We start from the raw sequence: 72089 nt of genomic DNA on the forward strand, positions 1-72089 counted from the left end.
TAAAACATGACGCTTGCTTGAAATAAGCTTAAACACGAGCACTTTTTGCGTTTCATCTGCGAGAAAATATACATTTAAAATTCGGAATCTACATGGTTTAACGTGAAATGAAACGAGGAAAATTATGGTTTTATTGGATTTTCTGTAGGCCTAGGCCTATTTGTTATTTCATAAAAATCTTCCAAACTCGAGTGAACATAATATTTTGGTCAACAGTAATGCCACCGGGCGAGTTGGCCGTGCGTGTAGAGGCGCGCGGCTGTGAGCTTGCATCCGGGAGATAGTAGGTTCGAATCCCACTATCGGCAGCCCTGAAAATGGTTTTCCGTGGTTTCCCATTTTCACACTAGGCAAATGCTGGGGCTGTACCTTAATTAAGGCCACGGCCACTTCCTTCCAACTCCTAGGCCTTTCCTATCCCATCGTCGCCATAAGACCTATCTGTGTCGGTGCGACGTAAAGCCCCTAGCAAAAAAAACAAAACAAAAAAAACAAAACAGTAATGCCATGATTCGTGTCACTCACCAGGTAATAATCGGTTAGCTCTATTAAATGCCACCCTCGGAGACTTGCGTTCGATTTCTGGTATTGCCAGAGATTTAACAATGACAGGAGGGAACATGTACCTCACCTCTATTAGGGCTGTGTCTAAAGAGAGCTGCATCACCTCGGGATGACATGAATTTAAATTTTGTCCGGCTCCATGGCTAAATGGTTAGCGTCCTGGCTTTTGGTCCAAGGTTCCATTCCGGCCGCGCCGGGGTTTTTAATCTTCATTGGTTAATTCCTCTGCATCGGGGGCTGGGTGTATTGTCTACAACAGGGATGCCCAAGATTTGGCCCATGAAGGCATAATTTGATGCGCCCGCCCCCCCCCCCCTAGCCGAGTTTTTATAATGATTAAGTTTCAATTTATGTTTTTCGTTCATACCGAAAAACGTAGTTAGTAAGAACGTTCTTGTAATTAACGGAGGAAAGAGATAAGCCTGAATTAATCGTAGTTTTCTCTTGACGCGATGTTTCTTTCATTGGGCTGTCGGAAAGTTCTAAGATGCATAACACCCATCTTAAAATTAGGTAAGGATTAGACTTTATCCATTCATTTCTTGGAATTACAGCTGCAGACTTTCCCGAAGAGTGAAAAACCTGCTGCATTCCACCGGGGGATTATATGTTGTTGCTGTTGTTTGTTTGTTTGAGTCATCAGTCGATAGACTGGTTTGATGCAGGTCTCCATGCCACCCTATCCTGTGCTAACCTTTTCATTTCTACGTAATTGTTGCATCCTACATCTGCTTGTCATATTCATACCTTGGTCTACCCTTACCGTTCTTACCGCCTACACTTCCCTCAAAAACCAACTGAACAAGTCCTGGGTGTCTTAAGATGTGTCCTATCATTCTATCTCTTCTTCTCGTCAAATTTTAGCGAAATCAATCTCCTCTCACCAATTCGATTCAGTATCTCTTCATTCGTCATTCAATCTATCCATCTCACCTTCAGCATTCTTTTGTAACACCACAATTCAAAAGTTTCTATTATCTTTCTTTCTGAGCTAGTTATCGTCCACGTTTCACTTCCATAGAATGCCACGCTCTAGATGAAAGTCTTCAGAAACAACTTTCTAATTCCTATATCAATGTTTGAAGTGAGCAAATTTCTTTTCTTAAGAAAGGTCTTCCTTCCTTCCTTGCTTGTGCTAATCTGTATTTTATGTCATCCTTACTTCTGCCGTCGTTAGTTATTTTACTACCCAAGTAACAATATTTATCTACTTCTTAGGTACAGTTATCTCGGAACATCCACAGGAAATGGCCAGTTTAAAGCCGGAAAGTGCTTTGGGAGGTTCATTGCGGTTTACTACTTTAGCGTGAACTAACGCTCTTACGAACTACTGATATTTATAGTCGTTTTAATAATTTATTTGAGAACGAAAATGTCCTTTTCTAAACGTGCCGTGAGGCGCAGATCTCTCATTAATTGGTAATTTTATCCCAAGTTACAGAGCACTGTTTACTTTTCTAAATTTCTTTTGCATTGCGTGCCAGGTTATTGTTTGTATTGTGGAATAGCCGTACGAGAGGTTGGTTAATTTGTTGGTGATTGAAGAAGGGGGCACCTGGGTGTGTGGATGTATTTGTGTATTAGGGAAGGACTGGGAGGGCTGTTAGAGAATAATGTGGCCCGCAAATTAAGTTGAACACCCTGGTCTACAACATTGGAATAATTCATTTTAGGTACGACCCCATCCTCACAGACGCACTGGTCGCCTATACGGCGTCAACTCGCAAAACCTGCACCAGGCCTACTAGGAGGCCATACGCCTTTATTAATACAGTCTGGAATCCTGAATTCATTTCTTGACAGGACTTGTTCGCAACGGTCATAACGGTGATTACTCATGAGTGGTGGAGGAAATATGCGATTCATTCATATCATTATCAGTCGTGCATGTCTGTGCTCGTGTACGAGGTCAGGCTTTCGTAATCAACACCGATATCTGTTTAAGTAAACAAAGGCGGCTTTGATCAAGCGTCAATAGAACGGGACGTACATTGAATATAAGGACATGACAAGTTCTCGTGTATCTGCGTATCACAGGAGTTGCGGAAAATCGTACCACGAACTTCCAGACAGAGATGATTAAGGGTAGAGTACTGGTCTTCTGAGTCCAGGTCAGCAGATTTACCGGTGGTGGTGTTTTAAGGGAGTGGAGATTTACTTAAACTACTGTGGGATGAAATACCAGCACTTCTAGTACCTACAAAGTCACTGCGCAGTTTGAATCACGTAGCTGTCAGTCTCTATTCGGGAGGTAGTGGGTTTGAACCGCTCTGTCGGCAACCCTGAACACTGTTTTCCATAGTTCCCCATTTTCACATCAGGTAAATGCCGGGACTGTACCTTAAACAAGGCTACAGTCGCTTCCTACTCCACTCCAAGCCCTTTCCTATCCCATCGTCGCCATAAGAGTCATCTATGCCTGAGAGACGTAAAACAAACTGGTAAAAAAGTAGTTAGTGGGATGTAAAGTTATTATTATTATTTCTTTCTTCGTTATGCCCAACTGAGGAGCGTAACTGAGGAGCGTTTAGCTGATGTCATTGCCTTTTCTTCTCCCAAAATCTCTTCATCTTCTTGCTGTGGCTTTTCTTGCGATCTTCTGACCAGGTTTTGTTGGTGGCAGTGCTTCGATGATGTTTAAAGCGGTGATTGTCGACTAATTTTCTAAACATCATTTTTTCTATCTGCCTGCTGTCATTTCTTATGGATGCAGTACTTTTGCATCCATCTCTTGGCACAGGCCAGAGTAAAGTGTAGCTTCCACCGAAGTCCCAGTCTCATCCATGGCTGTGACAATATGGAAGCTGCTGGGGTGTGGGTGGTGCTGAGTAATGACATTCAGAGCACGACTAGTGCATCTGAGTGTTACGAAAGGTGTTGCTCATAGGGTCAGTCGTGCTGCAATAGTACTTTCTGACCCAGTGAGGAAAACAATGGCAAACTACCTCACTCCTCATCTTGCCTAGTACGCCTCATTTTGGTGCTGCCATTGGTTTTTTAGGTTTCCTTATAACCGCATAACCTTTGGTGGTGCTATTTGAGGATCCAACCAGCCTCTGGGCTGATGACCTAACAGACACAGACATTTTTTTCTAACACAATGTCACCTGTGATGCCTATATCCTGAAGATCATTTCCAACTTCAAGCAGCCAATTGTTTTTTTTTTACTTTCATTAATAGGGCAAGGTTCAGAATTATTTCGGTCAATCTCTGGTCACTCATTCTGAGAATATGTCCGTAAAATTTCAAACTTTCAAACGTCTTTTCCTAAATGTGTCTGAGATTTTCTCTGAGTGTTGATTCAGTTCTCAGATCCCCCCTTTCTTTCTTGCCTTTCTACATCTTTAATCAATGATCTGCTCCCAATGATCAGTAATACTAATAATTTCGTGTGGCTATTTCTAGCCGGGTGCAGCCATTGTAAGGCAGACCCTCCGATGAGGGTGGGCGGCATCTGCCATATGTAGGTAACTGCGTGTTATTGTGGTGGAGGATAGAGTTCTGTGTGGTGTGTGAGTTGCAGGGATGTTGGGGACAGCACAAACACCCAGCTCCCGAGCCACTGGAATTAACCAACGAAGGTTAAATCCCCGACTCGGCCAGGAATCGAACCCCAAGCCCTCTAAACCGAAGGCCAGTACGCTGACCATTCAGCCAACGAGTCGGACCCAATCATCAGAGTTTCAGTTGCATATAGTGCCTCAGGCTTCACTACAGTGTTGTGTTGTAATGTCTAATTTTGCATTTCGGGACATGGATTTTTTTATTATATCGATTATTATTATTATTATTATTATTATTATTACTGTATTCGTGTTTTGATCGACTCTTTAGCTGAATGGTCAGTGTTAATGCCTTCGGCTCAGAGGATCGCGGATTCGATTCCCGGCCAGGTCGGGGATTTTAATCGCGTCAGATTACGTCTTATGGTTCTGCGTGTTTGTCTCAACACTCTTCTCTTCATATTCAGACGTCACGACACACCACTTAAATACGTAATACCTCCAAATAAAGTTGGCGTCAGGAAGGCCATCCGGCCGTAAAACTCCAAGACTGCATGTGCGACCCAGTTCACAACCGCGACGTGGAAAAAGCTGTAGAAGAAGAATAAGAAGGTTGTATTCCTGAGTTGTTATGTAGGGTCGTCGTAACTTAACGACCATAATTTAAGGACATTTTCCTTTTTCGAATTCTATATCGACTTAACTCAACATACCTTAACACAATCACGGATTAAAGTCACCCTAACATTTTGAATGTTCTCGGCGACACAAGGAGGGCAAATTGTTAGGATTCGGAAGGTAGCGACCGTGGCCTTAATTACAGTACAGCTCCAGCATTTGCCTGGTGTGAAAACGGGAAACCATGGAAAACAATATTCAGGGTGGGATTCGAATCCACCATCTCCCGAATTCAAGCTTACAGCTACGCGACCCTAACCGCACGGCCAACTGGGTCGTAATACTTTATTAGGAAATTTGGCAACAGCCTGCAAAAGTGCAACTTGAAAAGGCACAACAAGTTACAGCATACTTACGAAGACCTGTTTCTGTAAGAATCAACTTCAGTCTAGCCTACCTCATAGAATTTCCACGGCACTAGAGCCGTGATAGTCCTTGGCCTACCTAACAACTGCTGCTCAGCCCGAAGGACTGCAGACTACAATGTGACGTGTGGTCGGTGCCTCGGCACCTCTCCGCTGTTATTCCTAACTTTCAACACCGATTTCGCTATCTCACCGACAAATAACTCTTCAGTTGTTCTCACGCAGGTTGAATGGACCTCGCACCCGCCCTTAGATACAGGCAAAAATCCCCAACCAGGCCAGGAATCGAACTGAGGACCTTCCGGTGAGAGGTATGCTCGCTATCCTTAGATCCGGGGCCGGTGTGAAATTCAACAAGGAATGTTCTTAGTCATTAAGTTGAGTATGACCAATCTGCACAACACTGGCTACCGTGACATGACTCCTATAAAGCAAGCAAAATTGTAGTTTACGTGGTTTCTAGCTTTGAAAAAAATCTGAACCTCAAGGATGCGACATTTCACTTCAAACAGGCCACATTCACGGACAGGGATTCGAACCGTCGCTGCTTTGATGAGAAGACGGTGACAATCCGACTAACATGTCCCCCACTGTCAGAAGTGCGCACACACACACACACACACACACACACACACACACACACACACACACACACACACATTAATAGGCCTACTGACGTCCAGACGGCGAACACAAACCCATAGTAACGCATTTAGAATAACAATATATATATTTCGAAACACAAGCGGAAATGCCGTGTGTTTTATTTTCTATTTGTTTTACGTCGCACCGACACAGATAGGTCTTATGGCGACGATGGGACAGAAAAGGCCTAGGAATGGGAAGGAAGCGGCCGTGACCTTAATTAAGGTACAGCCCCAGGCCCCATGATTTGCCTGGTGTGAAAATGGGAAACCACGGAAAACCATCTTCAGGGCTGCCGACAGTGGGGTTCTAACCCACAATCTCCCGGATGCGACCTCACAGCTGCGCGCTCCTAACCGCACGGCCGTATGTTACTGCACTACTAAAAGGGAGTTCCGGTGACGGAGCGCCGCGCCGGGTTCAACAAGTCTGAGCTTGAAAGAGCCGGTCATAGCTCTCTCACTGTCTGAGTCAAATCTCTCCATGACTGATACACGTCAGTTGTTTTACCCTCCAGGCCTGTTTATTCTCAGGAGGAACAACCTCAACTGAGAGAGCTTAGGTGATGTTACTACCGAACAGATTCATTTAGTGTCGGAGTTCCATAGTTGTTTACAGTAGATGCTCATTTTCTACGTTAACGGTTGCGGATTCGAACTCCGGAACAGTCGGAAGGCATTTAAAATACAATAATAATACCGGGCTGAGTGACTCAGGAGGTTAAGGCACTGGCTTTCTGAGCCCAAGTTGGCAGGTTCGATCCTGGCACAGTCCGTTGGTATTTGAAGGTGCTCAAATGCGTCAGCCTTCGTCGGTAGATTTACTGGCACGTAAAATAACTCCTGAGGGGCAACATTTCGGCACCTCGGCGTCTCCAAAAACCTTATAAGTCGTTAGCGGGACGTAAAATAATAATAATAATATTATTATTAGTATAGAATTTCGCACAATGTGCATGGAGTAGTTAATTTTCACAGAACTTTCTTAGAGAGAAGCCGCGTCGATTACACCACAGTACGTGATATCTGTCACATGGCCGACCGCATAGTTCACACAGACACTGTATATCCGGGACGTGGAACTTCTTCATGCTGCACACTCTATGGTGGAACCCATGTACTGCAAGACGGTATGTCGAAGCTCGTAGTTCGAGTCCATCCAGTCAGTTGACATCATTGCTTCGGTCGCATAGAAATCGCCCCATATTTCCTTCCGTTTCTCTTGCAGCTCGTGTAATAATTGTTGATAGGCCTCAGTAGATGGCAGATGCAACTGCATGCGAAGTTCTTCCATCTAGTATTCCTGCCGAGCCAGAACATACACCAGGCGGGAAGGGGTGAATTTTGAAAGATTCATAGCCTTTTTCAGATACCTTGCTTTGACACTTTCTAATAGTTTCAGGTCTTTCTTCTTCAGGTGGTCCCATATACATTCCAGAGCATACGTCAAGACGGGTGTCACTTTCAGCTTAAATAGGTCCATAGCCGTTTTGAGCGAAAGTTTACTGATATTCTTCACTTCGCTCATTGCAGCCACTGCAGACGCTACCTTCTCCTTTATATGTATGGAGAAGACATCGCCATGGGTTTGGAATGTCAGACCCAGATACTTGAAATTGTTCACTATTTGCAGGTTTGACCCTTCTAATGTAATAACTTGGTTTGCAGCTAGTCTTCCTCCCTTTCTGAAGGTCATCATGACCGTTTTCACTTTATTCATCCTTAGCCCATTCTCTTTAGACCATTTCAGTAATTTGTCGAAGGCTACTTGTAACTGCTCAATCGATTCCGAAGTTAGAACCATGTCGTCCGCATACATATAGATCGCGACGTTGTTCATGCTAACTACTTGTACTACATCCAAGACAGCTATGTTGAACAGTAGGGGGCTTAGTGGGTCGCCCTGCAATATACCGTTCGTTTGTTCTAACACGCTGGATACGGATCTGTTGTCGTCGATCTGGACCACGTTGTTCGCAAGAATACTCCTTATAAGCATTGATATGTAGTTTTGAGGTCCAATTAGGGATTCTAGCTTCTCTATTATAAGCTTTCTGCTCACCAGGTCGAAGGCCTTGCAATAGTCAATAAATATGGCATGTAATTTGCCACCTTTCAGTCTCAATGATCTCTCGATATCATTTTGTAGGCATTTTATGCCGTCGATTGTTGAACGACCCTTCCGGAAACCCAGTTGTTCCTCAGGTAATCTTTTGTCCACTAAGTCTGACAGTCTTTCCGTCAATAATCTTGTCAGTATTTTAAAGCCTGCACATTCTAAAGCAATGCCCCTATATGAGTTAGGGTCACCTATGTCTCCTTTTCCCTTGTATAACACCTTTAGTAATGAGCTTCTCCACTTGTCTGGCACGTTGCACTCTAGTAGGCAGTTATTAAGCAAGTGTGTCCAGTCTTCTGTCAGTACATTTGTGCTCTCTGTTATGTGTTCGTTGAAAATCTGGTCAGGGCCGCATGCTTTTTTCTTCTTCAGCTTTTTTAATGCTGTTTCGACTTCCTTTGCAGTAAACAGTTCTACGTTTACGTTGCTCTTGTGATCTTCAACTGGTGCCGGTCGTGTTTCTTCCTTCTGTAGCACATCTTTGAAATGCGCTTCCCAGATCTCCATGGGTATATCCCTGGGGAATTGAGGTTGTTTTGCTTTCAGGGCTTTATATGGATGTGCCTTGGCTTCTTCTATTAGCTTCTTTTCTTCATCCAGCAGAAAATCTTTCCTTGTAGCTCTCAATATGGTTTTGTATTCTCTATTTTTCTTTGTATATTCCTGTAGATCAGACTGAGACTGGGATTTTCTGAATATGTGCAGCGCTTGGAGCGCTTCCTTACGGGCTTTGTAGCATAGCTTATTAAACCATGGCTTTGCACGTCTGGGGTTAACTAATGGTCGTTCGGCAGCTATTTTGATAATGCTCTCAAGATAGTCCAGTATCTGATTCAGATCTCGCCCATCTGTGGGATTTATGTCTTCGCGTGCCTTTTTAAGAATCTCTTGATTTAGTTTCCTAGAGTATGGATTTCTGGCTTCGGTCTTCTTCGGTGACATTCGTTCTACACAGAGTGTGATTTCTACTGGTAAATGTTTTCTGATGACCACATCATCCCTTACTCTGCCGCCTGTTATTGTGCACGTTTTCATGTTTGTAAAAACAAGGTCTATTGTGCTGCTCCCATTGCTGCATATATACGTCATGCGGTGAGGATCATTTACAAGGGACAGCCCTTTCCCTTGTATAAAACTGAGTATACTGTCTGTTTTGTTGTTAACTCGGTCCACCCGACAGTTCAAGTCTCCTGCTAGTATAACTGTCTCACTACTGTGAATTTTAGCTAGCGTTGTGCCTATGTCGTCTATTATTTCTTCCTCTTTGCATTCTGGTTGGAAGTATGCTCCTATAATTACACATGAGTTTGTTCTCACTGCCAATACATTGTCAGTATTATATATCGTCCTGATCGGGGCTAGTCTCGGACTCACCAAGCATGTTATGCCGCCTTTCGGTCTGCCTTTCTCTCCTTGTATAGCAAGAACATGCGCTGCATACACGTTATTTGGACACCACTCCTTTGTCAAAAATGTCTCCACTAAAATAACTATGTCGTAATCTACGAGTATGTCTTTAGGCATCATATTCCTGGCATTTACTAGACCCTCAATATTCCACGACAGGCATTTGACGGTTTTGTTCGTCTCTTCCCCTAAATCTCCAAGGGGCACGAAAAGTACGACAGATTACATTTTCCGGCCAGAACTTGCTGTTATATACCTTCTCGAGGTCTTTCAGGGGCACGCCAATTTTGAATGCTCGACTAGGTCTGGAGCTCACTAGTTGACAGTCGATGTCGCTTATTCCGCTTTCTTTTAGGTATTCCTCGAGGTTCTCATTCGTTGTGTCAGCATTGAGCCTTCCGATGTATAACCAGCCCTTGCCCTCAGCTGCTTTGATCTTGCTCTCTCCTTGCTTACTGCCACGCAATAGCTCCCTTTTCTCATGAGGCCCGGGTCTCTGGAGTTGGCTTCCCTGTTTTGTCCGCCCTTCTTCCGTGGTTCCCGTTAATTGTGTATGCCGTCTACGGCTACGCTGCGTTTTCCAAGGGCCGTCATAACCTATTTCTACCTCTTTCTCTTCCATTCTCACTCCCATGCTGCCGGTTTGTTGTGTTTCCATTTGTATATGTTGTGCTGGACGGTCTCCCTCGCTAGAGCTTCTTGGTCTTTGGATGATGATGCTGCCAGGTTCTGTTTCTTTTCTTTCTTTCGCCGACAGGTCTGTGCGTCGTTCCGTTACATTCCTTATTACAGTCTCCCTCTTGAGCGTCCTATTTTCATCTTCCATTGCTCTTTTAATTTCCTCTTTGAATTTTTCCTGTAGATTCGATTCCAGAAACTTGAGAATTGCATCTACTTTCAAAGTTAGGTTGGCTATGGCTTCATTGTCTGGTTCGGCTGTCGTTTGGATTTTCAGAACAGTCGATTTACATGCGACACATAGCCATGTCAACTTGCAGGTTCGCCTTTTAATAATATCGTATTCACCTTTATTTAGCTTTATACAGTCAGCGTGTTGCCAAATTCTGCAACGTTCGCATTCAACTGCTTTTTCGTTCTCTCTCACAACCTCCGTACAGATATTACAAACATCACCCATTTCAACCCCTCTGATTTCTGTATCCGTTAGCATTGCTGTTCTTTACTCTTACAACGCTTGGAACAAAGATGGCGCACTCACTCGCTTGACTATGCACTTACTTCCGCACTGTTTATTCTGTGATTAGTAGAGCTACATAGATTCTCACCCCTAATGCACAGCAGTTGGCTACACTGAACAATGTTTATAATTCTTGGTTAGGATGCACGTGCACACTATTATCGCTTAGTATTTAAATTAGAGGCACAAGATCACACAAATAATTATCTTAGACTGATTAGCACAGATTTCACTTTGAAACTATAACACTTTCACTCTTAGGTTGACGATAAAACTATCACTTTTAACACTTATCACACCTTAAAAAGTTCACTACGTTTAACTCCGCGATCGTTACTGTAAAACCACCAATAATAATAATATCTGCCCGCCTGTTGGCCATGATCCTCAAAAGTGGTTTGCCGGTTCGAGTCCCGTAGGTCGAAAAACTTCACCATCAGAATGTTGACTGGCAGAGTAGGAGTGGTGGTGGTATATTCTTTCTAATTACTACATTGCGTGTCAAAAAGCCTGGAATCAATTACAAATCTCTCCGCAGTGCTCACATGGAGTAAGGGCAAATGACGCTGTTAATGGTGTTTCGTCCGTCGGATGGAGACGTTACGCCTTGAGCAGACCCCTTGGTGCTACTGGATAGAGTAAACTACGTACCGACAAAGGGTTACGACCTCTCTCCTCCTATTATCATACATAACGTCATTCAACTAATCTCATTATCTCCTTTGATGAAGATGACGTCAAGAAGGGCATCCGGTCGTAAAACTCGTAATGAATATTCACCTCACTTCACACCCGACCCCATACAGAAACGGGACAAGGGTTGGACGGTGGTGGTGGAGGTGGTGGTGATTTACGTTTAAGTGGAAGTACAACTAAGTAATCATCCTCTCTGAACAAATTAAGTGGAAAAGAAATTTAAAAACAAAACACAATAATAACTGGAGAAATTGCTGAACGGTATGGACAAAGTCCTGGAGAAGGAATACAAGATGAAAATGAATAAATCCAAAACTCAGGTGAAGCAGGGAATATTAGAGTAGGAAGTGAAGTCTTGAAGGAAGTAGATGAATATTGTTACTTGCGATGGCAGAAGTAAGGAGGACATAAAATGCACACTAGCACAAGCAAGGAGGGTCTTCTTTATTACAAAATAAATTTGCTCAATTCAAACAATAATATAGGAATTAGAAAGATGTTTTTTAAAGCCTTTCGTGTGGAGCGTGGCATTGTAAGGAAGTGTACGTACGGTAGGGTAGCCAGTTCCTTTCCGCTCCTTCATACCTTTACTCCCCCACCAACAGTGAAACATTGAGAATAAATAATTCAGAAAGAAAAGGAATAGAAGCGTTTGAAATGTGGTGTTACAGAATAATGCTGACGATGGGATGGGTAGATCGAATGACGAATGAAGAGATACTGAATCGAACTGTGAGGTGAACGATTTGGCGAAACTTGGCCGCAATAAGACCTACCACTAATGTATTATTCGCAGGGCCTAGATTGGTGTAGTGACAGCTGCTAGCTTCCCACGCAGACGGCTAAGTTTCCAATCCCAGTAGATTTTAGAATGGTTATTTTCACCTGAAAACAACCTCAGCCTATATCATCTGGAAGAGTAATCAGAGGGAAAATATGAACTTGAAGAGGTGGTGGTGTTTATTGCTTTAAGAAGTACACATAGGCAATCATCCTCTTCTGCTCCTTTTACCGCCTCATTAAACCACTTCAGTCAATCATTTTCTGGTCATTTTCTTCGATACGTTTTCTTTCCGAAGTAGGTAAGGTAAGGCTGTAATTTGCCCGAAGGCAGATCCGAACCTCCACAGAGATGTGCCTGAGCCGGAGTTTACGCACGGTAGGGTGGCCAGTCCCTTTCCGCTCCTTCATTCCTTTACTCTCCCACCAACAGCGCGTGGCAACCCACCCAAATCTTGACCACGCCCAATGTTGCTTAACTTCGGAGATCTCGCGGGATCCGGTTGTGATGATATAACTTCTATGGAAGTTAGTTATACGTAATGTATCTAATGAGAACTCTTTGGATGTTTAATGCTCTTTGACTTATTGTTAACCTCGTTCACGTATTACATAACATAGTCTCATACCTATATGCTGAGATTTGTTTAATAAAACCTACGCAAAGGTGAACAGTCATTCCTAATTAATTTCTTTTAACAATTTATTAAACAAATCTAATGCAACACCACCTGAAACCAACTATACTCGACTTGGATCCAGATTCGTCAACAGCCACAACTCGCTGGAATCATTGGTCCCAAACATTTCAAAACTTCCTAAGAGAATTTCCGGATGCTACAGAAGAGCAAAAGCTCCGTCTGCTAATAAACTATATATCTCCTGCAGTCTACGAACACGTAAGTCGTTGCCGTTCTTATAATGATGCAATATCTATTCTTAAGAACTTATATGTCAAGCCGGTAAACGAAATATTCGCTAGACATCAACTATTTACTCGGCGGCAACAACCTAATGAATCAATCGACCGCTATCTAGAATCGCTAAGAATTCTCAGCAGAGATTGCCAGTTTAAAGCTGTGACTGCTGAAACTAATTGTGACGACTGCATACGAGATGCGTTTATCAGAGGATTAGTCAGTCCTGTTATTCGCCAACGCTTATTAGAGAACACGACTCTTACCCTTTCGGATGCTTACACTCAGGCACGGTCTTTAGAACAGGCCCAATTGCATTCTCACTTATACGACAATGCTTCACCCGCAATTAACAGTATTGGAAATACAGATGACATGTGTCGAAAGGTAAATAATCACTCTCCAGTTGAGGAAAATGACATTACTCCTGATTCCACAGTGGCAACATCGCTCCCTAAATGCAACTTTTGTGGTTTACATAGGCATCACAGGAGCAAATGCCCTGCCAAAGATTCCGTTTGCAATTCCTGTGGAAAACGTGGACACTGGGCTGCAGTTTGCAGGTCTACCTCGGTTAAAACTAGCAAATTAAAACAATCTGCCCCATTGTCAGTCATCACTTCGTGCTCCATATCTTCTCAAATATCTAAGGTTAAGACAGGCGTGATAATTAACGGACATTCTATTTCGGGCATGCTCGACTCTGGTAGCGATCTGAGCTTTATAGACAATCGCATTGCTCGAGAACTGAATTTAAAAATTCATCCTACCTCTGTAGAAGTGGGTCTTGCTTCTACCACACATAAAGCTAAAATCATTGGTCAATGTACTGTAGATATAAAAATGTGTGGACATCATTATTCAAAAATAGTATTGTATGTCCTGCCTAACCTCTGTTGTGATCTGATAATTGGTCGTGACTTAATGAAGATGCACTCCTCTGTCCAGTTCGATTTCGGAGGTTCTAAAGCCCCTCTCCATATTTGTGGACTAGCGGCAGCCAAAGTTAAGCCTGCTGTACTATTTTCTAACTTATCGCCTGATTGTAAACCTATAGTTGTTAAATCTCGTCGCTATTCTGATAGTGATTCGCAGTTCATTGCTGCTGAAATTGAAAAACTACTGAAGGAAGGTGTAATTGAGAGTAGTATTTCTCCTTGGAGAGCTCAGGTTCATGTCGTATCGACATCTAATCACAAACGTCGCATGGTAGTCGATTATTCTCGGACTATTAATAAGTTCACCCTTTTGGATGCATACCCCCTGCCACAAATCAACGATATAATTACACAGGTGGCAAGATATGAAGTTTTCAGTACCGTTGATTTACGCAGTGCTTACCATCAGGTACCCATCCCTGAGCACGATCGCCCCTTTACCGCTTTCGAGGCTTGTGGAAAATTGTTCCAGTTTACCAGAATACCATTCGGTGTGACAAACGGAGTATCAGCATTCCAGAGAGTAATTGATGAGATCATTCAAGCTGAAGGTCTTACAGATACCTACGCTTACCTAGATGATGTCACAATATGTGGAGCAAACCAAGATGAACACGATGTGAACCTCGATAAATTCCTTAAAGCGGCCTTAAAGTATAATCTAACAATCAACTCTGAGAAAAGCTACTTCTCACAAAAATGCATCAGACTCTTGGGATATACAATCAGTAACAAGACTATTAGGCCTGATCCTGATCGATTGAAGCCGCTCAGAGATTATCCAATTCCATGTGACCACCAGTCTCTTAGGAGAGCGCTTGGCATGTTCTCACATTATTCGCCCTTCGTGTCTAATTTTTCAGCAAAAATTCAACCTCTGTGTCAAGCCTCACTACCTCTATCTGCCACTGCTGTTAAAGCTTTTGAAGATATCAAGTCTGCTATAGAAAATGCCGCTCTTGGTAGCATAGACAACAATGCCCCGTTCACAGTCGAGACTGATGCATCAGATTCTACTATTGCTGCTACCCTCTCCCAAAATAAACGCCCTGTTGCATTTTTCTCTCGAACGCTCTCAAGTTCTGAGCGCCACCATTCAGCAATCGAAAAGGAAGCCTATGCTATTGTGGAAGCCATTCGTAAATGGAGACACTTCCTCATGGGCCGTCATTTCCACCTTATCACTGACCAGCGCTCTGTAACTTTCATGTTTGATTCAAAACATCCCGGGAAAATAAAGAATGAGAAGATAATGCGCTGGCGTTTGGAACTATCCCCTTATTCGTATGACATTGTATATCGACCAGGAAACCATAACAAAGCTGCTGATGCACTCTCGAGAGTCGGTTCCATCAATCATAATACAGATTATGAAAAACTACTGTCTCTTCATCAATCTCTTTGTCACCCAGGCATCACAAGAATGGGTCATTGGATACGAATTAAAAATCTTCCCTTCTCAATAGAAGATATCCGGCGTGTCACATCTGCATGCAGGACGTGCGCGGAAGTAAAACCTCAGTTTTTCAGACATCAAGGCTCTCTTATCAAGGCTACAGCCCCTTTTGAACGTTTAAATCTGGACTTCAAAGGACCGTTGCCTACTAAGACTCGAAATCGCTACATTCTCACCGTAATTGACGAATTTTCTCGTTTCCCCTTTGCCTTCGCTTGTCGTGACACGAGTTCCTCGACAGTCATCTCCTGCCTAACTCAACTTTTCAGCATATTTGGAGCCCCATCCTACATACATACGGATCGAGGCTCATCATTTATGTCTCAGGATCTCAAGAACTTTCTCGCTTCGTTTTGGAGTGGCCACCAGCCGCACTACACCCTACAATCCACAGGGTAACGGCCAGGTTGAACGCTTTAATGGGACAATCTGGAGAACAATTCAACTTGCCCTTAAAGATAAAAGTTTGTCAATCACCGAGTGGGAATCCGTACTTCAAGAAGCGCTTCACGCCATTCGGTCTCTACTCTGCACAGCCACAAATGCTACTCCTCACGAGCGCATGTTTGGCCACCCACGACGCAGTAGCAATGGCTACTCCACTCCTACATGGCTACTGAAACCTGGAACTGTGCTACTCCGTCGCTTCAATCGCCAATCTAAATTTGAACCACTGGTTGAAGAAGTTACCCTCCTAAATGGTAATCATGATTATGCCCTAATCCGGTATCCTGACGGCCGAGAGTCTACAGTATCTACTAGGCACCTGGCACCGAGAGGAGAAGACACTCCCACAGCGAATGATGGACCAGCGCCACTCCCTAGTGAATCCACCGCGGGTCATGAGATTTCCAATGAAGGGAGCCCTGCAACTCAGGTCAATATCCCTGTAACTCCTGATAGTCCACTTCGAACCCCGATTCGTACTCAAGACGAAACGCCACTACGTCGCAGCAGTCGCATCCCGCATCCTCCAGCTTATCTGAAGGACTTTGTTCAATTCTGAGGAGGGGGTGAATGTGATGATATAACTTCTATGGAAGTTAGTTATACGTAATGTATCTAATGAGAACTCTTTGGATGTTTAATGCTCTTTGACTTATTGTTAACCTCGTTCACGTATTACATAACATAGTCTCATACCTATATGCTGAGATTTGTTTAATAAAACCTACGCAAAGGTGAACAGTCATTCCTAATTAATTTCTTTTAACACCGGTGTTTCAACACAGCTAAGGCCGTTGGCTTTCCGAAGTGCCCAGTAGCTTTTCATTCGTCCTAATCTTCTCTGTCGTTCCTTTCCTATAATGTCTGTATATGAAATGTTTATAATGTAGGCGTGTCTGGCTCCTTTCACTACATGTTACTTTTACACTGTTCTCCGTCTTCGTTATCACAATCCTACACGTCTTCACAGCACTTTTCAGTATCTTACTTTCTCGGCTCTACCGTACATTCACCACTACTATGCCCTTCTCTCCTGCCGGCTACAAGTTAGCCAGATGCACCTCTATTGGGGAAAATCTCATGCATGCGCTCTTCTATATACCTGAAGGGCAAGTTACGGAATTCTGGTAGGTGGATTAGTGGACACTTCCTCGACCTTTACTGAATTCGGGAGTTCGTGTCCGTCCGCCGCAAGTTAGGGTTTGGGGGACACGAAAAGGAAAATCTGAAACATTGAGCACTTACTTGATGTAGTGGTAGTAGGTACTTAGTAATGGTAGGAAACATAATTACAACACCATTAAAGTGCATTTTAATAACCAGTCTTAAAAATTACACACTCTCTCCCAACCGCTGGGGAAATTCTGCCTACTACAGTGCGCTCAAATACCTTTAGAGCGAATGAGGTGAAAATGAGCCTGTCCTCAGGTCTGGAATCATGTCTCCTACTCTCTAGACAAATAATGTAGATTACTAATTTCGTTAGGGGCGGGCCTTAAAAAATCGACAGTCATCCTATCATGATTCCGCTAGGACAGTCAACACGCGAGAGACACGGTCAACCGTCTGCTGAAATGTTTTTCTTTCAAAAAAGAAAGATTAGGTCACCGTTTTCGTTTTGGGGACACTAATGTATTATTCGCAGGACCTAGATTGGTGTAGTGACTTACCTGCTAGCTTTCCACGCAGACGGCTAAGTTTCCAATCCCGGTAGATTTTAGAATGGTTATTTTCACCTGAAAACAACCTCATCCTATATCATCCGGAAGCGAACAGGGTATCGGGAGACCAGAAGTCCTACGACGAACGAATTGCTTTACTAACCTCGGCTCGTACAGTTGTATAATACGACTCGCTTCTGCTCGTTAGAGGCTCCGCCCGCAAACCCCCAATTCCTCGACATTAGAAGTGGTCATTTGGAAAATTACTGTGAAGAAACGGTTCGTCGTACCGAAAAAAAGATTGCGCCACCAGACGGCTCATTTATTCGCCTGCATTTTTGGTCCTATAATATTTACTCGTATATTCTCGATTTATAGCAACCCATGGCTAAATGGTTAGTGTGCTGGCCTTTGGTCACAGGGGTCCCAGGTTCAATTCCCGGCAGGCTCGGGAATTTTAACCATCATTGGTTAATTTCGCTGGCACGGGGGCTGGGTGTATGTGTCGTCTTCAACATCATTTCATCCCCATTACGACGCGCAGCTCGCCTACGGGAGTCAAATCAAAAGACCTGCACCTGACGAGCCGAACAGGTCCTCGGACACTCCCGGCACTAAAAGCCATACGCCATTTCATTTCATAGCAAAGATAGACATAAACGTTTCGATCTGGTGCAAATTACGTACGTTTTTCACAAGATGAGAAATTATTTTCCTCACCTAATGAAGAGCTATAGTCTTGAAACTTGGTAGGCATATCGTAGTTGAAACGATCTACATTTTTGTTCTTTGACGTTTTGTCGTATTTGCATTGGGTTCACCGTAGATTGGTTTTGAATCTTAGGCTGAAATTTGAGTTAGTGTCCACATATTCCTTTCGTTTTTCCATTCTTACACGGCAGCTAGAATCATACATTTCGCTCACATAGGACCCACGGACGTTCCAATGAGCCTGCCGAATTTCATCATTCTATCAGCCCTATAAGTATGCAAATCAGTAAAATTAATTATGGAAAATGTACAAAACTGGCGTAAAATCAGAAAAAAAAAACAGTTCTATCTAAGGTATAAGGGATCAAGAAACGACTAAAAGTCACGAGAAAAAAAGTTGTAGATCTCTTCATGATGGTTTCCAAATATCTTGTCCATTGGCAATACAACTTACCGTTTAGCCATAGAATACCTGGAAGCGATGGCCTGCATCATTATGTAAATTGCGTCCACATTTCGATAATTTCTGGAAGTAAACATTTAAATACTGCATCTTTTCCATAGGTTAGAGGCTAACAGCTATCACTTCACCATATCTCAAGTTCCTACCTCACCTGGAAGTGGTCCATCTTTAATGTCAGTCAGTCAGCCGTACGGTTTGTTAAAGATGTGCACGTTTATAAGTGCAGGCCTTTATTTGCAAATTTACTGTGGCGGAACGGTAAGTCGTATCGACAAACGGATTATGGCATCAGGCGACCCTATTAGTGGCCTACATTTCTTGTGCTAAGACATTTTCTCGTATCTTGGCTATTTATTATGATTATGATGTTTCGATCGAGGTTAAATTTCGTACGTTATTCAGAAGTTGATAAATTATTTCGCCAACTTAGCAGACATCTACAGCCTTGAAATTTGGCAGGCGTATCGACCACGAAACGATCTGTAATTTTGGTTCTTTAGTGTTTTGTTGTATCACCATCTGCTACACCTTAGGTTGCTTTAGAAACTTAAATTAGGCTGAAATTTGAATAGTGTTTCCACATATTCCTTCCGTTTTCCCATACCTTCATGGCATCTGGAATAATGAAAGTCAGTTTACGTATGAGCAATGGACGTGGGAAGAGGCCTGCTGAATTTCGTGATCCTACCTGTCTTATTTAAGTGTTTCAACCAGTGAAATAATATACCGAAAATAAGCAAAATCGACCTAAAATCGGAAAATGAAGTTCAATCTAAGGTAGAAGGAGTCGAGATACGACAAAAAGTCATAGGACCAAAGTTGTAGATCTCTTCATTCCATGGCCAGAAAGGGCTATCCATTCTTGATAGGAATTATCGTTTAGGCACAACATATCTCGGAACGAAGGTCTGCACCGTCATGAAAAATGCCTCAGTATTTTGATAGTTTTCGGAGGTAAAAAGTTAAACTTTATGAAAATTCTCTGTCGGCTACAGGGTAACAGGTATAATTTTACCAAATTTCAATTTTCTGGCGCACCCGAAATTTGCGTCCGCCATTTTGTTTGGGGGGTTAAATATTGAAAATTTGAACTTTTTCGAATTTTTCCTTGGGTTACAGCCTAATAGGTATCAGACTGCCGAATTTCAAGATTCTACTTCATCTGGAAGGGGGTAAACATTAATGTCAGTGAATCAGATAGCCTTCTGGCTTTATATAATAGGGAAGATTGGACCTGCTTTTACTCGTTGGAGGCTCCGCCCCCAAATCTCCAGTTAAACTTCATTAGAAGTGGGTGTTAAATAATGTCATTGCACTGTCGTTTTATTATACACTTTTCAAAGGTTGGTAGATCGTTCTTCACATCTAATGCACAACTAGAGTCTTCGTACTTAGCAAGAAATTGGTCCTATGACATTTTATCGGATCTCGTTTGATTATAACACAGAAGGACCGAGTGGGAATTTTAGACCTATGAAAATGGTTTACTTTTTTCACATGTTCTTAAGTTTTCATTCCCACCTAAGTCTTAATGGACGGCTAAAGTTCTCAAACTTGGCAGGCGTATCTACGATGAAACGACTTACAATTTTGGTCCTGCTACGTTTCGTAGTATCTCGATCGGGTATATCTTAGGCTGAGCTAAAAATTTAAGTCTAGTGCGATTTTATTAAATTTTTCACATACTCATTTAGGTTTGCCACACATACGTCACAGCCGGAATCATCGAACTTGGGAGGCGTATGACCGGGCTTTACGCCCCCCTAACTATTCTTTTACGGTTTCCAGAGACGCCGAGATGCCGGAATTTAGTCCTGCAGTAGTTCTTTTACGCGCCAGTAAATCTACCGACACGAGGCTGACGTATTTGAGCACCTTCAAATACCACCAGAGGGCCAGCGTCTCAACTGTCTGAGCACTCAGCTCGGCCATACACTTTTTCTCCTTCGTGTAGGGTAAAGCTGCGTTTACACTAAGCGCAATTCCCTCGCGAAATAATTTCGCGAGGGAATTGCGCCTAATGTAGACGCTCCCTCACCCCTGAGTAATTGCGGGGTGAGGGCCCTCGCTGCGAGCCGGAGCCTTGTTGGTTTTTGTCCGCGCATCAAAGGGTTTCGCTCATCGAATTTCGCTCAGTGTAAACGTGGTCCCCAAAGTTGCGCGAGGGATGAATCAAGAACAGTGCTTGCAGATCATCGAGCTCTACAAAAATCGACATTTTATGTGGAATCCGAAAAACAAAAACTATTTCAATCGCAATAAAAGAGAAGATGCGTGGAAGGAAATTAGTCCTCAACTAAACTTTCCTATCTCTACGGTGAAAGGGAAGATGAAAGCGCTACCGGGATCATATCGAAGAGAAAGATCGAAAGAAAATAAGAGCAGAGTCACTGGATCAGGTAAACTATTACTATTGGTTTATAATGCAAAATTGTGTCATTTCATTACTTTTTTGAACCTACCGGTACCTATTTTGAAGCATTCTTGGGTCATTGTGAAGAACTAAGCGCAACCGGCACGAAGAATGCAACACTTCAATTTCTTACAAAAACTGAAATTTATTTTAACTTCATGACACTTTTATGACACTAATCTACTATATGATGATGATGATGATGATGATGAAATAATGTAGCGGCTGGAGGGACGAAACAAGTTTCCATGTTGGCTGCAAAACCAGAAGTGAAGCTTTCAGGCTTGTTGAAGGCGGCTCGCCCCACTCGCGCTATTTTTCGCTCTGTTTTGGGTAGTGCGAAATTTCACTCGAATCGAGTAAGTTTCGCCCGAGGGACTTTCGCTAGTGTAAACACAGCTTAAGAGGTTAAAATCAATTTAATGTACATACGTTTCAACGGAGCAAATATGATGCAATTTACAGATACGAGATACGAATGCAAGCAAATAACCTCTCTTCCGCCAGTAGAATGTGGTGCGTCTGTGCGATAGTAAATCGCCAACATCCGCGTACTCGTTTCCGTACAAGAGATTACAGAGAAGATTTAATTAAAACTTGCATCTATTCATCCGGCGTAGGCTATACCACACAATAGCATACAGCAAAATAAATCATTAAGAATTCCAGTGACCTTAACATTTCAAACCGCAAGTAGAGTGGAAGGCGTGGTGTTACAAAGTATCAGTTACTTGGTCTGTAGCAGCAAACATGCAAGCAGGTAGCATGAACACATTTCTCCAAGCATATGGATGAGAATACAACAATTAACAAACAAAATGCTATCATTCATTAGGTCTTATTAAGTTTTTCACGGTATAAAATTTTATCCAGACTGTGCTTATAAGATAATATATAAAAAAAAAGTGCATTTTTGCTTCGCACAAACAATCAGGAAAGAGGGTGTATGTCAATAAAACGTCATATCCCAGCCCACACGTGGTATGCAAGTGTCATACTCCTACGAAGCACCCACTACCCAACGTGACGTCACCAAAAAAGTACGACTGGCGCGCGCCGTAATCGTCAGGAACAATCACTTGTCCGATACCACCTGCTAACATCCCCCCAAAATTGACGGCGCAGGTGTGAATAGCATGGACTAGCGCACGAAAGTGCATTTAATGGATGTTATAGTTACTATCACTACACCCGACCTTAGATCACATTATACTCTGGTGTGATGAGAAATGATATCCCGTATTGTTGACAAGTGCAGACTAAATTGTCAGCGTTGAGGCCTTCGGTTCAGAGGGTCCCGGGTTCGATTCCCTTCCGGGTCTGAGATTTTAATCGCATCTTATTAATTTTTCTGACCCGGGGACTGGGTATTTGTGTTTGTTCCAACACTTTCCTCATATTCAGACAACACAATACACTGCCAACCGCCACAGAAACACGCAATAGTGACTACATTCCTCCATATAGAGTTGGCGACAGGAAGGGTATCCGGCCGTAAAACAGGGCCAAATCCACATTGCGACCCCATAGATGTTGGAAAAGCGGTAGAAAAAGATTGCTGACAAGTGCAGGCACAGGTACGAGCTAAGCTACTGTATCGCTATATCTATTTGGTCCGGGCTTGATTTATGCCTTTGTTTTAGAGGATTACATCTTGGTACGACGTATGCGTTCAGCACGGTTAAATCATCAGAAAAGAAAAGCAAGTTCGAGTCTCAAACTCAATTACCCTGGAAATAGTTTCTCCCATTTCATCGTAGCACCCTCTATCTATAAATGCAATAGTCACGATGAAAATCAAGACAGCCCCTAAATTTACGAAGCGACAACAGCCTCACTTGTCTGCCTATATACCTAATGGCCACTTGGTGGTGGAGGTCGGAAACTCCCCCCCCCCCCCAACCCGCCCTGAAAACAACAATCACCACCACCTTACCAGAAGACATCCAACTATAACGTCCAAGGACTGCATATGGCATTAAATTCTATATAAATATACATTCCCTGAAGACGATAAAACTCCATTATTGAAAGAAGAAATGTAAGAAAAGTGAAGTCAAAGGCTCTAAACGCTCTTAAAATAACGACAATATTCCTTCACCAGTGGCGACTTCATTTTAGTACATTCTTCTAATAGACAGTCTAAAATAATCATAGTCTATAAATATTTATGTTAATTTGAAAAGAAATATAGTAGATTTGCTTCGGTAATTAATTAACTCTTATAATTAGGCATGCAATAATGACTTAATTTTCATAGAAAATACTGCATTTCAATCCTACCTTCTGATAACAGTTCATTTGCGTGCTCCTCGTGCTACTGATTATCATACGCCTCGGAGCCGGCACGGCTGCACGGGCTCCTCTCACATTAATTGAACTCATTGAAGGGGGCGAGCGATATATCCTTCAAATGTCAACAGTCAACCACGTGACACAAACAATTCACGAGTGCTTTTTTATGAACACCAAAAAACCGTTAAACGATTAAAACAGTATTAAACGTGAGACCGCTAATAAATTTCAACAAAATCCATCACATGAACTACAATTTATGCACACGGTTCAAAAATGAATCATTGTTCATAAACAACCATGACAAATTGTTTGATCTCGCAACCACAACAAACGGTTTATATTTCATTTCTCCCGAACGACAACTGAATATCACTTGAATATTCATCAATATACACACTAGTTCGCTATCACAGATTATTTTCAGATAAATGATCGAGATAGCTAACAAACATAAAATCATTTATTTATTTACCTGTAGAAATTACGACGTTATTTGCATTTAAATTATATATTTTGTTGTGGAAATATTACGTAAAATGGAATTAAACATTAGAGTTTGACTCATTCTTCACTGTGGCAACGGGGAAAGTGGGTCTGACGTCACGGGTTATTTACCAATGGGATTCATCGGTAGTCTAGTCCCAGCATGCAAGTTAGCATATGACTGCGGATGTGTTATGAAGTTGGTGTAGTTGGTGTCTTAATCGCATTCTAAATTTATTGAAATGGCTCCAAGCATCGGAGTGAATTTGCGTGTGACGGGCCACTGTAGTCAAGGGGGTCGAAAATATATGGAAGATATGTTTTCTGTGGCATATCAGCAAACCGACAACGAGAAAGACCTCGAGTATGCCTTCTTTGGTATATTCGATGGCCATGGCGGGCGAGAAGCTGCAACGTTTGCAAAAGAACATCTTTTGGATTACATTGTAAATCAGAAAGGTTTCTGGTCAGATAAGGATGATGATATATTAAGAGCTATACGTGAAGGATTTCTGCAAACTCATCTTGCTATGTGGGGACAGTTAGGTAAGTGCTAATTTTGCTTTTCAAATTAAGGTTATGTAAGTGTACAAAAAACATATTGATCCTCATCTTGAAATTTAATATTGTTGTTTATATCTGTGATCTTAGAAATTATGAAATACTAATTTTCGTATGTGATTTTTGACTGCCTTGCTTGTTTCATTTACATTTTAGAGTTCTGGCCTAAAACAGCCTCAGGCCTTCCCAGCAATTCCGGAACCACAGCGAGTATAGCCTTCGTTCGTAAAGGTAAAATCTACATTGGCCACGTAGGGGATTCATCTATTGTACTCGGCTATCAAGATGAAGGTAAATAATATTTATTTAACCTAATTTAGTTGAGTACGTTTGCCGATATCTATTCATATTTTTATTTACTCTTCAAAATTTGGAAAATAGTTTAAATAATCTGTTTATCCTCTATTTTGGTGTGTGTAGCAGTATAGAAACAATAATGTTATTTTTGTTCATTTCAAGATGATCCGAAGTGGAAAGCCCGGCCACTGACAAAGGATCATAAACCAGAAAGCAACGAAGAAATCCACAGAATAGAAAAATCAGGAGGTAAAGTTGTTAGCAAGTTTGGGGTTCCTCGTGTTGTGTGGAATCGTCCCCGGATAGGTCACAAAGGCCCAGTGAGAAGATCAACTCATATTGATGAAATACCATTCCTTGCCGTAGCAAGATCTCTAGGTAAGTTGTCATGTCATCTCACATATAGGATTGTGGATGAACATGGTACATTCGTAATGACCTAGAATCGGTTTCTTTCATGTTATTGTTACAAGTTCTTATTATCTGAATACAGAATCCAGTCGATGGACGTTTACAGTTCAGAACGTTTGTGCTTTTATACGTTTTAATAGTGCTTTAATATGAGATGTCCACGGAGTGATGCAACATCAAGGTTGGTTATTTAAGTTGATACGTGACTAGCTATGCTACATTGGTTGCTAAGCAGTGATATGGACGTGTGATATTAGGGCTCCATTTATTAGTGCAAAATGTTCTCATTATTTTAAAAGTATTGAAGTGCTTGAAGAAATGTCGAGTGATGTTTTAGAGAATGTGCCGTGCTGTGGAAAGTACTACTGAGTGTTTGTAAAGGTGGTCTTATAAAATTTTATATCTACTGTACTGTCATCAGCTTTCAGTCTGTAGACATTAGTGTTTAAAAGGTACTACAAGATGCTACTGAAAGCACAACTAGAGATCACCTAGATACCTTGTTCATATTATCAGTGCTTCTACAAATTACCATACACTATGGGAATATGAAAAGTTATGTGAACGAATCTGATCCACAAAGTGTCACTATAATATTTGTCCCGAATGGAAGGTAATAATTACTTTTACTCAAATAAAATATAAAATCTCTGGTAAATTAACAAATAACGTAGTTACTAGAGAAATCTCTTGAAATATGTATACGTACTTACGGGCTGTAGACAGGACTCCATTATGTTGCATTCCGCTGCTCGTGCCGCCTTTTGTTTCTTTCTTGAGGTCCAGGGCTAGCATCAACAAATGGGAGTGCTGTGTGTGTGAATTCTCATTATCTTTGTCCATATGACTAGTGCGGGCAGTTCAAACGGCAAAATAGCTTGATCACTGGGCCAATAAATATATCATTTAATGAATGAATTAGGGCCCAAAACGAATGAACAACATGAAGAAAACAACTAATTAATTCAAACAACTTTGATGAGCAAGGACATCACACACGATAGTGTTAAACAAAACACTTACGGAAGTGCTGCGACGTAGCAGAAATAGTAGTTTTAAGGCAGTAAAGTACGTATTCTCTGCAAGTAAAATATTTTGTATTATTTCTTACTTTACCTCAGATTTTAGACTTTGAGTAAAAGCAATTATCTTCCGTCTGGGTCAAATAATACCGTGACATTTCATGGATCAGATTCGTTCACATAATGCTTGTTCTTGTAAAACTGATTAGAGAAATGTAATTCACTTATTCAAAAATATAAATACAAATATCAACAAAACAAACACCACCACAGGTTTGACCTTGAGAACTTTTCTTTGATTGAACGATATTCTTCACAAGAAAATCATCAGAATTTGAAGTGAAATTTGTCTAGGTATTACGTTTCTCTAATTAGTTTTACAAGAATCATTCTTCATTTGGTTTGTTGTTTTACTTTTATCACTATTAACAATAAGATTCTCTAGTTAACCACAAAGTTGAAACGCTAAATTTGGTGGTTTTTCCGGGTGCGTGAACGAATCGTACCCATGGAATTTCATTATAATTTTTGTCCTAAATGGAAGATAATAATTGTTTTTACGCAAATTAAGAGTAAAATTAGTGGTAAATTAATAAATATTATTACTAGAGAAATATATGCATACATACTTTGCTACATTACGACTATGAATTCTACTGTACTACGTCACAGCGCTTCAGTATGTCTTTTGTTCACGTAACACTTTTGTGTGTTAAGTCTGTGCTCAGTTAACTTTTTTGAACTTCTTTGCTTTGCTTAATGTTACTTGGTGTGGTGAGTTTTTGATTTGTGCCCATAATTCATTAATAAATATAATTATTGGTCCAGGGATCATGCTATTTTTCTTTCAACAAAAATCATTTCTGTGTTACTTACAATATACATTTCACCTCGATCTTCCCGTTTGAACTGTCCGCACTAGTCACGATGGACAAAGATATCGAGAATTCACAGACACAGCACTTCCCTTCATGGACCTCAGTAAGGAAAAAAAAAAAAAAAAGAGCACAATGAAGCAGAATGCCACAGAAGAGTCGTGTACAGCGAAATAGTCGCAGTAGTTATGTATCTATATTTCTCTGGTAATAATAGCTGCCTCTGTGGATCAGTGTTAGAGTGTCGGTCTCTGGATCCCAAGATAGCGGGTTCAAACCCGGCAGAGGTAGTCAGATTTTTGAAGGGCGGAAAAAAGTCCATTAGACTCCATGTCGTACGATGTCGGCATGTAAAAGATCTCTGGTGACACATTTGGTGTTTACACGACAAAATTCATTAAATCTCAGCCATAGATGCCCAAGAGAGTTTCGGTTTACTCAGTCTGCCATCTAGTGGGCCTAGAGTAAAACGGAACTTTGAAATTGACGTCAATGGCGTCAGATTGAAATGTCTGCACACAGTAGCTGAGGCCATACGATTATTATTATTATTATTATTATTATTATTACTATTATGGTAATAATGATCTTTATTAATTTACTGCTAATTTTACCTTTGATTTGTGTGAAAGCAATTATTATCCTCCCTTTAGGACAAGAATTAGCATTAAGTTTTTTTAATACGATTCGTTCAATAACCATCATCATTAGTTATTCCTCTACCCAAAGAACAATATTCTTCTACTTCCTTTCCATTACTACCTACTTTCTGTTAAGGTTATATGCTCATTGTGACTGCAGGAGACCCACAAACCTGTCCTGAGAGGTTTTTTTCCATTTATAACTAAATATCACATACTGATCAGAGTTTTCCAGAATAGGCGGCTGAAGGAATTCTGCTATTGGCTGAATAATTCAATATGGGGTAAAGCTTTACTAGCAGGGTCGGAAAAAGAGAATTTAAGAATCGAACATGGTATGTCTGGTACATCTTAGCATGCTGTGCAAGGTTGCCAACTTGGATGATTAGTAATAAGACCATTGGTCTAGTTTGGTTAGATTTGGGTAGCGAAGAGATCATTGGACTGAACTGGTTAGATCATTGGCTAGTGAGAAGAATATTGGTTTAGGTAAGTTAGACCATTGGTCTGGGGAGCAAGCAAAGTAGGTCTGGGGGCGAAAGCCCCCTCATTACAGCTGCAACTACAACTGTCACAGCGACAGTATTAGTTGGTGATAATGTGAGATCAGCACATTCTGTGTTTGACAGTGGACAGAGCTTCAGTTAAAGAACATTGACTTGTCCACCATTGCGGGATACTATATGCTTTCTGCTGAGGTCTGTTTCCTGGTAACCAGTAGGCTGTGAAACATGTATCATTTACAGGGCAAAGGTTCCCCTCCAAAAATGTACCCTTCTTGGCCTGAATTTGCAGGCACGTTTCTGGCACACGTAAATTAATTTACTTCCCTACACTTTAAACTTCCATATCTCTGCCACAACTCATTGTTTCAGTCTCTTAGTTAACTAAAAAATTGGTGACTTTAATTTGTGTACTTAATATGTTAATGTTGCATATAATGTAGTTGCACTTGGCACACACCAAGGCACGTCAGTTTCAAACTTTGCTGTTTCATTATTTTCACGGAATGTGGCAGATGCAAGCTCTATCAAGACAATAAGTCGATAGCTGCAGTCGCTTAAGTGCAGCCAATATCCAGTAATCGGGAGATAGTGAGTTCGAGCCCCACTGTCGGCAGCCCTGAAGATGGTTTTCCTAGGTTTCCCATTTTCACACCAGGCAAATGCCGGGGCTGTACCTTAATTAAGGCCACGGCCGCTTCCTTCCACTTCCTAGGCCTTTCCTGTCCCATCGTCGCCATAAGACCTATCTGTGTCGGTGCGACGCAAAAAAAAAAAAAAAAAAAAAAAAAGAGAGAGAGGCAATAACTAACTTCTCTCCAACCAATAGGAGCACATAAAATGGTCTGATTTCGCAATTGGTATTTTCAATTTTTCTATATAAGTACGAATACTTCTAGAGACGGTTTGGTGGGTCCCTGGCAATAATTTCAAGTCATTTTGTTGTATGGGGACTGTAATCTGTCAGTTGGTTTGTTAATTTTTATGAAAGGCATGTTCTGCTCGAATGAGATCCATATGTGATGTAATTTTGATTTTGTGCACCTAAGGCAAGATAAAAATGAAATTTGGGACAAAATTTTTAATATTGCACACTAAAATAAAGTATATAAACCAATTTGAATATATTGTGTGAAAGACGTTGCCTCAAAAGTGGTGTTCTGAAATCTAATTGTGTTAAAACTTCATGTTCTTTGGCTGGTCAAATTATGTATTAAGTTAAATTGTACTTATCATAATTTGAGAATGCAAATATTACTATAAAATTGCCATTTCATACACATCCGTATTTAGCTCACATAAATCCTAGAGCTGATTATTACGTTTTATTAGCTTTTCACTTGTACCTCTGGCTAAAATGTTTTCAATCCCTGTGATAGTGAATTTTGAAGTCATTAGAATTTTACTTCTCCCCACCAAGACCGAATCACTTGTGTGTTTTTAGCACTCTTGATTTTCTCAAAATGCATTACGGATGGTTGGTCAAAATTTGTCAGATTTTACCGTTAAATTTACTATTTGTTTGTAGAAATGGTCAGTATACATTCTAACAGCATTATAAATATTTTAAGAATTAACAACTTACTAAGAAATCTGGCAAAGATAATTTGCCTTTTGTTTGATGCCTCTACACTCAGTAGATTGGAAAAAGCCCATTGGTAGTGCTAATGTTGTTCTGTTTGTGGCATATTCTTGGAAATGTTTTCCGAATGTGGTGGAGAGGGTTTAGGAGCTAGTCTCTTGTAATTGAAATTCTAGCATACCAGTGTTTCATAAGACTATGAGAAGTGAAAGGGATGTTAATTGCCAGGCTTTGTTATTCTGTGTGAAGAAGAATCCTTGCCCTCCAGCACAGAAACCACACACACACACTTTCTCTATCTCAGACCATCGGCAACATCCAAGTTAGTCCACAGCACAGAAATGAAGTGTGTTATTACTAGACGTAGGATTTTAGGCAAAATATTTTGTTCCTGAAGAGAGGACTTAAAAATGAAGTTGTATTTAGACATTTCAGTTAATTATAAGGTTAAAGACGTTAGTCCTAGCCTATAGTGCCTAAAATGCCTAAATTGATGTTAGAACCTATATTTGCGTATATTTGTATAATTCCTCCTTTATCACTAAACCAATTAAAAATGATTGTAATTCATTCCAAGAAACGAAAATATTCGCTGACTTGTTTTTAGTATCTTGAAATAGGCCTATATACCAAGTAATTTGGTCGTGCGGTTAGGAGTGCACGGCTGTGAGCTCGCATTCGGGACATAGTGGGTTCAAATCCCACTTCCTTCCCACTACTAGCTCTTTCGTATCCCATTGTCGCCATAAGACCTATCTGTGTTGGTGAGACGTACAGCAACATGTAAAAAATATTCTTGAAATACTTTACAAACAAAATCTAAAAGTGGGAAGCTGTAAACCACACTACCCGGAAGTCCCTAAGGATTTAATTCTGTGAGAACAAGGCAGTGTGTCCGTTTGTTCAGTGTATGCATCATGCCAAAAGTGTCAGCTTCCAAGCTGTCTTTAATTAAAAAGTGCTTACAGGAGTTTCCCTATTTGACAGCAGGTGATTGAAATTTTTCATATTTCTGCCTAAAGAGTTATTTCTTATAGCAAAATTAAAATTGTATTTTAATTGATGTCTGTTAAAGTACATAAAATTGAAGCTGCCTAAAATGTATTTTTAGAACCTATTTTTTTCATCTTTGAGAGACTATTTAGGCACCTAAAATAACATTTTTAGCACCTGAAAATCTGAGGGCTAGTTATTACAACACATGGCATAGTTTCTTGGATTGTCTATATTGTCTCTCTGTAATGGTAGATGTTGTTTTAAGGGAGAATATCAGCATTATGGTAGACTGTATTTTTATAGCCGCCCTTCCTGCTTACGGTTTATTGAATATGCTCATGTCAGCTGGGATTACCATTGATGAACTTTGCATCCAAAATCCAAATTACTTAATACCAGTCTCTATTCATAGCTCATATAATAAAAATTCATGGGACATAAGACAGTGGAAATAACATTTTCTACCATTTTTGTTACGTACTGGTAGTAAAGAAAACTGACTTACATGGAGATGACACATTTTTTGAAAAACTGACCATCTCCATTATCCTCATCCAATAAAAGCACATACTGTGAAAAAGAGCAGAAATAATTATTTGTATGTACAGTTTTTGATACAGCTAATCATAATCGGGGACTTCTGCGTTTCCTGTTTTAGCCCCTTAATATGGCTCCACCATTTTATAGTAGCCTACTACACAACCTGATTATCTATAACGTGAACAGAATTTTTCATAACTCGGTATTTTAACTGTTTTCTCAGGCCTTAAGATTTGCAAAAGGAAAATACTATGCAGTATTCATCGACTACACAAAAGCCTTCGACGCTCTACACAGGTAAGTAGTGATTGAGAAACTAGCACAAATGATTGGAGAAACACACAACATTACAGTCCTTCTGAAGAACATCCTAGAATACAACATAGTTAACATAAGTGGTGGCATCTCTCTTTCCCAAGATATTTACCAGACCAATGGAGTAATGCAAGGAGACCCAATTAGTCCAGTACTATTCAACATTGCAACTGCAGACGTATTGAAAATAGTAGAATTCAGTGAAACAGTACAACTGCACATATATGCTGACGACATGGTAATTGGGTCACCCAATCTGGAAGACCTTCAGGAAGTAGTGAACAAGCTGGAAACATGGGCAGAAGAAAATGATCTGCAGATAAACAAATCTAAGATAGTAATGATGACCTTCAGAAAAGAAGGAAGACGTGCAAGAAAAGGACAAAATTAAATTTCAGAACAGAGACCTAAACATAACAAATTCCTTCAAATACCTTGGAATAACCTTACAAACGACAATCAACTCCTACACAACGCACATAAAGGAAAGGGCAACAACTATCAAAGCGATATACAGAATTAAAGACCTCCAAAAACTATCTTTAAAAACATCAAAAAAGCTATTTCATGCTGCAATAAGCCCAATTGCCACATATGGCATTGAAATTATTTGGGAAAAGTTATCTGTGGCTGACCTTAGGGTCCTAGAGAAACTAAAAGCTAGATTTCTAAAGTGAGTATTAGATGTGTCTACATACACAAAGTCCAGACTAGTATACGCACTTTGTAAAGAGCCATTCTATATTGAGGATCTAAGAATCAATCTAGTTCTGCCATTCACAAGACAAGGCGCAAAGATAATTGAAGAGAGAAGAATTAAATGAGCCCAAATTGAGCTCGAATTCTATGCCACCGATGCCATGCTGGAGCGAAAATGGACAGAAGCGAACTAAGAACAGCGACATGTAGTTACAAGGATGGCAGTCCATGGCTTCCACCATAAGCTGTGTGCGACTAACCGATTCCATGAGGTGAATGACGAGTGTGTGTGGTCTCTATGTGAGGAAGTGTGTGATCGCTACCACATACTTAAGTGCAAAAAAAAAAAAAGATCAATCAACAAGTACAGTAAAGACAAATAACTATTAAATTCTTTGCACATTTGTGTGAATTTAACTAATTATTTTTAACTGTTTTCTCATGATGCCATAATGAACAGGCAGGCAAACTGAACCTACTATCATATACCTTATCAGAGATGAAAACAAAGTATGTGTCAAAGATTTGAAATTCTGTTTATATAGATGCTAGTTCATTCTGTTGTCCATGTTACACTTTGTTTATTTTTTCCAGGTGACCTGTGGAGTTACAATCCAGCCCTAGATGTATTTGTGGTATCTCCGGAACCTGATATCGGAGTGGTGGCCATTGATATCAGAAGTCATCGCTGTTTAATATTTGGGACAGATGGACTCTGGAATGTACTGAGTCCTGACGAAGCTGTGGCCATCGTTCAGTCAGCGGAATCTCACAATGAGAAGCATGTCCTGCCTCAGAATCCTTACAATGTGAGTTCAACATTTTGACAAGATTGAGGTTAAACATTGTGTATACCGGTATGTTATAAACTTCTCCATTAACCTACTGGCATATAATTATGTGACTGAGAATTAGGTTATTTATGATATTTTGGGTTATAAATCCTAGGTTTATCTTTCCTAAGTGTACTGCAGTCAAAAAATAATATTTAAGTTACATTTTAGCTTCCTACTATTAACTGGATATGTGATAAACTTCTGTATGGGGGCCATGCAAGGGGTGCATTGATCGCTCTTTTAACTTAGCAAAATATTCACCACACTTACCAGATGTATTATCAGGTATGAGCCTCTGTGGTTCAGATGGCAACACGCTGGTCTCCCTTCGCTGGGTTCCATGGTTCAAATCTGTCGCTCCATCTGAGATTTGTACTGGACAAAGCGGAGGCGGGGCATTTTTTTTCTCCGGGTACTTCCAGCAACACTCCATTGTCATTTCATTTCATTTATTAGTCATTAATCATTGCTCCAGAAGAGTGCAACAGGCTTTGGTAGCCAGCACAATTCCTATCCTCGCCACTGGATGGGGCTTCATTCCATTCCTGACCTGGTCGAATGACTGGAAACAGCCTGTGGATTTTCATTTATTTATCAGTTGTCTCTGGGCTCTCATCACCATTTTAAGAACAAATTTGTTCATTCTTTTCTTTGCTTATAATGTTTGAGACTTTTGCCTGCTATTCTTTTGATGGACAGGATAATGTAATGTTTCAAGCACTGTACTGTTTACACGAGATAAATGGTCTTCGGATAATAGTATGGCCCAAAAACAAATAATTTCTACATGATATTCTAATGGAAATAAACCTAGTTCACCAGATGTGCATTCTTGTTTGAATAATACATGACAGCTGTTTTTATTGTAGGGGAAAGGGTTGGTTTGTGAAGTGAATAAAACTCCACTAGAGTTGAATCAGAGCCTGCAATGACTCCGGAATATTGGTTGCACACAGACAACATACTGTTGTTTTGTGTTGTGAATTCAGAAGTGTGGAGGGAGATTTCTGATGTTAAAATGTTTCTTTTTATTTATTTCTCCATTAACCACTGATTCCATCATATTAGAATTAATTTAAATTATAGGCTTGTTTTGTTGCAGATGTGGATCAACCCGTCCAAGAGCTTGGTAGACCAAGCACTTACTCGCTGGGCAGAGGCTCGTTTCCGAGCAGATAATACAAGTGTGGTCACCTTATTATTGGATCCTCCTGGCCCACCACGAGCAGAGGTATTGTTTCTATGTATTTAATAGATGTTCAATAACGGAGTGAATTGTAAGTGCAAATGTTGGTAAACACGATGTCACTACTGTGGACTCGCACAGACAACTGGGGTACAAGGCAGCTGACAACATTTCAGCTCGATGCACATAATTCTTCTTTCTACAGTAACTGTACAATGTCTCCGCTATTTCGCAGAGTTATCTCACAGTGACTCAACAGTGATGCATTCATGTGTCTCAGTATTTATGAATCTGGCTACATGGATAATAATACTGTAAAATTGTGTTGCTGACATGTCTATTTCACTTATATTTGCCAAGCTCTTTATACTACGTGAGCCAGCTGCTCTTTATAATGTAATTTTAGTGGGTTTGAACCCCACTGTCGGTAGCCCTGAGAATGGTTTTGCGTGGTTTTCCATTTTCACACCAGGCATTTGCTGGGGCTCTACCTTAATTAAAGTCACAGCTGCTACCTTCCCACTCCTAGCCCTTTCTTATCCTTTTGTCCTCATAAGACCTATCTGTGTCGGTGCAATTTAAAGCCAATTGTAAAAAAAAAGGATAACGTAGTTTTATGCCTCTCACTGTTTATGGACGACCTAAAAGCATTGGTCGCTCTAGTTATGAAAATTATACAAAATCATTGCTAAAGAAGTCTCTAATTTCTGTTTAGAGCTAACAACAAACACACAACAGTGAGCATAGCAATGACGCATGAAGCCTATAGCCAGCACTGTGGTTTACCAAGTGCGATGAGAAGAAATCTGCTTTCTGTACACTATAGCAAATTTAAATAATAGGCCTATAGTGTTGTTTTACTGGTTGAATGTGGCAAGAACTTAGCCTGTGTTTAAAGACTGAAGTTCCGTGAACCATCAACAAGTAAAAATATTTATGCAGTGTAGGACTGGAACTGCTGAGCCTGCTATGGTCTGGCTAACAATCCAGTACGTATTCCACGTAGCTATGAAACAGATGTGCAAGGAGCTTGTATTAGGAATATCTAGCACACGTTCTCCATTTTGCTGTTTCATAATTGTATCATGTTTGGTTCACCGAACAGATTAGCTCAGTGCATTGCGTCACAGACAGTTATGGCTGCTATTTCTGTACTCGGGAGACCGGTGGTATTCCATATAGGAGGCCACTTTCTCGTTGTAACAACTCGTTAAGTTCTGTGGAGGCTGTTGATACCTGTCTCCTGCAACACCCACTGGTGCAGCAGATTCATGACCTAGTTATGTTGTACAATACTGGTGCCAGAATCATTTTTGTGTGGCTTCCAAGCCTCGTTAGTATTACTGGAAATGAACCTGCAGATCAAGCTGCAAAAGAAGCGGGAGAAAGGTTGTAGTTTTGTGTAGGCCGAGGATTGGTCATGGAAGGTCTATGCACTCTTACCTCCTGGAGAGGAAGACCCCTTCCCCCCTAAGTGTGTTCTTGTGGTGTTGCATTCTCCATAGCCCACATCTTCAGAGTGTGTGGATCTTTCTGGCCTAAGATGGAACCACAGAAGTCATGCTAGCCGATGACGAGAATACCGCTTTTATTTTATTTTCAGTTTTGTTTCTACTTAATTTATTCAGAGAGAATGGTTACCTAGTTATATTTCTTCGTAAAACAAAAATTACCAGCACTGCTTCAACCCTAAGCCTTGAGGAGACCACTTAATATTATTCAACAGGAGTACGCTATGTGCTAGCATTGGTTTTCACTCTCTTCCTACCCCATTATCATCAGGATCCCATTTTCAGACGTGCAGGTCACTCGTGGGCATCAAATACCTTCACTGAGCGAGCCAAACATTTCCTCGGGCACTTTCAGCACTAAAAGCCTTATGCCAATTAAACAATCCAGGCAGATGCTGGGTTGCTACGTTTCTCAAGGCCACGGCCACATTCTTTCCATTCTTAGTCCATACAATTACACCTGCACCCTCAATCGGCTGTACATGTAGCTCACCCTGTGTGGGTACCGGAAAAGCAACTACAGAACTGGCGAACCGAACATGTCCTCTGACACTCCCAGCACTAAAAAAAGAAAGTCATGACTTTAAGTGTTGATAGCCCATTTCCTTATACCTTAAGCACTGGCATGACTTGTTAGATTAATGTACAAGAACTGGTTGAAAGAATGTCATATTTGCATAACAGTGTTGTTCTCATGGTGCGAAGGTTAGGAGTCCAGAGTGCTCTGCAGGATATTTTGCAGTGAGTTGTTACCATTTGGGAGTAAAGCGGAGGAATATTTACCTTCACGACTGATGGATGTTACTGGATTACATATTTTCCGGGGTAGGTGGTTCATGTGGTATAGTCCCAGAGGGCAAAAACAAGTATTTAAGTTAAAGTTTTAATTTGATCAATGAAGGGTCCATTTCACCCTAATTATTGCTGTAGAAAGGCATAATTTAGGATGTATTCTGAGGCACGTGTGCAGTGGTGTTCTGTTGAAGAGGCATTAATAAATAAATAAATAAATAGTACCGGTAGGTATAGTTTTCACTGTACGCATGGATACATGATGTAAAATGCCCCGTGTCGGAAAAAGTCTTATCTAGTGTTTCCATATCCCTGTTGGATAGTTTTTATTTATATATTCATTAGTACATTTTATCGCTTAACACATTCTTTTTTGTTGTACCCTGAAGAAACGTCTTAACGAGGTTTTATTGCATATGGAAATTTATTCCTATCTTCCTCCTGAATGAGGCATAGTTTGTGGCTAGCGCTTGAGAGGAAATAAATGCTGTCTTGCTGGTGTGTTTAGTAATTGCTTACAGAATTCGTACTTTCCTGAAAATGACCCTTTAAAGGTACCACAAATATTCTTCAAACTTGCACGATGCACACTTTTTCCACTTTCCAAATTCTTCATCTACCAACAATAACATTATTCAGATCTTCCTGGTTTACAGCAGTGAATAGATCATCCTCACACTCCTGTCGTCCGGGTATGGTCAGAAATCAGGGAAAGTTTCCTTTTACTACCAGATGTCAACCTTGGATGTAAATAACTTGTCATATTTATCAGTTCATGCAAGAAAAAGTTAATTCATTTAGCAGTAGCAAATTCTGTGTTACTGCTTGCTGGATGAAAAAGAGCTGCTTCCACCATTAATTCCTGATGAGCAGTTTGCTCTTTCTTTTTCCTCTTGTGATGTGTTGTCTGACCTGATTCCTGGAGTGACCCAAGTGCAAGTTACATTTGTGTTTACCAATAGTGTACTTACCAAATTGAGGGGGAAAAAAAAAAGTCTCCTTCGAATTTGTGCTTATACTCTAAAATAATTCTGATTACCGTATATACGCGAATAATCCCCGCATATTTTCTTCAAAATGTTTGGGGTGAAAATTGGTTGGTACAGTGCTCCTGACATATAGATATCTGCCTCCTCTGTTCCCACCACAAGTGAGAAGCATGCCATGTACACATCTCATCATTTGCATCGTGCCAGTTTAAGTAGTAGGACAAGTTTAGGTTGTCTGGTGAGAGTTCTCGTTATAGGTCATTCACGGCTAAAGAAAAACTTTACAGGGCGAATTGGTAATCATGCCACAGGGAGTGCGACCAATAGGGTCGAGAGTTGCACATGTGATTGGGTGAAAGAGAAAGGTCATCTTGAGCAGAACATTGACTGCGAGATATTTTGCAGTCAGATGGCTAAGTTTCTACAAATTTGAAACAGGATGTGTATATGTGACTGCAAAGGAACAGTTAAAAACTTACTGTACTGTAGCATTTACAGTTTCCAATATACATTCTTAACAGAGGTGTCTAAATATTTTTTTATTTTTTTCTCAAAATTTATTTTCCTAAAATTAGGGTGCGGGCATTATTCGCATGTATGTGGTGTAAGAAATGATTCAAACTTGCTTAATTCAATACAATTCTTCCTACCACTTATGTTTTAGGTACAACATTCCCTTACACCTGTTTAAGCTTTCCCATCTACCATGTGCATGTTATTTTGAATCCCCGCCTAGGTAAGAAGCCTGTCCTTTTATCCATTTTGATTTGTAGTATAATATTGCACATTTAAAAAAGTAATGATAGATTATGAAGTTCAAAAGCTTTTTTCTCAGTTGATGTAATCAAACTATGGTTTCCTACTGAAAACCTTAATTTTTTTAAAAAGTTTTGAATCAAGCCATTTTCTCTCCGAATTTCAGTTGTACAGTGCACCAAGGAAGTTTCTCTGCAGCAGCTCCGCATGGGAGGTTGTGCTGGTAATACCAGTTATTCACAACTAAGTATTTTTTATTTTCCACCTTGCCTTAAGCAATTTAGTGTATCGATTAGGTGGAAAATAAAAAAATACTTAGTTGTGAATCTGTTTAAGTGCAATACGGACCATGGAGCTGATATTATGTAATACCAGTTATGTCGGTAGCACAAACTCATGTTTGTAACAAAATTTATTTTGTGTACTCGCCACAGTCATTGTGGGTGCTAGAAGTATTTTCTTGATTTTTAAGTTTTAGTTCGATCCATTTCATTTAAAACTGTAGGTCCGTGGTGATTTGAGTCTGGAATTATGTCCGGTACAGCAATCTCTTCGCGTGATTTGTGAAATTCTTTTGTTTCTGCTTTATTTGCTGTCCACTCACAGATTTCAAACTCTTGCGCTGATTTTGTTGGATTCCGCAACATTATATCCAAGAGTTGATTGAGTTTTTTGTCCGTTAAAATCGTTGGCCTGCTGCTTCTTGGTATGTAGTGAACTGTAATGGTCATGTCAAATTTGGGTATCAGATCATGCACAAAATCACAATTTGGACACTCAGTATTGTATTAGGAAGAGTATAAAGAAATTGTAGTTTCTTGCGTTCCATATAAACCGATCACCTTCATGAAAAATGTTCCTCCAAAAATGCTGAGTCTTCACTAGTGGACCACAAGTATTTTGTTTAAACACACACACACACACACAGTGCGCTATGCACCAACATTCTCCATACTACCCTTCACATACACATCTTAGTGATCCAGCCTGGCTACTGCAAACTTAATACAGTAGACAGTAACTAGGCTCACTGTGGAGAAATAGTAGTTCTTCTTGTTTAAGGTGTCTAACAACTAGGTTATTGCCACAAGAAATAAATTTCATAATTAATCTGTAGTCAGCCTCAACAAGAGAGAAGGTCTTAATGATTGGGTGACTGCACCTTTACAATACAGTACAATGTTATTCCTTTTTTTTTTTACTTAATTTTTTTTTAAAAGGGACATGTTTTGTTACTTCCTTGCGAGACATCTTCAGCCTAAAATATTATGATGTTAAACATATGGTATTCTTAACACTACAAAACAATGACGTATTCTTAAAATGTTTAAAAGTCAAGATGACTGAATCTGTCATATATAAACACAGTTTTAAAAACAGTTCATGTTGTCTTTAGACCAATTACTAAATGATGAAAGTCCCATTGGCCCAAATTGTGGAGAAAATTCCCAGGTGCACTGTACCGGTATTGAATTATTGTGGCTTCAGTAAGTTTGTGATTATTCCATCCATTAGTTCTTGATGGCACCATAGCCTTCCCAGCATCCATTTAAATCTTCACCTTGTTCATGGTGTCCTTCATTATATGGCTCTTTATTACTTCTCTGTGCCTGAAATATTCATTATAGTATTAATAATGCTAATCAAGTTGAATATTACAAATTTGCACAGGTGGTGCTCAACCAGAGGAAGCAGCAAGTTAGGGAGGAGACTGCATCCAGTGTGCCTAACCAGCAACCAGACATTCCAGAGGAGAACAAACCGAAGGGAGGTATGTTGCTGCGGACCATCAGCTCGGAGAATAGTTCGGCCTGTAGGGAACGGGTGGACAACTATGATCCTACAGGCGGTGTAGCTATCTTCACTCGTTACTTGGCACCTACTCGTCAGCCTGCAGGCACAGCAGAAGCTCCAGTTGTTCCATCTCCTGATAGTAGCAGCTCGCCAAGCAGTGGACGTGTGTGCAAGGTTGGCGATGTGCTGCATCAAGATTCGGTCACTAAAGTTGCCGGATCATCAGCTGATGTGGCGGAATCTCAGCAGCGTCCAGGTGTGCCTCAGATCCAGGTCAATGAAGTGTCCAGCAGCAAAGAGGAGAAGAAGGATTCTGTGAAGATTGAAGAGTCTGCATCCTCTGAGAAGCATGTCCTTGGAAGGCAACGATCATCATTTTCATTCAGTGGTGGATGTCCAGCGGAAGGGTTTGGCAAGATGGTTGGTTTCAAGAGACGCCACAGCAGTATTGCCAAGCTTCTTGGTGTTGACAACTGTGGAGATGTTGCAGCCAAATATGAGCCATGTCAGAAACGCCGAACGAGATCGGAGGACAAGAGGCTTTCTGCTCCGCCAACAGATGAGGATTTAAATATGAGTGACACAGAAAATAAGCGAGTGGCATGGCCTGTAAAGTGGAAGGAGAACTCTTCAAGTAATAAGTTGGGCAGTCACGTGCAGCGAAGTTCAGAGAAGGTTCTGCGACAGTCCGCTGCTGCAGGCTCGAGGGTGAATACCTTTGGAACAACAGGATTTGTGGTAGATCCCAGGTTGGGGCACAGAAAGAGCATCTTGAGTGAATATGAGGTGCGACAAGAGACTACGCGTGTGTTGCGATCTGATACGGCTGCTGCCACTCCTGTCCGGACACTACGGTCCCGTAATGTCAATATTCATCAGTCCAGTGTTACTCCCAGGAAGACAGTGCATAGGACGTCATTAAAGCGTAGTTTGGAAGATGATTTACGATCTCAAGTTGGAGAAACATCAAAAGGACTTCAGAAACGACGACGTCATTCTTGCTGGGCTGGTGCCCGCCAAATGACAACTCGTAGTCGGGTGAGGAGAATTAGCAAATGATCTTTCCCTTTGAGGATTGTGGTCCTTATTACTATTATGTGATTCATTGTCAACTGTGAATTCAGAACTAAGAAAAGGCCAAAGATACTCGTAATGCATGGGTTTTAAAATCAAGATGCGCTACCTGTTCGTTGCTGAACCCATTGAATAGATGGTACGAGGAAAGAGTTTCGTGATATAGGCTCTTGTGGAGTCCCAGGCTAGTCAGCTGCTTGCGACGTTATTGACAAGTTGTTTTCTTCCATTTTCAATGGGAATCATGCTCGGGAATATTAGAGGTAGGTTGTTTTCTTTTGTTTTAGCTTGTAGTGTTTGTTTTCTCTGAATGTGCCTGCTCTGTTTTCGGAGTTCATTTTGGGGAAGAACTGAAGATGATGAGATTTTGGCACGAAAGCTGAATGGTTTGCCCTGTTAATGAATTTGAGGGATACCACTCGTGAATGGTGACAGATAGGGCACAAGGTAGTAGAAAGCTATTCTTTTCCTCGTATCATCCATTCTTCTTAACAACAGATCTAGTTTTGTACATTGTTGGTTAAAATATGCCTAAGGTGTGGTTGATGTACAGGTTTGGATTAAATCCATCGCCTTCCACTCCACTCTGGTGGCATCCATATATGCCTCTCGATAGTGAAATATTTTATGGCCAACGATTACAGTGGAAATATGCATAGGAATGTTGAGTTGTAGTGAATATTGTTTGTACAAGCACTGGTCAAAGCAAGTTGGCTGTGAAAATGAATCTGAATGGTTTATGCAATCATAAGCAATCATGAAGGACCAGTTGTTAATTATGGGAGCTATGAAGTTCCATAGGATGAGTTCATTGCTATAATTTCCTGGATTACAAAGTTGGAAAAGAAGACTGAAGATTAAGGTCTTCTGAAGAATAGTATCAGATTTTCAAATTCTTGCTGCAAATTTTTATATAAATTGGACTGAATTGTCCATTGCCTTTTTGTTCAGGTTGTGCAGCGTACCAGGATCTCTTCTAATGACAACAGTTTCAATAATTCCACTTTTTTTTTTTTTTTTTTTCCCCTTCTCACGAAGTCATAGAACTGAAATGCAAAATATGTTTGTTCAGAATGAAATATTTTGCATTATTTGTGAACTTGGGAATTTCAGAAATTCAGTATAACTTTGTTGCAGTGTTTCTGTTTGTTTGTGGAATTACTCTTTAGTGATACATTCTAAGAAGCCTATTACTCAATTCCTGTTCCCTGAAACATGCTTCATCTTCGCTTCAAGAGGCAAGGTTCGGGGTTAAACTACTCCCCGTCTCGTGGGTGATATGACTGTTGAGGAATTATGACAGGTTTGCTTATTAATTTCTAAAACTGTAAATAGGTCTAGATTCTCTTTTAGCCTAATTTCTCTTAAATGCCTTCTTCGGATACTGTGCAACTGAACTGAAGAGCACTCGTATGTAACAATAAAAAGTAGCGAGTTTATCAACACCAAGAAAGACTGAATTGTAGCTGGAGTGGAAGATAATGGATTATAATGACTGGCCCTTTTTAATTTATTTTTCAATTATCTGTTACAGCAGGCCAGATATGTGATTGAACAGCATATTTTTTAGACTATCAATCGTTTTTAGAAAGAGCGATATTAGTTTTTAACAGGGGTTATTACAATATAAGTATATTTTTGGTATATTTTACACAAATATAGTAAAATTATTAATATATTTAAGAAGACAAGATGAGATGCCAAAAGATTTTTGCATGTGACTCACTCTCTTACGGTAGATTGCATTGTCAAGCAACTTATGAAAAAAGTCATTTATTTGGCTGCTTTTTCACATTCATAAATGATTGCACTTATTCTTAATGACCTTTGTCTCGTCAGAATACCTGACGATACGAATTATGTGGATTTGTGTGTGAATCCTTTGAAGAAAAAATAATATCAAGTTCAGGGCATTACCAATGTTGAACATATGTTCAGGCTTTATTGTTTTAGTACAAAAATGTATTTTTTGGTTTGGTTGTAATATTAATTTATTACTGTTTGTCTTGTGACATTAAAGAATTTCGTTCATCTCTTTGAGGTGTTCTTTTAAATGTGTTTGTATTTTCTGGGGTAGTTGTGAGGTCTTTCTTATTGTTGAGATACAATATAAAATTGAATGATGTGATATAAAATTAAAACTGGAATTTGTCTTGTAGAGCACTGTTGCACTCTGAACAGCTGGTAATGAAAGTGAATGCTGAAGACATGCTATGCAGTAAGGAATTTCTATAGGACTTTGAGAAAGAGATGGAAAATTCCACACTAAGCTATCACTCTGCTTCTTTTCAGGTTGCAAATGTGATAATTATTAGCAATTATCTTTTTAATCAGTTGCAAACTAGTGACCCTGAATGAGTGCGTTGAGAATATTCACAGAAATTCTATTATAGTCCACCATGACTGAATAATTTTAATCCCATAATTCTCAGAAAGTGATGAAACCTGTGTGGGACTGAACGTGAACTTGCTGCAGCACTCCAAAATTATTGAACTGCCAGATGATCTGCCGACTTTGGGCAGGTGGACCTGGTTTATCAAGCGTAATTTGTGGCAATCTCCATATTTAAGCAAATTGAAACGAGTTTCTGAAGAAATACGTGGTAGATGTTACTTTTTTTGAATCTGACATACTCAGGAGGGATGGCTGTTGAATATCCCTCTACCTGAATTTTTAAGTATGAAATAAATATTGAGCCCTGTCCAGAGACTGTTTTGTGAAGGATCTGGAAGGTCCTAATTTTAAGAATCCTATGGACTTTCACCTTCTTGCTCCCTTTGATTCTTCCTCATGGTAGCACTGATAAAGATTATGTTGGTGGTTTCATTATGGAGCACCATTGTACAGTGTGATTCCAAAGAACAGGAAATTTTTGAATGGAGATTATAAAGTAGGTATTCTCTTCTATTAAACTTTTGTTTTGCCTATAACTTATTTCTTGAAGATAACACCATGTATCTTCTCTTCACCATATATTCCGGCAGTTTCTTGGAGACATTATGCATGACTCGACGTGACTTTTTAACAGGAATCCTGGTTATTTCCCATCACATTCTTGCTTTCACTTCTTGTCGTAGTGGGTTGAGTTTGGTAAGCCTCAGTCTCAAAGGGATCCTCCCAAGAAATAATCAAATACTATAAGGTCGTGTGATCTTGGGGGCTGGACATGCAGTGTCACCGTTCCTCGGAACAATATGGTTGCAAAACCATCGACATCAGGCTGCCATCGATATACTTTCTGTGCGTGCAGTGGTGCTCCGCCTTGTTGGAACCAGGTGTTGCATGTGCCAATGGAACATGACAGTGGTGTTTGATACTGAAATTCTCTCTGACTTGCAGCTTCCAAACTGCCATTAGTACAATATGCTGCGACTGCAAAGCGCACCCTGCACACTATTCCACGGTTCCATGATTATTAAATGATTATATTTTGTGAGCAGCATTTTATGTCATTCATTAATTCATTTTGAAATTTCCTGTTCTTTTGAGTCTGGATACAAAGAAGCATGTCTAAACTGATGTCTGTGCTGTTGAAAATTTTATCACCAATGAATATTTGTAAGATAATTCTGGTTTTAAAAATTTTATTTCACTGTTTGCTTTTCATTCAGTTGGTTCTGTCGTGGACTGGCATGCTGAGCATTGGAGAGCCAGGACATATGTCCAACATTAGTTTTAGTGAAAATGTTGCGTTAATTATTCTAGCCAACTTATTATGTCCTTGTTTTAAATCAATTTGTATGTCTCAGTTTGGATCTGCAGATTGGTAATGTGATGTAGAATATAATAATTTAATTCACCTCTTTCCTTTTATCATTATTGTTGTGACATTATTGGACAATCAGAAATGGTGTAAATGTTACCATATGTCCATAAATACCCCGTGCTGTTGGTGAAATCATATTTTTAATGAAATAAAATTTATAAAATGATCTATTTTTTATTAATGGTTAAGGATCTGAAGGCAAATATTTTTCATATATACCTTTAACTTCTGTTTTATTCCGGGTATCTTCATCCAGTAAAATTTGGATGTTTTTGATAACCTAATATTCCTCATTCTTATGAGAACTGTTGAAATAATGACCTTTCTGTCTCTGTGATACTTGTCACTATCTGCAGAGTTGTTTTGGTAATATTGCCTTGTATGTTTGACATTGTCAAAACTAATGCCAGTACTGTTTGATCAATCAATCAATACTGATCTGCATTTAGTGCAGTCGCCCAGGTGGCAGATTCCCTATCTGTTGTTTTCCTAAATGATTTCAAAGAAATTGGAAATCTATTGAACATCTCCCTTGTTGGTAAGTTATTCCAATCCCTAACTCCCCTTCATATAAATGAATATTTGCCCCAGTTTGTCCTCTTGGATTCCAACTTTATCTTATATTGTGATCTTTCACACTTTTATAAACGCCACTCAAACTTATTCGTCTACTAATGTCGTTCCACGCCATCTCTCCGCTGACAGCTCGGAACATACCACTTACAAGTAACAACTCTCATTATTGTTCCGTATTGAAGATGACGTTAGGCATAGATATCAAGGATAATTTAATAAAAAACCACCTATTCAATACTTTCCACGTTTAATGTGGTTATTGTCTACATGATTTTATGTAGACTTATTTAGGTCAGGTACATGTTTCACCCATTATTCTGGGCATCTTCAGCCTGTAAACAACCTTTAGGTAGAGGTTTGGGACCTTTTTAACCAATATAAACATACCAAAATATACATTATGTACAATAAATATAAACATTAATGAACTCTTTAGGTTTTTGTTCGTAAGCTATCTAAAATGAAAAATGTCCAAAACTAAAATGGATCTTCTTTTTGGTAAAGAGGGTTACATATCGGGGTTTATGTGACCCCTATATCATATTAAGTTCTTGACGTACCCCTTCTCAAGACTTATGAAAAAAGATCCATCTCATTTTATTTTTGAACATTTTAAGTTAACCAGAATAGAACTGCCAAGTTAAAACACATTTAAATTTATATTTTCAATCTTGACCAACCTACAAGCAACAATCAGTTCAAATCTCCACTTATTGTTGACGACACATCCTGTCACCAGATGCACCCGTCAAGTACACTTTATAATCTCCTATCTCTTCCTCATTTTCTCCCCTTCCCCGAATATCACTTACTCCTAGCACATCCAGATGCATCCTCTTTGCTGGTTCAGCCAGTTCTACTTTCTTTCTTCCATAAGCCCCATTAATATTGATAGCTCCCCATCGAATTCCATTTCGTTCGCCAAGTTGTTTCCAAGGAGTCCCTCTCCTGTCAAATGGGAGTGGGACTTCGTTACTGTCCTATAAAAATATTTGCTGAAATTCATCCTCTTCAATTCTAACTTTATCATTATGATCTTTCCTGCTTTTAAAAGCTCCACTCAAGTTTATCCTTCTGCTAAGGTCATTCCACGCCACCTCTCCACTGACAGCTCGGAACAAATCGCTTATTACAAACCATTATTCTCGTCATTGCTCCGTATTGAAAACAGCAATATCACTAAGTTTACACGAGGAGTATTTTATTACACCACCTATTAAATACAATTCATTCCGGTGTTGCGTGGTCAAATGAACATAGAAACTACCAGATTTTTAAGGTACATGTTTCGCCCCTCTTCGCCTTACTTAATCCAAATACAAAATTTGGTTCTGAAGGTCCTAAATATAATTGACCTAACAAGAAAAAAGAGGTGGACAACATCGACACAGTGGCCGAGATTGAAACCAACGTTTCCAGACTCCCATACGGAATACAAAAAGACATAAAAACGGAAATAAAGAAAAAGCTACGCGCAGCTGTGAGCTTGCATCTGGGAGATAGTGGGTTCGAGCCCCACTGTTGGCAGCCTTAAAGATGGTTTTCCGTGGTTTCCCATTTTCACACCAGGTAAATGCTGGGGCTGTACCTTAACAAAGGCCACGGCTGTTTCCTTCCCACTCCTAGGCATTTCCCAGCCCATCGTTGCCATAAGACCTATCTGCGTTGGTGTGACGTAAAAGAAATTGTTTTTAAAAAGAACTACTTACCCTCGTCAAGTTTGCAGTCTAACTTATTACTGCCTTAAAATCTGGAGTCTACTCATTTAGAACTGGTGAAACACTCGCAGAGACAGGCACGTAGAGGAGGCTTGGAAAGTCCAACTTCAGGGGAGGAGGTACACCCTATCTTTACAATGTTAAATTTGCCACCCTGAAAGTATGAATCTGCAAACATTGAAAGTGTTTTACAAATGTTCAACCACAACTCAATTTTTGAATATTTTTTTCTTATAAGCCAGGTAAAACAAATAAAAACTTTGTATTACCATCATTTTTAAAATATGTAAGACAGAAGAATTAAAGAATTAAAAACTCCAAGAAAGAGTGTAACAGGTAGGGACCCCTCATAGAGGCAGCCCTGCGCAGGGAGTGGCGCCCCTGCCTATGTAAGTCCCAGAGCACGTTCACCCAGTGTGCAACATCTAGTAAAGGGTCCCAGCTCAGGGTAACGAGTGAAGACCTCAACGGCAGCAAAAGCGGAGAATATTCGGTACGGTGGAGCTGGCAGAGGAGGCAATTCATTCCTCTGGGGATAGTACAGATTGAACCCACTGCCGTGTGGAATGAGGAAGGTTCCTCAAAGGTTAAGGGAGTAAACCCCGAAAAAAAATCCTGAGTTATGTTAGGCCTAGCAAGCCAGTAAAAGAGCTTATTTGTAGTTGCTTTCAAAGCACATAAGAGCCTCGGAATGCATTTATCAACTAAATTAAGATGCCAGCATGAACAGACTCAAGTCAGGGATGATTGTTTATGGTCTGATGATAGACAGGGTCTTGCAAAAATGTGTAGAACTAGTGGACCTGATCGAAAGGAGGAAATTACTGATACTGGGGCTGAGTGAAACCAAATGGAGAGGGAAAAGAATGAAGAAATTAAGAAAACATTATAGACTGTAATGGCATGGAAATGATAAAGAGATGAGGAATGGTGTTGGTTTCATCACGAGTAAAAGATCTAGAAAGAGTTGCTGACATTCAGTACGTTAGTGAGAGAATAATAAAGATGACTGTGCATTTAGGGACAGAAAAACTAACTTTTGTACAGGTGTATTTACGTCAAACTGGATGTTGTCAAGAGGATAAGAATTAGTTTCTTGATGATTTAGAAAAATTTATTAGTAAAGAGAGAGTAATCATCATAGGAGATCTGAATGCACAGATAGAACAGGCTATGGAAACGTAATGGGACCTCGTGGATATGGCAGAAGAAATATGGAAGGTAAACATCTCCTTGACTTCTGAAATATACTTGGTTCAAAAAGAGACAGAGCAATAAGATAACACAATAGAGTTGGGATGGACTACAAAAGACTGTAATTGATTATGTCACCTCAGATGAAGAAAGGAGGAGCAGAATGGTAACAGATGTCAGAGTAATACCCAGCGAGACTCTTGACAGTGACCACCGTCTATTTGTAGCGGACCTGAGAAACTTCTATGTGCCGAAAGTACAGAACAGGAAAATGCCAAAAATCAAAGTATGGGAACTCCAGAAAACAGATTAGAGAACTGAGTATCAGAACTGGATAAAAACCCTGTTACCAAGAAATGAAAGGAAAAATGGACCAGACTAAGGGACACATTGGTTACGGAAACAACTGAAGTTTGTGGAAAGACAAGTATGAAAACAAGCGAGAAAGAAACATCTTTATGGTACGAAAGAGTGAGAGCAGCAATCAGGGAAAGAAATCTCTTGCAGAAAGAAAAGGATCGGGAGTAAAACAAACCGGATCTTACTAGAGACAAGGCAAAGATCAGAAACCTCGAACAACTATACCAAAACACGAAACTGGACGTTAAAATAACAGCAATAGAACCAGCTTTTGGGTGGTTAGGCCGTGGGGCATAATGCAGAGTTTCGTCCAGACGTGCCATTTGGACTCATCAGCTGGAATGGCACGCCCCTCCAGGACTCTGCATAGCAGTGGCAGACCAAACTGTGTGGCCCCGCCGAGTTAGCAAATCAAGTTTGCTAACCTGCTAAAGGAGAAAAGATTTCTCCGTTCAAAAAATGCTCCCCCATTGGAGATACAACATCAAAAAAGGCTTTCACGGCCGCAGATCTTATAATCACAGCAATAGAACCAGCTTTTGGGTGGTTAGGCCGTGGGGCATATGCAGAGTTTCGTCCAGACGTGCCATTTGGACTCATCAGCTGGAATGGCACGCCCCTCCAGGACTCTGCATAGCAGTGGCAGACCAAACTGCTGCTGCTTCAATGCTTTCATTCCCCACCCTGAAGGGGTGGGGCGGGCCACCTAGAGGGTGTCGCCCTCTCTCTGGCCAAGAGATGCGGGCGGATTGGGGAGATGTAATGGAAGAAGGAGGTGGGTAAAGGATGTGGAGAGTTAGGAGATGGGAGAGGATTTGCGTCTTGTCTAAGTGCTGGTATATAAGACTTTATTGATATTTTGGTGAGTTTTACAATGCAGACTGATGGATGAGGTGATACAATTCTTAAAGATGAGTATGATGTGCCTAAGTCGGTCGGACGTAGGGTCCGGGGTAGCTATGGGAGGTTAGGAACTGGAGGGTGGTGGTGATGTTATGGAGAGATAGAATGAGGAGGCGAAGAAGGTCGTATGTTTGGAGAGGTAGAGGGATGGGTCCAGTTGGGAGAGGGAACGGAGTTTGTTGTAGATATGGGGGAACACAGGGGAGGGTTGGCTGGGGGCGGCGGTGTGAATTGATCGATGGTTGGCGGTTTCGTGGGGGTAGGGGTGGGGAGTGGGAGGGTTCTACTCGATGGCGGCGACCATAGACTTGTGCGCCGGTACTGATGAGGTGCTGGGCGTCTTCTTTACTGGGCATCTGGAGGCGCATCATGAAAGTAGGTCCATGGCTGTTGTAAATTCTGATGGCTCTAAGTACATTGACTCCAGTTTTCCGTAGTTCTTGGATTATGTTTTGCTCGGTAACTTCTGGAGATATCCCACGTAGTACACAGCTGAAGACGGCTGGTGGGGGCGTCTGTTGTTGGTTTGCTGGTGGTGAGACTGCGGCGTCCGGCGGAAATTGCAGTGGTGGGGTGGCTGGGGTCTGCTGGGATGATGACATTACTGAGGATGGGTGGGAAGTTGTGACGGTGGTGAATATGTCTGGGGAGGGGGTACAAGTTGACGAAGTTATGGTTGTGAGGGTAGTTGTTGTTGTTGTTGTTGTGGGTAAGGTTGGTAGGGGCGATGGGGGCACCTGGATGATGGGGATGTGATAAGGGTCGGCTTTTATTTGGTTCAGGATGCATGGGGGGGTTGGCACCACTGCGTAGGTTTTATTATGGATGTTTGCTCCGGTGGTGAACAGGCGGCGTTGGGCTGCTTCTCCTTCTAGTTGGACTAAAACGTGAGTAGATGGTGCTGCGGTCTGACCGTCCTGTAGTCTGAAGGCGTTGAGAACTGGAACGTCGTCTGCTTGGAGGTCTTCAAATATGTGATCTTCGGGAATGTGGAGTTCCACGCCAGGGATGAGGCAGTAGGTCATGATGAGGATAGGCGACTGCCAACTAGGCGTCTGCCTGTTTGTGTTTATAGTGGGCCGACTGAGTGAGCTATTAAAGATGATGGCCACCCAGCCGAAAAATTTCGGGCGTGTGTTACGTGTGTTCCCCTCTCCAACCAGAGCAGGTGTTCCCGGACCAAACTGTGTGGCCCCGCCGAGTTAGCAAATCAAGTTTGCTAACCTGCTAAAGGAGAAAAGATTTCTCCGTTCAAAAAATGCTCCCCCATTGGAGATACAACATCAAAAAAGGCTTTCACGGCCGCAGATCTTATAATCACAGCAAAAGAACCAGCTTTTGGGTGGTATCTCCAATGGGGGAGCATTTTTTGAACGGAGAAATCTTTTCTCCTTTAGCAGGTTAGCAAACTTGATTTGCTAACTCGGCGGGGCCACACAGTTTGGTCTGCCACTGCTATGCAGAGTCCTGGAGGGGCGTGCCATTCCAGCTGATGAGTCCAAATGGCACGTCTGGACGAAACTCTGCATTATGCCCCACGGCCTAACCACCCAAAAGCTGGTTCTATTGCTGTGATTATAAGATCTGCGGCCGTGAAAGCCTTTTTTGATGTTGTATCTCCAATGGGGGAGCATTTTTTGAACGGAGAAATCTTTTCTCCTTTAGCAGGTTAGCAAACTTGATTTGCTAACTCGGCGGGGCCACACAGTTTGGTCTGCCACTGCTATGCAGAGTCCTGGAGGGGCGTGCCATTCCAGCTGATGAGTCCAAATGGCACGTCTGGACGAAACTCTGCATTATGCCCCACGGCCTAACCACCCAAAAGCTGGTTCTATTGCTGTGATTATAAGATCTGCGGCCGTGAAAGCCTTTTTTGATGTTAAAATAACAGTTACAGAAAAAAAAAAACAAGGTATAGAATGTATTCACTCATAAACTGGAGGGAGACAGCAGAGGCAATAAGAAACTACTGTATATTGATATCAGAGGTAAAAGGAAGTCGATGAATACCATAAAGGCACTTGAAGATGAAAATGGAGATCTGGTTAGGACAGAAAGTGACATGAGAGAAGTCCTGAAGAACCATTTCGACCACCTACTGAACAGACCGGTTCAAGAACAAAATGAAGAACCGGAAATCCAAGCCTACAATGAGGACCATCCCATCACCTGGACAGAAACTGAGACAGCCTTAAAATCTATGCCTAAAGAAAAATCTTCAGGTGCAGATGAAGTGAATGCAGACATGATAAAGGCAGCAGGCATCCAGGGTATACAATGGCAGCACAGAGTACTAAATGCAATATGGACCGACAACAAAATACCTGCAGATTGGAGCAAGGGTGTTATAATTCCCCTGTTTAAGAAAGGCAGCAGATGGAAACCCACCAACTATAGAGGAATAACACTGCTGTCTCATGGGCTAAAAATTCTAGATTTTATGATAAAAGGAGATTGAGGACCATCATTGAACCACAGTTAGAGGAGGAGCAATATGGATTCAGAAGTAACAGATCAACAATGGATCTAATTTTTAGTACCCGCATGCTGATGGAAGAGAAAGGCAAGAATCTGGTCATTGTATTCCTGGATATAGGAAAGGCCTATGATAGTGTTATAAGAGATAAGGTCTGGGAGTGCCTGAAGGACTGGTAAGGAAAATTCAGATGTTGTAGAAAGACAAATTGGGGAAGGTCGATCATCATAGTTAAGTATGAAGAGGGGCTATTATCTGAAGAAGGCATCTCAGTTCCACCATGGACTGGAAACCATCCAGTGTCGTTTGCTTGCTTATGAATTCGCTCACAAGAATAATAAATATCCCGGACAATGGGATGAGAACAAAATTGCTGGTTACAACTGGTTCAGAGGGTTCATGCACCGAAATAAAGGTCTCTCTGTTCGGCAGCCAGGAATGACTAGTATAGCAAGATCAACTGCTTTCAGCAGGATTACAGTGAAGGAGTTGCATGACAAACTAGTTGTTGTTTTGCTGAGGGAACGTTTTGAACCCCAAGATATTTGGAATGTAGATGAGCCTGGTGTGACAACACCACACAAGCCGACAAAGGTGATTGCTTCAAGAGGAGAGAAGCAAGTTGGACAGGCCACATCCCAAGAACGTGGGACACTTGTCACCGTTTGTAATGCAGTTAACGCTGTTGGAAATTTTATTCCACCGTTTCTTGTCTTTCCGCGGGTTCATGTAAAAGTATATGGGCCGATTTCAGAAACGGTGTTTAGACAATGTCTACGGTTAAACAAATGCCTAAGTATGGCTGCCGCATTGCAGAGGCGTTATTTATCACTTGGACACCGTCTAAAACCGATGTTCAGCCGGTCATGTTTAAACACTGCTGAGAGCACTGTTGAGCTTCAAATGAGAGGATTGGATCACAATCAGAGGTTATGTACCATTAAACATGTAATTTGTATTATCATGTTAAGACTATTGCGACAAGATTGCCTCTCTGTGGGTCGCCCCCTGCAAAATCGCAGCAATGCGACATGCACGGGGAGATAGAGCTTAATGTAAGGTTTCACTTTTCAAGAGACTTGTTTCTTGAGACTGGCAAAGGGACAGTCCGGTAACTGTTAAGTTGAATACAATTCTTGGCAACTGATATATTTTATTATATACAGGGGGTAATTTCCATGGAATTATAGGTCACTTCGACTACATACATATCAGAATTACGGTCCCGATCGTAAGAGGGCTATCATATACATCAACCAGGAGGGATTCACTTATATTAACTGCCAAGTAAACACAATAGTGAAAACTAAATGTAGGTTGTGTGTGGTTTTTATGTATATAATTGTATAAGTTTTCGGCAACTAACAGATAGGAAAAGGCAAGTGATGGTGGTGATTATTGTTTAAAGAGGAGGACTGGGGAAGAAGAGCCATGTCATAATAACAGCCCTAGTATTTGCCTGGTGTAAAAATAGGGAAACTATGGAAAACAATTTTCAGCGCTGTCGATGATGCGTTTCGAACCTAAGATCTCCAGAATGCAAGCTACATCTATATGGCCCGTACAACACACTCAGTTAAAAATTAAAATTGCTTCATCTTCCCTTCGTTGAAGCTACCGTATTTATGAGTAGATTACACTCACTGTAACAACGCTATAATCAAAACTACACTTCCCCGTACAGTAGCGTGTCGCTTTAGTGTCGATAATATTATATATTGAGATTTAATTTCTACCGAAAGCGATACTCTTATCTGAGGGCAAGTCATGCTCATGCTTAGCCATATTTGAGTAATGTGTAGGAAGACAAACAGCTGACTGGCGTTCGGCACACGCACCGACAAATTTCATTGGTTGCGACAAACAAAGAGTTGTATGAAATGAAAGATACCTATCTCCATTTTCAAACCAATATTGAAATTTTAAACGATGTCTAGTTAAAAACCTGTTGAACAGATGCAATGGAAGATTGTGCTTGATTTAGACTTTGTTTACGTAAACGTTGCTTAAGGCTTAAAACTAATCATCGTTTCTGCAATCGGCCCTATATGTATAAAGGAGGACCACCAGGGACAATGGGGGTTGGTAATCCTAATCGTTCAGGATGGATGACTAAAGAGAATTTTATTGAGTTCCTGGAACACTTTATTAAACATACTAAATGTTCTCAAGGGAAGAAAGTATTGTTGCTCATGGACAACCACGAGTCTCACATTTCTGTGGCTGCCATTAATAGAGCAAAAGAAAATGGCATTGTGCTGCAGACATTCCCACCACATTGTAGTCACAAACTGCAACCTTTAGATGTGGCTGTATATGCACCTTTCCAAAAGTCCTACAACTTGGCTGCACAATAGTGGATGGTAGATAATCCAGGGCAATCAATGTCAATTTATGATATTCCTGATATAATTGGAAAATGTTTCACCGTGTCGTTCACTCCCCGTTATATAATAGCTGGTTTCGAACACACTGGGATTTGTCCTTTCAACAGAAAAGTTTTTACTGATACTGATTTTATATCCAGCACAGTAACTGATCAGCCTAGAGTAGCAGCAGAATGTCAACCAACAGCTTCTCTAAATGTAGAAGAAAGAAGAACGTCTTTGACCGAGAGTACCAGAACACTTCATATTTCCAGCACTTCGACTTCAAACTGCACATCTACCCCAGAAGCAGTGGCACCTGAAGAAATTTCACCATTTCCAAAGGCACAGCCTAGGATAAGGAGAAATGTTAGACACTGACTGACACTACTGTTAAAATGCAGCTGGAAGCTGAGTATAATGAGCCACTAGAGAGGAGAAAGAAGATAGAAAGACGGCAAAGACTTCAGCTGTCAAGAAACTGAAATTTTGTCATTTGATAAACGGATTAGCCGCCTCTGTGGTGTAGTGGTTAGCGTGATTAGCTGCCACCCCCGGAGGTCCGGGTTCGATTCCCGGCTCTGCCACGAAATTTGAAAAGTGGTACAAGGGCTGGAACGGGGTCCACTCAGCCTCGGGAGGTCAACTGAGTAGAGGTGGGTTCGATTCCCACCTCAGCCATCCTAGAAGTGGTTTTCCGTGGTTTCCCACTTCACCTCCAGGCGAATGCCGGGATGGTACCTAACTTAAGGCCACGGCCGCTTCCTTCCCTCATCCTTGCCTATCCCTTCCAATCTTCCCATACCCCTACAAGGCCCCTGTTCACCATAGCAGGTGAGGCCGCCTGGGCGAGGTACTGGTCATACTCCCCAGTTGTATCCCCCGACCAAGAGTCTGAAGCTCCAGGACACTGACCTTGAGGCGGTAGAGGTGGGATCCCTCGCTGAGCCCGAGGGAAAAAGCCGAACCTGGAGGGTAAACAGATGAAGATGATGATGATGATAAACAGAAATCAAAAGCACAACCCTAATCAAGTTCAGGAAGTGATAATGAATCTTTTAAAAGTGATTCAAGCAGCTATGAACTTGAAAGTGAGAGTGACAATGATATGTTTAATAAAATTGTCAAAGTTGGGGACTGGGTTCTTGTGTCGTTTAAGGGAAAGGGATGTATTCGTAGGTTTGTTGGGAATATTATTGGATCACCAGCCCAAGAAACATGGACCGTAAAATTTGCTAGGCATATTTCTGAGAAAAAATTCAAATGGCCTGAAAAAGATGATATATCTGAAATTGATCATGATCAGATAGACACAACGTTATCAAAGCCAACCTTTGTTGAGATAAATGAAAGAATCTATGTTTTCATTTTAATGATAGCTTTCAGGGGCTAGATGTTGAATGAGAAAATCAATAATAATTTGTAATACAGGACTTTTTAATCATTTAAGGCAAATTTTGTTTATGTGGTAATGTTTTATTGTCATTTAATTATATCACAGGCTTAATTCTGCACTTCTGTTTCTTTCTCAGGCTTAAATATTTCTTCATAATGGTTTCACCAGTAATTTGTTTTATCATTATAATAAATTATTTTATTCATGCTTGTCTCCTATATATGACTGTATCACATCTCCCCATTATGTGTATCAAACCTCCCTTGCATGGGGTGCACTGATACATTACCTCCCTCTGTGGATCCGTGGTAGAGTGTTGGCCTCCGAATCCCAAAATAGCGGGTTCAAACCCGGCAGAGGTAGTTGGATTTTTGAAGGGCGGAAAAAGTCCATTCGACAATCCATGTTGTACGATGTCGGCATGTAAAAGATCTCTGGTGAAACATTTGGTATTTACCCGACAAAATTAATTAAATCTCAGCCATAGACGCCCAAGAGAGATCGGTTTACTCTGTTTGCCATCTAGCGGACCTAGAGTAAAACAGAACGTCGAAATTGATGAGCAGACAGCCAGATGGCGTCAAATCGAAATGTCTGCACACGGTAGCTGAGGCCATAGATTATTATTATTATTACTGATACATTTTTCATTGTAGTTAAAAATGTAATATTACTAAGATTTAGACAGTAATTCCATTGTATAACTAGGCACAGTGGTAAAAGATAACCATACAACGGCAGAAGAATAAAAATGGCTGTTTTCACACAAAAAAATGTATTTTTAATGTGTGCTTGAAAAAAAAGTGTATCATCTGTCCCCAGTCTCCCCTATTTTGAGATAACTGAAACAAAGATGAAGGATTCCTCAGTACATTCCTGACCCATATTCTGGATCATCTAGATTACTGTAATTTCTGCAAATTTACACACAGCATCTGAAAGCAGTTGTAAATTTATTGTGGAATTACCACTCCATACAAAATTGCTGTCACTTATATTTACTAGACACAGAAAGCTCTTCTTTGAAATACTAGAACTTGCAAGAGGAATTTCTGTCACACTTTTACTTGGTGCTGAAACTGCATAATCTAACATACCAAACCCCTGATACATCATTAACAATACTTGCTGATTACTAACAATTTTATATGCACGTCTTCTTCTTCCAAAAGTGTCCTTAATAGGGAAAGAGGGGGCACAGTGTTACATAACCTTTATTCATCAACTGTTGGTACCTCTACCTTCACTTGTTCCAGCAGTTTGTTAAGGCCGTTCTCCACCGATTAACATTTAACACCAATATGTTAAATTTAACATGTTACAATTGACATGTATAGTGATTGTGTCTTCCAGTTGACTTTGCATGTTAACTCAGAATGTTGAGGTTAACACTTTTAACATGTTGGCGTGTTTTCTGCTCCAAGTGGAAAACATGTCAATTTGCTGTTCGTGAGATATCGGCACAGCTTCGGCAACTTCCATGCTGTTTCCATGCCAACAGATAGTCTAAACGACGTGCTTCTCATGAAATAGGATTATAGTTACAACTGTTGTCTACGAGATAAAGTAGTAGTAGTTCAAATAGCGCCGTCAGGTGTCAGGCTAGCCCTCCATTCCTCAACTGTTGCGTACGTTATCAGTAATAAGGCCTCCGCATGGCAGCTTACACAGCGTGAAATACATTCTAGTTCCAGGCTCGCCACTAGGTTTCGTGTTAGTCCTCCACTGTTTAACACTGACATATATGGAAATTTCTTTCTTTCTTAATCTGCTTACCCTCCAGGGTTGGTTTTTCCCTCGGACTCAGCGAGGGATCCCACCTCTACCTTCTCAAGGTCAGTGTCCTGGAGTGTGAAACATTGGGTCAGGGGATACAACTGAGAAGGATGACCAGTACCTTGCCCAGGCGGCCTCACCTGCTATGCTGAACAGGGGCCTTGGTGGGGGATGTGAATATTGGAAGAGATAGACAAGGAAGAGGGAAGGAATGGGCCGTGGCCTTAAGTTAGGTACCATCCCGGCATTTGCCTGGAGGAGAATTGGGAAACCGCAGAAAACCACTTCCAGGATGGCTGAGGTGGGAATCAAACCCACCTCTACTCAGTTGACCTCCCGAGGCTGAGTGGACCCCATTCCAGCCCTTGTATTACTTTTCAAATTTCTTGGCAGAGCCAGAAATCGAACCCGGGCCTCTGGGGGTGGCAGCTAATCATACTAACCACTACACCGTAGAGGCTGATGGAAATTGTGAAGTAAAAAGTTAAGTTAGTGAGATTTTAGGTCAGGTAGACCTTAAAAGTAATTGTATAAAATGTTGATTTGTGCATTCAGCTTGTAGGGAGTGTATAGTTTCAATTTAAACTTAAATTAAGATAATGTTTGGTGCATAGTTATAAATACAGTATATGAGGTTCTGTATAATCGCCGAGCGAATATTTATTGTTAACGTCCGATTCCTTGGCTGAATGCTCAGCGTTGAGGCCTTCGTTTCAGAGCATCCTGGGTTCGATTCCTGTGTGGGTCGGGGATTTTAATTGCACATTTCATATTAACTTCTTCTGGTTCAGGGACTGGGTGTTTGTGTTTGTTCCAACACTTTCTTCTTCGTACAACATACTACACTAACAACCACCACAGAAAACACGTAATAGTGATTACATCCCTCCATATAAGGTCAGCGACAGGAAGGGAATCCGGCCGTAAAACAGTGCCAGATCCACATGTGCAACACAGTTCGCACCCACATCCCCACAACTGTGGGAGAAAGCAGTAGAAAAAGAAGAAAGAAAAGAAGAATATTTATTGTAAACATTCTATTCACAGTATGTCTATTGCGCATCCTCAACAATAATTGTTTATTGCTGTGAACCATTCTGCAAAAGTAAACTTCACAAAGGTAGCAGAATTTCTTTCCACGAGTTCCCAGCAAATACAGAATGACGAGAAAAATGGGTCAAAATTACATTACGTCGGTGTGATGAGAAAAATAGCATGTGACATCCTTCCTTGAAATCTGTAGTATGTAGTGAACATTTTGAAAGTATGTGCTTTAGCATTTCTGCTAAAACCAGACACTTTCTTCCAAATTCAGTTCCAACACTTCTTTCAGGGTATCCAACGTATTTCATAATAAACCGCGTAAGCTGCCCAAGAAAATAAGCTATGGAAATGCATTCTCGCAGGAAAATACAAATGTTTCAGATGACGTACAAGTAGAGCGAAGAGAGTGGTGGTGGTGGTGGTGGTGGTGGTGGTTGATGTGATTGTTTTAAGAGGAAGTACAACTAGGCAACCAACCTCTATATAACACCAGAGAGAAAAATGGAACGGATCCAGCACTTCGAAAAATGAAGGTATTGGTCAAAGAAAGACAAGAGCCAAGTAGGGTGTGGAAATGAAAGACGCCCTAGGCCTTGAATACCCTAATACCGTCAAGGACAAAAAAGAACAAGAGTTGACCAAGGGAGGTCGGATAGGATATCGGTAGATGAAATTGAGGAGGTGGCACAAGTGAGTGGAAGCAATGCCAGGACTCAGCTAAGATCCTCATGGTCGCCAACCCACGCTCTCAAGTTTAGAGCCCCCGGGGCCGCTTCTAGTCGCCTCTTAGGGCAGGAAGGGGCTTCCATGGCTGATATTCCACCGCCCCACCCACAGGGTTTACTACCCGAGGCAGAGAGGTTGGCTAGACAGTAACAGGAATGAAATTTAAGAAGGTGAGAATAGAAATGTAGATACAGACATGAAGAAAAAAAGAGCACAGATACCTCTGAGATCACCTTGTTAGTCTGGCCCTACTTTCCAGTCGCAACTATACGATCTGACTCGTATGAGTTGTTCTTGGATTACTGTGTGATACATTTATTTTTCTTTACTAAATGTTGTAGAAATACCACTTTCCTGGTAAAAACCCAATGTTTTATCTTTGTAACATGCTTCTATGTGGAAGTTATTCTCGTAAACTCCAATTGGAACCGTGCTGTGGAATGGAGGGCTAGCCGGACATCTGGCAGCTCTATTTGAACTAATGCTACTCTGCCAATTTAGTACTTAAAGACCGTGCATGCAGAGGCCTTTGTTACAACACTCCGCAACACTCATTCTCTTTGTTATAAGAAGCTACAAATACAGTATGCGCACGTATGTCTTTCTCTCTGCACTATACCGGTACTAAAATTTATAGTCAGAAATGGAGTGGAGCAAGAGGATTAGTCTGGACATAATTAATGATATAATAGGAAGGCCTTGTTTGTGGGATGTCTCATCAAAGGAACACAGAGATAAAGCGAAGAAAGCCGATATTATCTATAATTGTTCCCGCGAGTGCATCGAAAAAAACTAGCAATCCTCCGCTCCCAGCACAATCGAGAATTGTAAAAGTTTCAGAAAAGTCGGAAGTCGGGGACGGGAGCAGACCAAGTTTATACTTAAAAGTGGTTTGTTTTTGAAGCAATGAGCAGGTTGAAGGGTGGAAATGTGCATAGTAAAAATGCATTTCTTAATCAAAACAAGAAGCAACAGTGGCAATAACAAAGGCCAAATCCTCTTCATCTTTTTTCTTTTTGCTAGTGGCTTTACGTCGCACTGACACAGATAGATTTTATGGCGACAATGGGATAGGAAATGTCTAGTGTGAAAATGGGAAACCACGGAAAACCATCCTCAGGGCTGCAGACAGTGGGATTCGAACCCACTATCTCCCGGATGCAAGCTCACAGCCCCTAACCGCACGGTCAACTCGCCCAGTAATCCTCTTCATTTGAGTCCATTGTCCTTGTCTGAAAATACTAGACACCACCTAAATGTATTACCACAAATTGATATAATGAACTACAGTACCTGTATATAGAGAAAGGAAGTCAAGTTTAACATGTTTATTAAGTGTGGACACAATGTTAAATGGAACAGTATTTAACATTATTAGCCATCTCTTTTTTTTTTCATCATCAGCTGCTTAGCTGTGTTTTGGAGGCATTTGCAGCATCAGTCAGATTTTTGTGAGTAAAATATTGTTTTTGCATGGGAAAAGTAAAATTTCTTGTTTGAAATCAGTAAGACCTCTTTTATGGAACATACATAGGTGCTTTGAAAAGTTCTCGGAATGTACTAGAATTAAGTATCTTACCTCAGTGGAACTGATTTCATTTTTCAACATAGTCTCCCTGTAGACTAATACATTTGGTCCAGTGATGTTCCAATGCCTTGATCCCAGGCCTGCAAAATACCTATCCAATTCAGCTGTCAGTTCTTCCCTTGTAGAAAATCTCCGCCCACCGAGGAAAATTTCAGATGAAAGTCTGATGGTGTCAAATTAGGTGAATAAGGTGGATGTGGCAACAATTCGTACCCTAGTTCATGAAGTTTTGCCATGGCAATAACACTTGTGTGCGGCGGAGCGTTGTCCTGATGAAAGATGTCCTTTTTCCTTGCCAAACCAGGCCTTGTTTCGCGTATCTTTTCCTGTAGTTGGTCTAGGAGGTTTGCATAGTATTTCCCCGTAATTGTTTGGCCAGTAGGAAGATAATCTATCAGCAGAATGCCTTTTGCATCCCATAAAACTGAGGCCATGACCTTTCCGGCCAAACACACTGCCTTTGCTTTCTTTGGTGGTGGTGAATCAGCATGTTTCCACTGCTTTGACTGCTGTTTTGTTTCTGGGGTATAGTAGTGGACCCAAGTTTCATCTGTAGTCACAAACCGGTGCAAAAAATCTTGTTGGTTGCACTGAAAACGGGCCAAACTTTGTTCGGACATTTCCAATCTGGTGCGTTTATTGTCCAATGTCAAGATCCGCAGCACCCATCTTGCGGATAATTTTTTCTTACCCAATTCTTCGGTTAAAATATAATATACCCATTCAGAAGACATCCCTACAGCTTCAGCAATCTCCCGCACTTTCAGTCGACGATCCTCCATGACCATTTTATGCACTTTTGCGATAAATTCTGGGGTCGTAACACTTTTTGGCCGTCCACTACGCGGATCATCATCCAAGCTCTCCCGACCAAATTTAAACTTGCTGGTCCACTTGGCAACAGTTGAAAATGAAGCAGCAGAGTCCCCCAGTGTGTTCTGAAAGTCGGCATGAATTTCCTTTGCTTTCATACCTTTCTTTACAAAGTATTTAATCGCTGCTCGAATCTCAGTTTTTTCCATTGTCACAAATCACTACGCGGGAACAACAACAAAGAGTTGTCACTACCACACTCCTGCAGCTAGAGTACTGACGCTCCACGTGTTCACTCACAAAGGATGTGTGATTATTGTACGGGAACCTTGTTGCTCTAGCAGCGATTCCGAGAACTTTTCAAACCGTCCTCGTATATCTTCAAGCACTGAAAATTATTTTATTAAATACCTCTGCTTCTTTAACTTAAATTGATTACAATTACATAACCTAAATGAATAGCACATGGTCATAGCATATTTTTATTTTACCTATCACATATGGGGCAGTGTTACATGTAGGCCTATCATCTCTGTTCAAGTAATTTATATTAAAATGGTACATATCTGAAACATATTTGTTTCAGCAAATGTGTTCATGATCAAATGCTAATAATTTTAAACAGGAATTGTGAGGTAATGAGATTAACCAATTTCTTTTTTGTGATTTCATGTTGATTTTAATCATGTTTTGCTACAGGTAGGATCTGGCGAGCAGATGAAAGCTGCAGTGTTAGAAGTCATAAAGCAGAAGAGATCTGTACGAAGTGTTGCTTCAGCTTACCGAATTGTGCACAATGACATTACAGCGATATGTTAATAAATACAAATCAGCTGCCAGTCAGCTCAACTTTTGCTTTACATCCAATTATGAAGTAGATCATGTGTTTCCAAGGGAGCTTGAAGAAATGTTGTGTAAAATGCATCATGGACTCATGAGGAAAGCAGCTCTTGTTTTGGCCTATCACTTAGCAGTTAAGAACAAACTAAAAATTCCAAAATCCTGGGATTTAAATAAACAAGCAAGGTTTATAGCTTTATAGCTACTGTATTTACAGAGATTCCTTGAGCTGTCAATTAGGAAGCCTGAGGCTACAAGTTTAGGTCATGCAACGAGTTTTAATCAAACAACAATTACCGAATTCTTGGTAACTTAACTATCGCTTATCAACAGTTTCCAGATGGCCCGATACCAGGTGACATCTATAACCTTGATGAAACGGCAGTAATAACCGTTCGCAATCCACCCAACATAATAGGGAAGAAAGGTGAAAAACAAACTGATCAAGTAACGTCTGGTGAATGAGGAATGTTGGTAACGGTGTGCTGTTTTATAATGCTATTGAGAACAGTGTACCTCCATTTTTTAGTGTTTCCTAGATTCCATTTCAGAAGCCACATGTTATCTGGGGCACCAGAAGGTTCAGGTGGCAGTGCTACTAAATAAGGGTGGGTAAATGGTGGCGTGTTCATTGAAATACTGAAGCATTTTCAACTCCATGCTAAAAGTTCTCCAGATCATAAAGTGTTATTGATTCTAGATACTCACGAATCATATATAACTATAGATTCTCTAGATTTTTGCAAGGAAAATGGAATTTAAAAATTCGAATTTAATAACGCATGTGATGACGGGATGCTAACACATCCTCGTCAGACCATTTCAATTTACGATATAGCAGAACTTCTTGTCCGAGCTTATCCTAAAGCCTTTACACCTTCTAATATCACTAGTGGATTTTGTTCCCCTGGCATATGGCCCTTAAATAGAGACTTCTATGGTCCTGATGATTTTCTAAGCTCTTTTGTCACTGATAGGTCTAACCCTAATTAGGCATCTGGGAGCATTGTTTCCAGTCCACCCCAAGCATCAGAAGTTCCTTCCACCATACAAAGTGAGTTTGTTCACAGTTTACCCTCCACATAGTCATATTTTCCAGTGACACCCACCAAATTTTGTTCAACTCCAGCCAAAACTTCCTTGCAACCTTCATCAGGTATTGTAAAAGTAGACCTTTTCCTAAAGTCCCACCCAGGAAATCTGAAGCAACTAAATGATGCCGTGGTAAAAGTAAAATCTTGACTGACCTAAAGCAAGAGTGAATCAAGTGCCTAGAGATGTAATCTACATATGAAGATGATGATTTTCCTCACATATGATGAAAGTGATGACTTGCAAACTGAAACACCGGATACAGATTTAGACCCTTCAGATATTAAGAATGGTGATTTTGTGTTAATAGCTCTATGCATGCAGCCAGATGCTAAATTAGACAACATTACAAATGCTGGTGGAGAAGGGGAACTCAGATTGTGAGGCACTCTACCTGGGGAACTCTCCGCTCACACTCGTGATAATCAGGAGGAATGTGGAGCTCGTCAAATCACTACTGGTAACAAGAAAAGCAAACCCCAACCAACAGCTGACATCAAAAGTTGCAGTGCTGCTAGGTGTACTGACGACTCTGTCAGGCATGGACAAGCTACTGCCAAACGTCGTCATGGAAATGGTTTAAGACTGGAACATCATGTCGGAAGAAGGACAGTGGAACGACAGAACAAAGTGGAGAGGAATCATATTTGCTCCCACCCGGTGTCAACTGGAAATGGGAAAATGATGATGATGAGAAGAAGGACAACTTAAAGGAAATAAAATTTATTCTACTCTATGATGACATGATGACACTGAAGTATCGTATGTTAAGAGAATCTTCCCTTCTTTCAAATTTTCTAGAACAAATGAGATATATTCGTTTGAAAAAGAAATATTTTTTTTTATCCAATCTTCATCAGGAATGTTGAAGTATTGATCTTCCCAGTTGATTTAGCTATGTATCCAGGGCTAAAATAGCTTTACATTGTTGTACATATTTGTCATTTTTGCTGTATCTAACACCATTGCGTTATTTGCATAATTCCTGTACTATGAAACATCTAAACTTCCTTGTACTCTACAGTAATGTTACTTTTTGACCATTGAACTAAGAGTATAAAACAGCTTGTACCTAAAATAATATTTTTTTAAATAAGTTTTTTTATGTCTTCAAACTCAAATAAGTTATGATAATTATTTGCTATAAAATGTTTAATCCTTACCCATACTGATGTATTTTAGCCTTGACAAGGAAATATACCGAAAACTTCTATTTGAATCTTATATGCAATGTTGCAGTCATAATGTAACACTGTACCGCAGGCATGCTTGCCTAAAACTGTAAATACTACCAGTGAATGTAATTATTTGAGCATTTGACCAACTGAATGAGGTAGGTAAGATATTAAGAAACACATACAAGCTTTCATTTGTTTGGTTCTGATTGATATTTCACTGCTGCATAAAAACAAGAATAGTGTAACACTGCCCCCTCTTCCCTTACTCAAGTAGACCGAGGCATTTTGAATAAATGTTTGATTCGCTACCAAAACAAACAAGCTTTGGTAAACAACACTAAACGAACAAGTGACGAGCGGAAACCATTGCTACGCAGTGTAGCGACAAGAATGTGCCGCCAAACCACACTACTAGACCAAGAAGTTAGAAATTAGGGAGTTTACTTAAAAAAATATGCACACCTAGCCAAGAAGGTGGGCAGAACATCAGATGTCAACTTGAAGTTGAAATGCGATATGGGTAGTTAGTCATTAATATAAATACTGAAATCTTATTAAACATACTTCAATTAACTAACATTTCTAAAAAAAATTAAAAATACTTTTTTGACCCTTGTTGGTGACCTCCGCTTAAACAACCAGAAGTATCTATATTGCAGACAAACAAACGTACATATAATCATCATCATTATAGACCGTTATGCCTTTTAGCGTTCAGTCTGCAAGCCTATATTGCAGAGAGGCCAGTAAATTATTATTTATGCACTATAATACATCAAAATAGACAACATAGTCAAATAAAAGGCAGACCATTGTACAGACAGCTGATTTTATTGACTCATAAAGACAAAATGTTGAAGTCACAATTACATTACCATCAGAACATTATTTTGTTTGTTTGTTTGTTTACACATATTGACATATTTGAATGGTACTTTCAACTCAAAGAGACAGATACTTCATGCCATGAATTGCAATCAAATGGCAGATAACATTCACCAAGTGGTAGTTACTACAGAAAATTAGAACTACATTTATGAGCCCCTGGGAGGAGCTTGTTGGTATTGTGGATTTCACAGCAATATACGTCATATTGGTGGACACTTTCATGGTCCCCAGAACTTACAACTCCATAGAAGTCACAACAGAGATTTTTCCAATACAACATTGAATGACTGCCTGGATGAGAAACCTTTTTTTAAACAGTTTGACTATCAGGTCTGGTTGAACAGACACAAGGACGTCTATAAATGATGTAGATTGAAATATTCATAATATGGAGTATACACGTAAGGCTGGAGGTAAAGGGAGACTCAGGAATATACTAGGACAAGCTTACAACAGAAATATAATTCATCTGGATGTGAATTACTTCAACATTTCCTTCACAGCAAGCATAACAAACGGCATACAATCTCCGCTTATTTTTCGTTGTCTGAGGCAAGTATTTACGGAGATTTCAATATTTGTTTCCGGTATTAGTCCTCCCTCAAGTTTCCAAATTATAAAATTAAAAAAAAAAATTTTTCTTATAATTCTTAACATTGTATCAGTTCCTCTGTTTAAGATGACTATCTGCATTATCCAGACTTTCAAAAGTAGAAAGTCAGGGGACTTTTTTCTTTAACAACATATCACAACACATCACAGATGACTTAACTTACATCAGTTCAAAAATATTTAACATATTATACATCGTTAATCTTGTTTATACATATTTTTATAAATATTAAATAATACTGCACATCTGAGCTTTAAAACACACAATTCCTCATGCTTCAGCTTCCTGAACACTATGCAACTAGTAAGTCGCTGACTTGGCTTCCTTCAGAAACTCTTAACTAAATTTTTTCTCAAAGCACTTGACTTACTGAACAGGTTTTGATGATGATGATGATGCTTGTTTAAAGGGGCCTAACATCAAGGCCATCGGCCCTGAACAGGTTTTTAACGTTAAAAATGTTTCTAAAGTTTTCTCAGCATTTATCTAAACTATTTTTACAAATGTGCTAAAAATGATCTTGCATTTTATATTCCCATGTGGAAATTAAAAAGGTGGCAGGCATCGCCTTAGAAAGCCTTATGTTAAAGAACACCCTGTAAATGCCCATTGAACATCATCTTTGCAGGTTTTTCTTTTGTATAATATTGTATATACTTGTTCATTTTGTAAATTCCATACGCTTAATAATAATAACTATTGATATAATGAGGAAAAGGATAGAACTTTTTTAAGTAGTACAAGAATACTAAATTTGCTCTCCAAATGGGAGATCAGTCTCAGAGGTCAGGAGCATGACAGGGAAAATGAAAAATGGGGAGTCTCCTGCTGAAATTGGGGGATGGCACATCTAATTATCCTATTTAGTATTAGTTATCATCAGCCTCCTCCTAAAACCTTGTACATATTGGACGAAAGTTAAAATATAAAGCTATTCAAAGTATGTTTGTTGTTTAGTCCACAAGATCCCAAGTATTTGTCTTTTTGGGTATAGTTTGCAACGTATAAAACTATTTTAAAAATGTATTAATTACAGGACCAATTGACGACATATCACCGAGGCTCACCCTTACGAAAAACACCAACTGAAAATTTATCGCCAAATATGACTGTGTTTCATGTTTTGCTTTTTACGATAAAATACTATATTTTGTCATTCTACAAACTTTTGTAGGTTTTAGCTAGCTTTGAATATTACATAACAGGATTTCTGAAACGTGTCAGTACACAGATCAAAAGTTGTCAGACATAATTTTACAGGGAAAAAAAAAAAAGTGTGTTGAGTCAGAATGATACATTTATAGATTCCGTTACCAGCTCTTTAGTTTGATTTTGTAAGCAAATTGTGAGCATAAACGCCAGAAAGCGAAATGACTGACAATTTCAGAGAAAAGATTCCTGCTTAACACGCTCGCGGCCGATGACGACACATATGCGTCATGACTCCACTTTCACTCAGTGCCGATGACGACACACGTGCGTCACATTCCGCGCCAAATATTAAAGCTCGTATTTCCGCCAATATGTATGTAAACAAACAGACCTCTTATCTGTGCATTGTTATGGTGTTATTAAACATATGTGCCATTCGGGCATCAGATCAATTGTTAGTTACAATCTCTGCAGCCATTACAAGTCGGCATACGTTTCTGTGATGTCAAGAGAGAACAGTGAAGTTTCAAAACCTTCTCTCCGGAAGAAACCCAGTCTTAGTGGGATAAAGAGGCGATTTGCAATTAGTGATGATAGTCAGGAAGCTCTCCTGAACGCCAGTGATAGTGACGACAGTGATGACAGTGTGAAAAGTGACTGTAGCCACCTGACTGAGAATCTTAATCACGGATGTGTGTGTTTAGTGTCTACTCCCAATTCTCACATTACAGAAGATGAGGAAGACAGAAGTAATATCTCATTTCCTAATCTCCCGTCAAATAATATGTGCAATATTTCAGGGGTCATTTCTTGGAGTTCAGATTCGTCCTCAATGAAACAAATAAACTTTATTGGTCGGCCGGAATTGAAGGTTCCACTTCCAAGTGACGCGAAACCTATTGATTATTTTTGCTTGCTTGCAGATGACAACTTGCTGAATAACATTATAACTGAATGTAACGCATTTGCAGAAGAGTAATTTTTGCGAGGAAATGTCAATGAAATGTAGCACACTGTTTTGACTAGTTACATTGTACAGCTTATGGAGTAGGCCTAATGTAAGTATACATTGTTCACACAGCAATAATAAGAGTCTACTGCATAGTATTTTTATGTGAAATGTTCAAAAACTTATTTTTATGTTGTTAAGAAGTTCTATATTCGAACAAAACATTATTTTCCTCGTTTCACTTCATTACCAGTCATGACGCACACGCTGCGTCAAACGGCACCGAAGACGAAAAACTCATCGGTAGTGCCGCTGACGCAGCATGTGCGTCATGGCTCGTATGCACATAAATAATATTGAAATAATTAAAATAATAATCTAAAATGCATAAGGACACAGAAATGAAGTCCTTTAAGCAAAAAAAGTATTATGGTACCACGGTAATGGTTGCCGATATCCGAGCGGCCGTGAACGTGTTAAACATAGGGTTTCCTCATAAAATAGGGTTTTTACATGCCCAAATTTTAAAATGTCATAGAAATTCATTTTTTGGACAAGAGCCCTGAAACCCTTTCCAAACTGCTAAATTCAATTCTGTTGGGGGAGGGAAGAGATTTTAGCTTTCGGAATGGTTTCCAATGCACAGTCGCAAGTAGTGGTAGTGAGATTTTACCCGCTAATATAGAGCTGCTTTCGTATTGCCGTTAAGATCAGTATCTCAAAAAAGGCCAAATTTAGGTTTTAGAAATAAGCTGACATTAGTCACCAATTGGTCGTAATGTGTATTCTCTTCTAAGCTGAACCACATCAACCACTAGGGCAGAGCGGTGTTCCTCCCTGACTGACAATCAGACGTATCGTTAATAATATGTCAATTTGTTTTGATTCTGACACTGGTTTTGTACTTAATGAGGTATGCTTCTTGTTTATTGTCCTTCTGAATTCTTTGTTATGATCTAATTTTGTTAACTGCCATCATCAGTTCTTTCCCCTTGTGTGATCTTTATGTAGTTCGATTTTATGGGTCTGATTACAAATGCGAGAAAATGCCAAGATTTCAGACCAGATGCCATTCCAGACGCAATGAGATTTTTGAGCTGAAATTTCCATTCTAAAGTGAATGGAATTCGAGCCTCTGCATTTACTGTGGAAAACTGGCAGTGAAACCATATCAGTGTTTCCATATTACTCAATACTGATTTGTTATGGAATTCTCTTTTAGGTTCTGTGGAACAAGTAATCTACAAATTGGAGATATAGAAAACTGAAAAATAATTTCCTATATATTACAAGTATCAATCATAAATGGAAACAAAATTACTGTATATTTAATGAATGCTGAGAGAGAAAAAAACATTTCTGTTAGCCACTGAATTGAACTTTTTTCATTACACCAACATAAATCTTTGACCTGAGTGTAATGCTTTCAACAGATATCCTGAGACACTCTATTTGTATACACCGAAAACTGTGCCGAGATGAAGCCTGAGAAGTTATACTAAAGAACAAGCTGTAATAATTTCGGAAATTTAACAAAATTCAAATCTGAACTATAACCTTGCAACTCCAGTGAAACCCCACAAGAAATACATATTTCAAATAACTCTCTTCTGCCCCTAGTCATGCAAGACCAATAGCTTTCTAATCTGTAGAGGAGGGGGGTGTCTTGCCACGAGCCAATTGAAGTGAAGATTGGCCCATGTTGCCAAATAGTGACCGCAGGTCAGTACTCGCCTAGCACTCACGGGAGACTATACCGTTAAGCAAGCACTGAAGTGCCTGGCTTCATGCTTTGCACTACGCACAGTTTGGCAACACCAAGGCCTAAACAGCCAGTGCTGCCAGCTCTCTTACTCTGAGTGTTGCACTGTATTGAGTGTCAGATATTCGTTGGCGTATATTATCTCAGTGTGTAAACTAATGGCAAGTGCTAAAAACAAATATGTTCATTGTGAAGGGAGACAGATACCAACAGCGCGTTCACTGTCTACTCTCATACTCGCCCTGTTCTCTCTGTCACACTACCTAACAGAACTAGCGCTTATAGCTTGCTTCTAGGGTCTTACTTCAACTTGTAATAAACTGACAAATCTTAGTTGCGCTCCACAGACGAGATTGATAAAATCTCCTTTAATCTTTACTGCAGAAAATTGTAGAATTTCTGTATGTGTCTGTGCATCTTTTGTCCAGAAGTAAAACAGCTGGACTATATCCATTTATGTAAGTAAAAATCTCCACAAACCTTTGTCGAAAGATGGTGAGCTCAACTGCCCGTTATAAAAAATAAATTTTATCTCCGTAAATACTTGTCTCTTTTCTTGGTCAAATTCTGTCCTTTGGCCAAGAAAGGGTAAATGGACAGACATCAAATATAGAATACAGCAGACCCCAACTTTTAACAATATAAGTAAATTTAAAACATAAATTGCATTTGATGATTATTTAATTTTTCCAGAGTGGAACTAATTTGTTTGTTGCTCAAAACAGGCACCAAAATAATTAATATGGAAAGTTATTTTTAGTTTATATCACCCTGTCTGAAAGTTCCCCAAAGCAGTAGTTTTTGAAAGACATTCAAGGAAATTTTGAACACTTTGAAACTAGCATTACTTCAGGTCATGGAAAAGGCTTCAGACTGGCAAGTTCTGCTTTCGATGTGAGTGATATAATGTGTGTGAATTTGTGAAAGGGCAAGGTCAGGAACAAAAAAGTCCAGGAGGTGGTTGGAATAGGAGACTCCCTACTAGAAAGGCAAGACTGAAGTGGTTTGGCCATGTAAAAAGGATGAGTGCAAGCAGGACTACAAAAAGGGAATATGAAAGAGAAGTAAAAAGACCATCCAGTAAAGAAAGATGTCACGGAGAGAGAATAAGATTAAGAGAAGTTATGAGAGAACAGTGGTTCATGGACATACAAAGATGGCAACTGGAGATGGTCAAAGATGATTATGCAGAGTAACTGCAATGTTAGGGAAAGAGATGTATAGAGAAAGAGGAGAATACATCTGAGTCATTTATTTCCCAAGTGATGTTAGTCCAAAATTATTGATTATGAACAACACAAATAAATTCCTTAAGGAATCATTTTTATACTGACAAAGTGGGTAGCACAAAGTTGACATGGCAAACAAATCGACTTAAGACTTCAGGACCTAGTGGTGTATGTCCAGTGCAAGTGGTCCTTTTCTCTTATAGTATTTGCTGTTTTGGAACATTGATGACTTCCTTTTTGTATTTTTAGGAAAAGTTTAATCATATCTTCCCTTTTTTCCATAAAAATAAAAAAGTCTGATTTTCTATAATTTGATTAATGATTATACTTGTAACAATATTGAAAACTTTTCAGACTGAAATTAAAATGTAATAAAAGGGGAAGAAATAATGTCGATCTGGATTAGAAAAATAACAAAATATTGGCTTTGAAATTTTGTTTTAGCAATATTATATCGCTTTTCTACTGTTTTTCATGTTATAAAGAAATACTTTGCAAATAATTTTTTTTTTTTTCATTGGACATGAAAATGTATTGTTTTACTTAAACTATATAAATTGA

The 72089-nt window shown here is 40.2% G+C and overlaps 1 protein-coding gene across 1 annotated transcript; it reads left to right on the forward strand.

Annotated features, from left to right (window-relative positions):
• The first annotated feature begins 23898 nt into the window (after nt 1-23898).
• On the forward strand, nt 23899-45055 carry Pp2C1 (protein phosphatase 2C). The gene is made up of 6 exons (XM_067159312.2): nt 23899-24288; nt 24460-24594; nt 24763-24978; nt 32779-32993; nt 34123-34251; nt 39926-45055. The coding sequence occupies exons 1-6, from the start codon at nt 23985-23987 to the stop codon at nt 41105-41107; spliced, it is 2181 nt and encodes a 726-aa protein (XP_067015413.1). The 5' UTR covers nt 23899-23984; the 3' UTR covers nt 41108-45055.
• The last annotated feature ends 27034 nt before the right edge of the window (nt 45056-72089 follow it).

This window comes from Anabrus simplex, chromosome X (genome assembly GCF_040414725.1).
Source record: "Anabrus simplex isolate iqAnaSimp1 chromosome X, ASM4041472v1, whole genome shotgun sequence".
Lineage (NCBI taxonomy): Eukaryota > Metazoa > Arthropoda > Insecta > Orthoptera > Tettigoniidae > Anabrus > Anabrus simplex.

What these genes read in the sequence shown, in the direction of transcription:
- Pp2C1 (XM_067159312.2), top strand. Translation starts at nt 23,985, where the DNA reads ATGGCTCCAAGCATCGGAGTGAATTTGCGTGTGACGGGCCACTGTAGT. An exon ending in TGCCGTAGCAAGATCTCTAG is followed by an intron (nt 24,979 to 32,778) that starts GTAAGTTGTCAT and finishes TATTTTTTCCAG; the next exon opens with GTGACCTGTGGAGTTACAAT. An exon ending in TGCCTCAGAATCCTTACAAT is followed by an intron (nt 32,994 to 34,122) that starts GTGAGTTCAACA and finishes GTTTTGTTGCAG; the next exon opens with ATGTGGATCAACCCGTCCAA.